This window comes from Trifolium pratense, linkage group LG3 (genome assembly GCF_020283565.1).
Source record: "Trifolium pratense cultivar HEN17-A07 linkage group LG3, ARS_RC_1.1, whole genome shotgun sequence".
Taxonomy (NCBI): Eukaryota; Viridiplantae; Streptophyta; class Magnoliopsida; order Fabales; family Fabaceae; genus Trifolium; species Trifolium pratense.
Window position 1 is genome coordinate 3,605,151 of NC_060061.1, and position 60,948 is coordinate 3,666,098.

The 60,948-nt window shown below is 33.0% G+C and overlaps 8 protein-coding genes across 11 annotated transcripts; 3 read left to right on the forward strand and 5 right to left on the reverse strand.

Moving 5' to 3' along the window:
• Positions 1–6,860: 6,860 nt before the first annotated feature.
• On the reverse strand, positions 6,861–8,542 carry LOC123915882 (protein PLANT CADMIUM RESISTANCE 2-like). 2 transcript variants are annotated; one of them, XM_045967156.1, is made up of 5 exons: positions 8,085–8,542; positions 7,738–7,809; positions 7,393–7,605; positions 7,066–7,164; positions 6,861–7,030 (listed from the first exon to the last, which is right to left on the reverse strand). In XM_045967156.1, the coding sequence occupies exons 1-4, from the start codon at positions 8,371–8,373 to the stop codon at positions 7,079–7,081; spliced, it is 660 nt and encodes a 219-aa protein (XP_045823112.1). In that variant the 5' UTR covers positions 8,374–8,542; the 3' UTR covers positions 6,861–7,030; positions 7,066–7,078. The 2 variants fall into 2 exon arrangements, with proteins under 2 accessions (XP_045823112.1, XP_045823111.1); XM_045967155.1 differs by having other exon boundaries at positions 6,861–7,164.
• A 1,387-nt stretch (positions 8,543–9,929) lies between these two features.
• On the reverse strand, positions 9,930–11,525 carry LOC123915883 (protein PLANT CADMIUM RESISTANCE 2-like). The gene is made up of 4 exons (XM_045967157.1): positions 11,130–11,525; positions 10,952–11,023; positions 10,381–10,593; positions 9,930–10,202 (listed from the first exon to the last, which is right to left on the reverse strand). Exons 1-4 carry the CDS (start codon positions 11,329–11,331, stop codon positions 10,117–10,119), a joined length of 573 nt encoding a protein of 190 aa, XP_045823113.1. The 5' UTR covers positions 11,332–11,525; the 3' UTR covers positions 9,930–10,116.
• A 2,293-nt stretch (positions 11,526–13,818) lies between these two features.
• LOC123915803 (exocyst complex component SEC8) lies at positions 13,819–34,466 on the reverse strand. 3 transcript variants are annotated; one of them, XM_045967046.1, is made up of 27 exons: positions 34,283–34,466; positions 33,785–33,907; positions 32,380–32,592; positions 31,579–31,752; positions 30,555–30,656; positions 29,608–29,717; positions 29,132–29,278; positions 28,198–28,333; positions 27,992–28,098; positions 26,449–26,756; positions 25,645–25,808; positions 24,408–24,523; positions 23,128–23,198; positions 22,117–22,247; positions 21,977–22,026; positions 21,671–21,771; positions 20,655–20,767; positions 20,329–20,436; positions 18,882–19,079; positions 18,599–18,684; positions 18,070–18,247; positions 17,891–17,968; positions 16,500–16,601; positions 16,312–16,386; positions 14,636–14,731; positions 14,503–14,552; positions 13,819–14,432 (listed from the first exon to the last, which is right to left on the reverse strand). In XM_045967046.1, exons 2-27 carry the CDS (start codon positions 33,824–33,826, stop codon positions 14,345–14,347), a joined length of 3,144 nt encoding a protein of 1,047 aa, XP_045823002.1. In that variant the 5' UTR covers positions 33,827–33,907; positions 34,283–34,466; the 3' UTR covers positions 13,819–14,344. The 3 variants fall into 3 exon arrangements, with proteins under 3 accessions (XP_045823002.1, XP_045823001.1, XP_045823000.1); XM_045967045.1 differs by having other exon boundaries at positions 34,211–34,454; XM_045967044.1 differs by having other exon boundaries at positions 33,785–34,124; positions 34,211–34,411.
• Positions 34,467–37,542: 3,076 nt separating this feature from the next.
• LOC123917367 (protein PLANT CADMIUM RESISTANCE 2-like) lies at positions 37,543–38,783 on the forward strand. Its single transcript, XM_045969067.1, has 4 exons — positions 37,543–37,717; positions 38,038–38,109; positions 38,239–38,451; positions 38,563–38,783. Exons 1-4 carry the CDS (start codon positions 37,657–37,659, stop codon positions 38,649–38,651), a joined length of 435 nt encoding a protein of 144 aa, XP_045825023.1. The 5' UTR covers positions 37,543–37,656; the 3' UTR covers positions 38,652–38,783.
• Positions 38,784–40,881: 2,098 nt separating this feature from the next.
• LOC123916876 (protein PLANT CADMIUM RESISTANCE 2-like) lies at positions 40,882–42,094 on the forward strand. The gene is made up of 4 exons (XM_045968450.1): positions 40,882–40,984; positions 41,335–41,406; positions 41,531–41,743; positions 41,942–42,094. The coding sequence occupies exons 1-4, from the start codon at positions 40,933–40,935 to the stop codon at positions 42,025–42,027; spliced, it is 423 nt and encodes a 140-aa protein (XP_045824406.1). The 5' UTR covers positions 40,882–40,932; the 3' UTR covers positions 42,028–42,094.
• Positions 42,095–42,941: 847 nt separating this feature from the next.
• Positions 42,942–46,503, reverse strand: LOC123916875 (O-fucosyltransferase 30). Its single transcript, XM_045968449.1, has 3 exons — positions 46,289–46,503; positions 45,285–45,961; positions 42,942–44,265 (listed from the first exon to the last, which is right to left on the reverse strand). The coding sequence occupies exons 2-3, from the start codon at positions 45,692–45,694 to the stop codon at positions 43,212–43,214; spliced, it is 1,464 nt and encodes a 487-aa protein (XP_045824405.1). The 5' UTR covers positions 45,695–45,961; positions 46,289–46,503; the 3' UTR covers positions 42,942–43,211.
• Positions 46,504–47,965: 1,462 nt separating this feature from the next.
• LOC123917352 (endoglucanase 8-like) lies at positions 47,966–52,700 on the reverse strand. Its single transcript, XM_045969043.1, has 7 exons — positions 52,439–52,700; positions 51,922–52,335; positions 51,447–51,539; positions 51,158–51,319; positions 49,170–49,281; positions 48,712–48,875; positions 47,966–48,545 (listed from the first exon to the last, which is right to left on the reverse strand). Exons 1-7 carry the CDS (start codon positions 52,649–52,651, stop codon positions 48,219–48,221), a joined length of 1,485 nt encoding a protein of 494 aa, XP_045824999.1. The 5' UTR covers positions 52,652–52,700; the 3' UTR covers positions 47,966–48,218.
• A 3,310-nt stretch (positions 52,701–56,010) lies between these two features.
• On the forward strand, positions 56,011–60,475 carry LOC123913658 (uncharacterized CRM domain-containing protein At3g25440, chloroplastic). Its single transcript, XM_045964465.1, has 5 exons — positions 56,011–56,397; positions 56,493–56,568; positions 57,600–58,056; positions 58,740–59,141; positions 59,870–60,475. Exons 2-5 carry the CDS (start codon positions 56,510–56,512, stop codon positions 59,999–60,001), a joined length of 1,050 nt encoding a protein of 349 aa, XP_045820421.1. The 5' UTR covers positions 56,011–56,397; positions 56,493–56,509; the 3' UTR covers positions 60,002–60,475.
• The last annotated feature ends 473 nt before the right edge of the window (positions 60,476–60,948 follow it).

Genomic DNA, 60,948 nt, shown 5'->3' on the forward strand with positions numbered 1-60,948 from the left:
CCCAAACATCTGTGTGTACTAATGAAAAAGGGAAAACAGATTTTTTATTGCTTAAGGGAAAAACAACACGATGGCTTTTTGCCATTACACAAGTTTCACAAAGAAAATCTGAAATATTGCATTTATGAAATAACGATGGAAATAATTTCTTTAGATAACTAAAAGAAGGATGTCCCAATCTTCTATGCCATAGCCAAATTTCTTTTTTATTTTTATCTTGTATGAGATCACTCGCAAGATGAGCCAATGCTCCTTTATGGGCTTGTTGTGAGACTTTTTCAAGATAATACAACCCTTCATTGTGTCTACCACTGCCAATCTTCTCCTTGGTATGCATATTCTGAAAAAAACAATGGGTTGGATAAAACATAGCAACACAAGAATGTGACTTGGTTAATTTACTAACAGAGATAAGATTACAATTTAGAGTAGGAACAAATAAGACATCTGGTATTGATAGGGAAGGTGAGAGGGATACAGTACCAACACCTTCAATAGGAGATTTGACTCCATTGGCATTAATAATGACAGTTTTGGAACAATAAGGAGAAAAATTAGTAAATATGTGAGGATCACAAGTCATATGATCAGAAGCACCTGTATCAATTATCCAATCACTACTCCTAGTAACAACAGAAAGATTAAGAGCAGAGTTAGATATACCTGACTTTGTTACAAATCCAGTAGCAGTAGAAACATGGCCTTTAATATTTTCTGCCTTGTTATTGGAAGTAGATTTGCCTTTTGGGTGCCAATCTGGATAGCCATGGAGCTTAAAACATCCCTCAATGAAATGATTATCCCCATTACAGTGGGTACACTTGCGAACTCCTTTCTTAGGATACTTCTTGACAGCAAGGGCAGACCCCTCAGAAGACTCACTACCAAGCATAGCTTCTTGGCGATTTGCCTCAGCACAAACAATTGCATAAACAGCTTGAACGCTTGGGAGTGGAGTTGTAGCAAGAACACGACCACGGACTCCATCCAAGTGTGAATCCAAACCAGCCAAAAAAATATAAACACGCTGAGAATTAACAGTGTTGTTATATTTCTCAACATCTTTAGTACACTCCATGGTACAATTTGCAATGGCATCATACTCTTGCCACAACCTTTTTAATTTTCCAAAATATATAATCACAGAGCCTCCATTTTGATGAGTAGAAATTACCTCACGGTATAATTGATATGCCCTAGACGCATCTTGATTGACTGAATACGTCTCTTTGACGGTGTCCCATATTTCCTTCGCCGTAGCCAAACGAAGGAAGAGTGATCTGATGTCTTTGGTCATAGAGTCAAGAAGCCATGACTTAACCAAACAGTTTTCATCCTCCCATGTTTCATACTCATCAGATTTCTCATCTTTTGGTGCAGCCTTTGTTCCAGAGACATAACCCCAACGTTTTCTGCCTCGGATCTTGTTTTGGGCGTTTAGTGACCACTCAGGGTAGTTGGTTCCGTCAAGTCGTTCAGGTGTAAGCGCGGAAGAATACTCCTGTAGATGGAGAGTAGTCGACCCAGCATCAGATTTATTTTTACTAGAAGACTCCATCAGAAATTACTCAAAGAAACCAAAGTAACCGATTCCAATATTAGGGATTTCGGTCAGGCTCGCGATACCATATAGAAAAGTTTCAAAGAGAAAATTCTGATATATCTTATTATTCACAGAGGGCATAATTATATATACAACTTCTCTTCCTAATGTCTCTCCATAATAATAGGAGGCTTTAAAACTGAAAATTAAATTACAGCTATACAAATCAATTGATATAAAAAATATCTAGAATGACACTAATTGACTTATTTCAACATAATATGATTTGAGAGTCGGTTCTGGCATTAATTTCAGCCTCCACAGATTGCATTTTTAACCTTTTAATACTTTTATTCATATAAAAACGGGTGACATTGACGCATTACAAACTAGAAGAGCAATGTTTGTGTTCTTACCGCAAAACAAAGATACAACTCGCAAGTCGACATACTTTATCTTCTTGAGAATACCATTATTAACATAAAATTGGATTCGAATGAGAAATAAAAAAGATGAATGACTTATGTTTGAGACGCTATAGTACATAAGATCAACACAAATATTAAGAATACATTTGTCTTAACTCAATCATACATGGATCTTCCCTCACTTCAACGGTTCAACCTGAAACAAATTAAAAATATATGTAAGATTCAATCGAGTGAAAAATGAAAATTAATATATATATAGCTATAGTTATATAAATAATATAATTAGGTCGTGCTCGTTGTTAAATGGCTTTGCATCCTCTGGTTGATACATTTTTGGAACTAAGTATATCAAAAATGAGTTAGAGCAAATTGTTTGGATAAGGTTTTTTTTTTTTTTTTACAAAAAAATATGGATTCATTCACTCAAATTAAAATTACATCGATCATTACAAATTCAAGATTGCTAAAAACTGAAAAAAGGTGAATTTACAAACAATCTTGCAGCACCTAGGTTAATAGCATACTACGGCATCATGAAAGTGCCTACAAATATGGCAACATAAAAGTAACCGGACTCTTTATACTCCCAGATCTGCAACGTTGACGTCCAAGTCTTCATCACATCTTAATGAGTTGAAGTAGATATGTCAATTTGAATCAACAAAATACCGTACTAAAATGAACCACCAACAAACGCCGCACAAGACAACGTCAAACACAATGCAGTACAAGACGACGCCAAACACAACACCGCACAAGACGACGACAAACTTAAAAAACAAAAACGAAAAAGCAAATATGTGTGGATAATCATTTATTTGAATGAAAAGGAAAGAAAAAACAATTCATAGGGGTGATTTTGGATCAAAAGGGTGTTGTTTGTTTTGGATTGCTGCTAATACTATATGGTTTTTTTTTTTGGAAAAGGCTGCAAACATGAATTTACTTGTCATATCGGCGGGTAGGAGTTTTAACTTTTGGCAAATGCTAACATGTGTTTTAAGGCATTTGCACGGGACACGGTTCTTTCAATAAATTGTGTTACATTTCAATCGAACAAAATGATACTTGTTGATCCTGTATTGTCCATGACGTGTACATCGCATAAAAAATAATACTATCAAGATGTCTTAACTTATAGTACACTTATAACAAACTTTAAAAATAATATGTTGGTTCAGTGATGATTGGCGCTGAACAAAATGGTAGGGATGACCGCGATTCGATCCCCCGCAACTGTAATTGAGAGGGGGCTGGAACCACTTGATGTCAGAACTGACCCCCGAACCAGATTCAACTGGTGGTGAAAAACCAAAAAAAAAAAAAAACTTTAAAAATAATAAGCATTTATTGATACATACCACTTAAAAATAGCAATTTTTCAATCTCAGAGAGAGAGATGTTGCCAAAACAAGTGTTTTACGCGTGCGCATGATAGCTTTAGTTTTTGGTTGGTAATAAATTGGGCTTGGAGCAATTGGGCCAGATCCGGGTTGGGGTTAGTGAATCCAATATTGTTATTCCAAGAACCAACTAAGGCAAATTCAAATGTTTGAATTTTTCTTCCATGTCAAGCAACCTAAGTTGGCACCAAAGGCAAAGAATTAATATTTTTAAACGATGGTTTGGCAACAATATGGTTACATTAAGTCTCGTGAGCTTAGCTCAGTTGACATAGACATTGCATTATATATGTAGGGGTCGGGGTTCGAACCCTGGTCATCCCACTTATCCACATTAAAAGTGGAATTTCTAGCCACTAGGCTACTTGACAACAAAAAATGGTTACATCAAGACACATAAGCAAACTTTTCCTAGAACTAATTTGGGTTTGTAGACTATTAAGATTAAGATAAGATTAAGACAATGTTCATTAGTAAATATAATTAATGTTGTATATGGAAAAATTGTAAAATAAAAAAATAGAAATTAGAAGTTACTGTAAAAAATAGAAATTATATAAATATAATTTATAAAACCGTTTTTGTTTGCTAATAGTTTTTTTAAAAAATAAATAAATAAAAGTCATTGTATTAAAGAATGATAGCAAAATTGGACATGGCGTACAACATAAGAGATAAAAGATTAACATATATAGGATATGATAAGAAATATGATAAGAAAACTAATTAATAGGCGTGTACATGTACATATATATATATATATATATAGGGTGTGGGGTTTTGTTGACTTTTGATTACTAATAGTTTAACTTTAACAAATGATGATAAGAAAATGAAGTTTAGTTTGTTCTCCCCCTTACTCTATAAATACATAAGATACATTACATTGTATATCATATATTCACTCCCTTTTTGTCTCATTTATGCATCATCAAACGTAAACTCTGTCAAAATGGGTCTGGTTTGAACGGATATCCGTAGGTATGAGTTTTATTACCATGCCTACTCAAAAATCTCTAAAAAAAAAAGTTGTGCATCAAAATGAAGCTAATCTTGAACCAAAATATTATTTTTCATCTAAGAGGTCAATTTGTTTGGTCACATAAGAAGCAGAGGATCTAAGGAAGTCCGTAACACGTTGAAGGAAAGAGGGTTTCCGCCAGAGTTGGGGTTTAGATCGCGGAAGTCTTCTTCAACTAGCAGAGCTCTCTTCCATTTACTGTGGCCGACGATGACTATGATCACAATATCGACATGGGGTTATTGCTCTAAGAAAGAAAAAGAATACCCATCTTGCTCATTTCCACTCTTTGAGGTAAAACTTTATGATTCATGAAATTTAGAGATGATATCTATCTTGGATGAGTAGTGGAACTAGTAAAATCTTAAGATTTTCATGAGTCCCTTTCAAACTCTAACTTTAACAAATTTGGGGTTTTGTCTAATTCTTTTATCTATTAGTAGTGTGATCTTAAATAAGTTTTCACAAAAGCCGGAAGACATTGCTAGGAACGAAATTGATTCGTCATAGTTGTGTGTTGATGACGATCATTATCATTATCACCTTTGGCCGAATTGCTGAGATTTTTGACTAGGGATCGACCTGTAAGATATACATTTTCTTTTTAATATATAGTATTAATTAATTAATAATGAGATATTAGTAAAATAAATAAATAATGAGATATATTACATATAGTAATTAATATTAATTATTGATATCTTCTTTTACACATGCACACACGTATGCATGCACGCAAGCGCGCACGCACATGTCATGTCGAATAAAATAAAAACTTAGATATAACATTATATATAAAAGAGTCTTTTCTGTATAACACAAATCTTCCTCAAACATTCTCTTCATTTTCTCATAACACAAATTCCCTCAAACATTTTCTTCAAGCAAAATCCTCCAAAGCAATTCTTTCCTCATTTTCTCAAGGTTCCTTCTATTACTCTTCTCTATTTTTTTTACGTACTGAATCATTACTTTTCGATTTTTTTTATCATTTATTGCATTTTTTTATCTCTGCAGATTTGTTCTTCGTTTTCTTCCTATTGTAAATGTAAATACACCAACCATTTTTTATCAACTAAATAATTTATTATTATACCTGAATCATATTTATTTAATTTATTGGGAAAATATTTGTTCATGGAAAAATATTTTGTTTGTTTTTATTTTTTAGTTTAAGGACTCATATTTCACTTGATGATGATAATGTGACGAGAGAAAAGCCTTCTAAACCACCAATTAGTCCTTTAAATATTTTTTTTTCCTTTAAACTTTATAACCTCTTAACTGTATTTTTTTTCCTAAATATTCGCTTTTTTTTATTATGTATATCCTATTTTCAACTGGATATGTATAAATTTCTATGTGTATGTAATTTTTTTTTATGATTTTTTTATTAATATTTGCATGTATGTTGAAGTATATCAAGAATTTTTTTTATATGTCTTTTCGAATAAAAACAACAAAAAAAATAAATTATTCTTTAACTTTCCATATATGTTTGCTTGGGGTCTCTTGAGTGGTGAGATAAGTCCTGACCCGGGCTTGGGAGAAACAATAAGATAGGATGGGGTATAATCAAAGTATTGGGCTAAGAATAGTCTTAGATCCCGATGCATGTGATATAATCCCGCTCAGTGGAGGCCTCATGATAGTAGTACTCTGTTGACATGAATAGTCATGTCGGCGTTATTACTTATCAATATGAGTGTCCCGAGAAGCTGAGAACCTTAGAAATCACATTAACCCATCTTGGCCTTTTTTAGGGCGTAGTGCGGTGGCTAACCAAGAATGGTCTTTGGAATTAGTCGATACGCGAGACTACACTCAAACGAGATTGTCTTAAGAATATTATTGGACTGGGAATTGGTTCTGTAAGCCGATGATATTCGAAAGACGATTGATGACTTTGGGAACTTGTTAGAACCCGTGATACATGTACAAGTGAACCATAGTCCTTACCATGTGGGAGGGTTTTACCTTTGACTCCAACAAATTTCCTATCAAATCCAGCGTCAATCATCATCGAACCAACTAACGATTGGCAGTCCAAGTCACATTTAATTATACCATTTTTTATTTAAAATTGCTCCTTGATGTTCCCATACTCCAGTCATTTCGATGATATTAATTAATATTAATTATTGATATCTTCTTTTACACATGCACACATGTATGCATGCACGCAAGCGCGCACGCACATGTCGAATAAAATAAGAACTTAGATATAACATTATATATAAAGAGAGTCTTTTTTGTATAAACATATCTCACAAAATTCTACGATACAAAAGATACAAATTAAAAACTATATCATATATATAACATTTGTTAGATATTCCATAACATCAAATCAAATTTTATCATAAGTGTTACGTAATAAACATTAGCAATATTTTTATTCTTGTCACTATAACAAAACAAATGTCTCTTGGGTGACATCCAATAAAATTATAGTAACGATATAGGGACATAACAAAACAAAGCTACGCCATACATCACATATCTTATATATCTACTTGAAAATACCACATTACATAATAACATATATATAAAATTGGATTCTAAACAGAAGAAAACACAGGAATCACTCATGTTTGAGACAATAATATTGTATTTGAGATGATATATGGATCTTATAACTCACTTCTCCCAATCAAACATGTGGATCTTATAACTCACTTCAACGGTACATGCCGGATACAACGGCCGGAGCAGTTGTAGACATAGCTATTCCTCGAGTTTGTTGCTCAACATTTCGATGCCACCCTAACCATTACAAAGTTCAATAAAAATAAACCAAACACATAAAAGAAATTTTACCAAAGAAAAAAAGGATCCTATGTAACCACAAAGATCCGTATTTCAAATGTTAAAACATTTTTTCAAAACAAAGGACAACAAATACTACTAAACTAAGTCTAATTAATGCATGGTTCATTGTCATATATTATATGGTTGATAAATAAGAGTACTATATAGTATATAAATACATACCAATGACCATGTTAAATCCACGATTGTGAAGCTCACGATATTCTTGACATAAAGCGCAAGTCTCACAGCAGCAATGAATCATACAATCTGTACAATCATTTCCTTTCAAACCGTATTGTTCTCTCATCTTTGACCGGTAGCAACATGAATACAAGCAACAACACCCTAACACAAGGGAAATCAACGTATACAAAGTCCCACTATAACCACATGCTGCAAAATTAATTACTATATATATTAAGTTCACTCACAACAATTAATTGTGTTATTGTCTCAACTTCTATATATTTTTTTTTTATAATAAAATTGAATTTGTTATAAGAAATGAATTAATGGGTATCTTACAAGTGGAACCCTTGTCAATGATTTCAGCAATTCGGCCAAAAGTAATACATGGACACCAGAAAGTTAAGCAACCTGAAACAAATTAAATTAGACATATATGTAAGATTCAATCAAGTGAAAATTGAAGATTAATATATAACTATGGATATAATTTTTTAAATGATCGGTGTTTTGTTATACAGAAAGGTTTAATGGTTCAATTTGTTGCTCGTCTACTTTTCTATATGTAATTATCTTAATATATAACTATAGCTAGCTACATACATAATATAATAATATAATTAGCTTCTTCAAAAAAAATAATATAATTAGTTGAGTTAATTAAAGAGAGGGGGGTACTCAATTACATATTTCAACATTAGAGCAACAATTACAAAGATTGGTGGACCATTCAACTAGAGGTTTAGACGGAGGAGGCGCGTAGTCCGTTGTTGTGGCACCGGAGTACGCGGTTGATGTACTGCTGTTGAAGTTCACCGGAAAACCTGTGATGGTGGCTGATGGTGGTGCATACATCGATGTTGTGGCACCGGAGTACGCTGCTGATGTATTGTTGTTGACGCTCACCGGAAAACCTGTGGTGGCGGCTGATGGTGGCTGATTGGATAATGGCTTTCCATCCTCTGGTTGATACATTTTGGAACTAAGTATCAAAAAATGAGTTGGAGGAAATTGTATGGATAAGAGTGTGTATAGTGTGAAGATGTGAATGATTTATAAAGAAATGTGGAACATTGTGAGTGTGGAATGGTTCAATGAAGATATTGAATGTTCAAAGTCATTTGTGAAACTTGTTCGTTACTTCCACAGTCAACTATTATTAAAGAAAACAAAATTTTCTTGACAAAAAAAAAATCATGTTATCTAGTGGCCCAAATTTTATTATCCTTTTTATGAGATCCTCTTCAAATTTTAAGAAGCGTTTATTAATATTTTTCAAAAACAAAAATTATTAGATGAAGAAAATTAAAATATCAATTATTTATTCTCTTTTTCTTTTGAGTACAAAAAGGGGGCAAAGTCCCAAAAAATTAGAAGATCCACAATTGACCTATAGAGACGGAGGTATATACTCACCGTAGTCTTAACTCTTTGATCAATATCAATTTTTATAGACTCTACTCTAACTTATAATTAGTTGAGAAAAGGATGAGGAACTTACATTATATTTTTCGGGATAAGCAACCGTCAAAAAGACCGATGAACCATTCAACTAGAGGTTTAGGAGGAGGAGGAGGAGGAGGAGGACGTGTCCGATTCCACCATGAGGGACCTTAGTGCCTTGATGTATCGCCGACAGCATCAACGAACTATATGATTATTGGACTAATGCTTTTGTACATCATTAAAATATATTTTTATATTGAGTCTAAATCATCCTTAAAAATTAAGGTAGTTTATAAAGTGAAAGATGTATCTTTTTATCAACTCCTATCGTGCCTTATAATTTTTTTTCTTAATACTAGTAATTATGTAGTAAAAATGAGTTAAAGCAAATTGTTTGGATAAGTGTGTTGTGTCTCCTTTTGTGCAACTTGTTCGTTACTTACTTCCACTACTATTATTGAAGAAAACAAAAATTGGAGTTTTTGTCAATGGACCGATCTGGATATCTATATTGCACAAGTAGTTTTTGTAGATTAGTACTGCAATATTATAGTAAAATGAGCCAATCAGAATCCAGAAGTAGTTTAAATTGAAATTTTTGTCAAAGGACCAATCTGCATATAAATTACTGGTTTGTTCATAGCTTCTTTAAAAAAAAATTAAAAATGTCAATATTTTTTGTAAAAAAGGATTGAAACATTATTTGAATATAAATTAAGAGAATCGCAAGAGCAATTTTGTTTAAATTGTGGTTGTCTCGGAGGAGGATGATGAGAATAAGGGAACACTAGTGTTGACTAGTTTGGAAACTGAGAAGAGTCGGGTCATGAGCTCAAAATGCTCTTATCACATGTGTTTATAGAATGTGAAGTTGTTCGCCTTGGTAACAACAAAGCTCGCAAGGTTCAATGTGTGAGTACGGTGTATGGTTCTCCTTAACATGTTTCACAACTATAAATTCCTTTTGTGAGATATGAGCTATGTTCCCAAATTTAAACCAAATTTGTTGGATTTGGCAGAATTTTGCACGGTGCATTGGTTACTAGAGAGTTATCAAAAGATCAAATCAAATGTTATCAAAAGTGTTACATAATAAACCTTGGCAATACTTTTATTCATGTTACCGATGACACTTACACATTGCAAACTAGAGCAATGTGTGTTTTCACCGCAAATAGAAGGTACAACTCGTATCACATATCTTATCTTCTTGAGAATACCGTAATTGTACAGAGTAACATATAAAATTACACATATAGATCTTCCCTCACTTCAACGGTTCATGCCCGATTCGACTGCTGGAGCTGTTGTAGCCATAGCTATTCCTCGAGTCCGTTGCTCAACATTTCCATGCCACCCTAACCATTTCAAAGTTCAATCAAAATAAATCAAACACATATATAAAAAGAAATTTAACAAAAATAAGTTCTATATGTAACCACAAAGATCCATATATCAAATGTTAAAAATAGATGTAAGATTGTGTGTTCAATAACACATGTGATCATATACTAGAGTGTGTTTATATATACATACCAATGACCATATTGAATCCACGGTTTTCAAGCTCACGATATTCTTGACACAAGGCACAAGCCTCACAGCAACAATGAATCATACAATCTGTACAATCATTTCCTTTCAAACCGTATTGTTGTCTCATCTTTGACCGGTAGAAGCAAGAATACAAGCAACCACACCCAATCACACAACAAATCAATGTATACAAAGCCCCACTAGCACCACATGCTGCAAAACCATACAAAACCAATTAATTATTATTAAGTTCACTCACAACAATTAATTTTTCCATTATTAACTACTGTATATATTTCCAATCTTGACTTTTAAAATGTATCCCTCACTTTAGAGTTTAAAAAAGTCAAATTAATCCTTACCATTAATTAGTATCATATGATTTTTTTTTTTACTAAATTAATTAGTATCATATGATGTGATGTCAAACTCATGAAATTTTCATTAATTAAATATTAATCCTAGAAAATTATATGTACTACTATAAAATTGTGTTACTGTTTCATCTAATTCTATATGTTATAATAAAATTGAATTTGTTATAAGAAATGAATATTAATGGGTGTCTTACAAGTAGATCCCTTGTCAATTATTTCAGCAACTTGGCCAAAAGTAATACATGGACACCAAAACGTTATGCAACCTGAAACAAATTAAATTAGACATATTTGTTAGAATCAAATCAATCAAGTGAAAATTGAAAATTACATAATATAATTAGTTGACTTAAGAGGGGGGTGCTTAATTACTTTTTCCAGGATTAGAGCAGCAATCACAAAGACCAGTGGACCAATCAACTAGAGGTTTCGGCGGAGGAGGCACGTATTCCGTCGTTGAAGCACCGGAGTACGTTGCTGATGTATTGCTATTGAAGCTCACCGGAAAACCAGTAGCGGCGGCTGATGGTGGCTGCTGATTGTTAAATGGCTTTCCATCCTCTTGTTGATACATTTTTGGAACTATGTATCAAAAAATGAGTTAGAGGAAATTGTATGGATAAGGGTGTTGTTGTTTTGTGTTTGGTATAGTGTGAAGATATGAATGATTTATAATGTGGAACATTCATTGTTTGTGAGTGTGGAATGGTTCAATGATGATGGTGTTGATTTTACAAAGTCAATGTTTGTATAAGCGCGTCTTGCTTGTGTGCAACTTGTTCGTTACTTCCAAACTATTATTAAAGATACTTTTTGTTCAATAAAAGATACTCCACTTCTTTTACAATGTTATCTACAACTTGTTACTTCTTCACTTAAAAATAAAGAAAACATAATTGACTTTACGGTCTTGTTAACGAGTGTTCCCGGGGCACTCTTTAAGCATTTCATTAAAGAAACTTTTTATTCAAAAAATTAAACACTTCAATTTCCAATGTGTTGACTTTACGCATTTTCCTAAAAATTCTATAAAAAAAACTTACTATTTAAGGACTTAAAGAGTGCCCCGAGGACACTATTTAGCATTTGCATTGACTTTACCAAGAAAAATAAAGCAAAAAATATTTCTTTCAGTAAGTTACTTGGGTAAGTTACATTGAACCACATGATGCCACTGTAAATTATAAAAGTCTTATGATTTGTATAAAGATTTTGTCTTAGTAAGTATTTTGATTTGTCTTAATAAGTATTTTGATTCTTTAAAAAAATATTAATTTCACATTGGTCCCTTAACAAATAAAAGTTCCATTTTGATCTCTTAAAACATTTTGGTTAGCCAACATTGTAAATAGTACATCATAGATCTCATTAATTTTTTTAATTATAATCATTTGATTATAGTGCGAGAGAATAGAGAAAAATGAATAAATAATGGAACCTGTAACCATACGGTGGTCCTACGACGAATTGAAGCGGTAGAGTCGTCAAGGCGGCGGCGATGCGACGGAGATGCAGCGGAGGATGGTGCTGCTGGGTTGAAACTTTCTTGGGGATGATGAAACTCAACAATGATTCTTATTCTTTCTTAGTTAAAAATATTTCTTTTGAAATTTTTAATTTTTTTTAAGAGGCAAAGAAATAATTATACCAATATAAATTGAGGCATAAGGAATGCCGCTAAAGTGCAAGAAACACTATATACAAGACAGTAAACAGGAACCATTGAAGTCTCAACCAATAATTACCACAAGGCCAAAACAAACACCTACAAATACAACACACATTTGAGAAAATTAAGCTGACAGAACACCAAAACAAACCACCCAAATCATTTAAACTACCCATACCCATCCACATTAAGTGTTGCAGAAGTGGATAATTCAAGTTTGAACCTCAAGGCACTGCATATTAATATCATTATAATTAAAGGAGAATGTTAACTTGTGCCCTTAAGGGCACATGTTAAGGAGATAAAATATGGAAAAAATTTATTGAACTTGTGGTGTATTCAATTCTCTAAACATTAAATGTTTTCTATCATTAAAAGCTATATTTCTATTTTTAGGTAGCTTAACATGTGCCCTTAGGACACAAGTTAACATAACCCTTAGTTAAACAAGGTTCTCACCTCAATATTAAAATTATAAATCACATTCAATAACTATTATATTAAGTTGTTGACTTATATGAATTAGCACTAAAGTTTTATTTATAAAAAATGCTAACAAGTATTTTTCGAGTATATTTTATTTTCCCGTGAGCTTAACTCGGTTGGTAGAGGCATTGCATAACATTACCCTTTATTTTATTTTTTTTTATTACGAGCATGACCCTTTATTTATATTAAAATACCTTAATTTATTAATATATATTAGTTTGGCAAACATTCAGTTTAATTTTATTAAATAATGCATTGACACAAGTTTTATATTATATCGACAAACGTTTAATTTAAATAGAAAAGTATATACAGACAGACTAGCAATCATTTTAATATAAGCATTGATGAGGATAGCTGTAATGAAACCGCATTGCTCTGGCGTAGGACTAACAATATTAATTAAAGGTTTTATTATTATTACTTCACTTGGTAGTTGGCAAATGCGGAAAGACAGCAAAGAAAAAAAATTGAGTACTATGTAATATCTTTCTTATACATTTGTAAGATTTCGGAGTTAGTAACCAAAGATGAAACATGTTATTGGTCGAGTACAGAGTCTCAGCCTATGGTATACTACAAAAAATGATTATTTTTAAGAGTGTGCTTGATGTGAGAAGAAACCAAGAGAGAAATAGATGAGAGAAAGAGAATTAAAATTCATTTAAATAAAATAAGAATAAACTAAATCATCAAACCATAGTTTTTTTTGGTACAATCAAACCTTACTTTTCTAATAATATATAAAACAAATGTGAATAAGTATACATATATATATAAAAAAAAAAAAACAATTAAATAAATAATAAATTATGTTTAGCAGAGTAAGTTCAAGAAGAGTGAGTATCAACATCTCCATATTCGCCAACAACTTTGAATAATGGAAACACTCTAGCTCATGTCTAAGCAGATTAACTAGCATAAACCTTTATTTATTATCATCACTAGTATTTTTTTCGATGCATAACACTATCCTCCAAAATATAATTCTGCATTCAAAATCATCTCATTTTTTGTAGAAAGGAAATTATATCTAGCATGCAAAACATACAGCTGATTTTCAGATCTTTAATGATATATACTTGAATAAACTTTTTCAACTCACAGGTGCTCAAAACCCCAGAGAGAGAGAGAGAGATAGAGGGGGAGGGAGAGCCCAAAAAGAGAGCAGCACCAACCAAAATTGTCATCACATTTTAATTACATTACAAACAAATGGAGGGATGGGGGTGAATGTTATTGCCATCATCAAGGGTAGTACTAAACCATCTTTTAACTAATAGTAGTATAATCAGTTGAAACTTGTGGCAAAACCGAACTCTGCATCGGCTTGTTGACTCATCATTTTTCAGAAACAAAAATCAGAAATCTAATTGACGCAAGACCCCAATTATCCAAAACGAACTCTGGCATAAAAACAATGAACACTCTAAGAGGATAATACTTCGGACACTCGTTTATGTGAATCAGGAGGAATCTCCCTCCCAGGGACGAGAACATTCAAAAGGTTGGCGTACCTGTGGGAATATAATGTCAATATCATTCCATGAAAGGGTATTAACAACTAAAATTTGTGTATTAACTCACTCTTTAGCAGTAAACAAGTGTACATGTTCTGTAATGAAGGCGAGCAAGGCCTGTGACAGGAAGAGGAATACCATGATAAGATGAGTTCAGAAAAATTACATTAAACACAAAGCAGTTAGGTCAGTTTACTTACCTCAAATGGCATGTTTAAGAGTTCATAGTAGGTGCGGACTCGATCCAATCTTTGCTGCACTACTTCACTGTTTATGGATGGAATAGCAGCCAATGCCTGTAACACCATCCAAAATTGATATAGCTCTTAAATTTCATCAAGCACTTTTTAATCTCCACTTTATTCATAATCTCTCTGAACAATTGAATATAGTAAAATTGTCTAATTATTTGAAAATGTAAGCAACAATAGGTAACATCCACACATACAGGGGATGCATCTAGTTAGATTAGCTTTTTCGTGAGATTAAGAAAAGCAAATACTAAACATACAGCCATGCCATATGGCCAAATTTAAAATTATTTGTCTTAACCATTTTTGGTTAGATCTAATGGTTGAAATTAAATCCTCTTAGGTTGTGTTTAGGGTTCGAAGAGGAAGGGAGGGCACCCCTAATGATACTTCTGGAAGTAGACACAATTATCACAATTGCATCTCTTAAATATTTTAGAAATCATAAATGGGTTGAGGCTCAACTCTGTAGAGAATTCGAGATGAAAGATGTGGTAGCGGAAAACGATTGTTGGAATGGAGATTCAGAGTTAGGAAGACAGGCAAATTGTATTCCAAAACACCTCCATTGGCAACTCCTTTCAAGGTTACATTCGCTTTATCTCCGCAATCAAATAAGAGCACTACTTATGTCTTGAGTTCCATACTCCAGTGTTGGGAGATCTCCCTGTATGCTATGATTAGTTCTGTCCTGATTTAGCATATGTTGTTAGTGATGTCAGTACATAAGTGACAAATCCTGGTAAAAAGCATTGGAAGCCAGTTCAGAGAATTTGTGCTCTTGTTGCTTTTTGAACTTCAGGAGAACTACAAATGGATTTATTAGCTATGAAGATTCTGTTTCTGCCGAAATTTGATAAAAGGAAGTCCTTGGTGGAGTTTTGGTAGGGAATGTTATTTTTGTTGGTGATTGGTTATTATGCTTTGTTCTTTGCGTTGAAATTTGTATCCAGGTGGAGATTGTTAGAGTTGATGATCCGGATTTTGAGTTTGGCCCAAAAAGCATTTGGTATGGCTCACTGATAGTTGGAGGTTTCGTCATTTATTTTCTGATAAAGCGTGCTCACGCCTATGAATAAGACCTCTTCTGATAGCACTCCAAGAATGCTTGTTATTAGGCATACCCACAACTAGTGGGAGGCAAGGGTGAACCCCTCCAATTTGGGGAACTAAAAAAAGTAATAGAGGAAGGATTTGGAGAGTTTTCACAAACCCTTTCTCCTTTCTAAAAGCTCGAACAAGGGGAGAGCTTATCATAAACCCTCCCTTCCTCTCCATTTCCAAACCCCCTTAAAAACAAAGTCTTACTACTCCCTCTTTCTCATAAAATGTCTTATTTGCACTTTTTCTATATCTCAAAATAATTGTTGCTTTATATATAATATCAATGCAACATTTATAAATAAAAAAAATTCTAATTCACACCACTTAATTAATCCACTAACTACAATTAATAAGAGTGCTTTAGTAAATGATATTAATTTTACCATTAAAATCAACAAAACAAATCATTTTCATAAGAACTGCACACAACCTAAATAGGACACTGTTTATGAAATGGAGCGAGTAACATAAAAATGGCCCTCTCACTTGATACATCTACGCACACACATAATAGTAGTTACCTGTTCCAATGCAATAGAGTTTCGACATATTTGCTGAACACCAAAAAGATTGATAGACTTCATATCCGCCAAAGCCTGTAAGTAAAATGGCCCCCTCTCATTAGCAGTGATGAAAAGGAAATTACACCTTCAAGCATAAACATTAATAGTCTTATATAAAAACAATTGTAAAGTGTATACATTCGCACCTTAATAGATGCATTTGCTGCAACCCCACAAATTCCACCAAATATGTAATTCCGCTTTGCATTTGAAATAAAAGGGGCCATTTCCTCATCTCTTCGAGTTATCTGGAGATTTCATCAAAATAGCTAACATAAATAGTTTGCCTTGCATAAGCATATCATACATCTTTGAGTCACTAAACATCGATTTTGACTATTGACTGTTTACTTTCAATATTGAGCTTGATAGAAACATGCCATTGTTTTTATCAAATCAGATAATTTATAATATTTTGACTGGTAGGTTTATTAAGATGCCATTACAAGTTAATTTAGTTTGACTTTTAACATTTATTTTAGTATTTGAGTTATTCCTGTAGATCCCTAGTGAAGGAATATACATTCCGGCTAGAGTTTATGTTCTCAAAGTTTATTTGGTCTTATCTAGATGAATGAATGTTACTTTTTGGTTTAGTATTAGAAGTCTAATCCTTTAGGATCTCGTGATGAAAACCTCACAGGACATTTTCGCAATGTCTGCATAGAGAAAAGTTTTTTCAATAATATTGATCACATTTATAACTTCATTCGCCAAGAAGCAAGAATACAATCTTCTTCATCATCACATATTCACATGTACAGTCACACCCTGAGCATGACTCCATGGCTAATTTTATCTCCATAATCCACAGTTTCAAAGGGAGCATTCAAATAAATATTATAACTAAACACTTGTCATATACATATCTATAAATAAGCTCTATCTAAGCTATTCTCGAGAAATTATGAAAATAAGATGAAAATAGCTTGTAAGCATATCATAAGCTCTTCTAAACACATACACAAATGCTTACATGATAAGGTAAGCTCAAATAAGATCTTATAAATGCCCCCTATAAACAGTAATGCCTTTTAATTAATAGCTTGGCCAGACCACAATCTAATTCCAAAGGTAGATCTTGAGATCACATCAATATCGATATCATATCATAGAAATAAATAAACTCCAAATAAATTTAGCTTCTCCTCAGTAAGAAAGTAATATAATCTGCCAATTCATGGTTTGAAAGAGGGGTTCAACAAGAGGGTCCCACATCAATTTTCAGACAAGCTGGTCAAGTAAAACTGCAAATTGTCAAACCTTAATATACGAATTGGACATGGATAGATGCGGAAACTGAAAGCACTGGTTTATGAACTAGGTTGGATTGTGGAAAGCGTCGCAGCTAAATTAGGTGATCTATGCCTCTAACCAAAGTTCATATTTTAAGCTTCCATCAATTATATAACTCGTCCTCACTTCTCTAATGTAGAAAGGGATGTCACAAGTTCTGAGTAAGTGCAGAGTATAATCTTTACAAAGGACCCAAGCAAGAATCTTTACGAAAACAACATACAAAGATAGAAAGACACACCTGTGCTGTGAGAGAAATGACGAAGTCATCTGGTTCTTCAGCATCTTGGTCATCCAAGTATTCTGTATTTGTCATTTCCTGCTCAAAATTGTGTTGCTAAGATAAGTTTGGCCACAATTAAATTATCAAATTCTTATTTCTTCAACAACCAGAGAAAAATAAAATAACATTTGACAAACCTGCATATGAAATATTGTCTCCAATTGCATTTCTATACGTAAAACTTTAAGGCAATCAATTGCTAATTTCCTATAATCTTGAGCAAAGGATGCTAGAGTCCTTGTAGGTGCACTGTCTGAATGACTGTTATACTTTCCTCCAATATGATTTGATGCACTTTGAGTAGTCTGTCCAAGCCTGCCAATTTCACAAGAATATTATGTTTGGAATTCTTTCATTATGAAACCAAGAAACAAACCAAACACCATACTTCTCACCAACATCATTGGGATATCAGTACCAGATGTTAGAATATATGAAAAATATATTATTAAATCTTAAAATAATTCACATAACTAAAATAATATTTAAAAAAATGTCATTACTAATTTATAAAAAATTTAGAACAAAATAAGAGCAATTTAGGGTAACTTAGATCATCTATTAGGGACGATTTCAATATTTCCTTATATATCTCACTTTTATGCTTGCTTTATATACATTATACAACGAAACATTGCTAGATTGCACAGCATATAGAAAACACACCTTTCAATAGAGTCCGCAACATACTCCAATGAGTCACTAAGGGATGCCAACAGAATAAGTTTATTGTCATCATGGATTAGGTTTTCCTGAGGGAAAAGAATACAATTAAGTCACATGAGAGAGCATAATAAATAGGGAAGAGAGACGGGATTTTTAGCAAGAATGCATAAAATTGAAAACTTAATTATTATACATCAGTAAAAGTAAACACTCAAATATAAAAAAAAAATTGTATCAATAATGAAGCATACTAACTCATAAACATAAACAAAGAAAAGAAAACCTGCTTGATAGGACGCAATTTTAGCAGTAATTCACTTAGTTCCAATTCAGCCTCAATTGTTTCAGCGTCATAAGAATTGCTTTCCAAATTATAAGGACCTTGCAGATTTGGTAAATATGCACTTGAGGGGTCAATTCTCATCAATTTCTCAATGTCATGCCTCCCAATAAGCATGTAACTCTGCTTTTCAAGAACAGCCTGAAATATAATTGACAAATGTTAGACAATGGTAACACTGCAAGGATACTATTCAAGGCAACTGCCAACTTGATTAAATTAACAAATAATAGGACTGAAGAAGCAGCAAGAATCCAATTCTTCTGTGTTATTTGCTTCTTTATGGTCTATGATGCACCGATTCACACAAATGGCCACCGATATGGCAGCAACATGGTTGTGATACTAGTAAGCTTCATAGTGAGTTTACATATTCCCCACTGAGATGCATATATGGCTCAGTCTTTTCTTCTAAATTATGAGTCTCGTTAATCACCACAACAGTTATTGCATAACCCATTCATCTCAAATACATGTATAATACTCACCTCTCATTAATTGAATCATTTACACTTACCAACTCGGCCACGCTTCTAATAATTTCTCGCCCACCCATTAAATTGAACCCTTCACATGTATAATATCCTTCACCCATTCACTTTTCTCTTTGCTTTTACCAATTTTTAGTTTGGATTTTTTGAATTAAAATAATATATTTGAGGGTTAAATAAGTTTTTGGTCCCTATAAATATCCCAAATTTTGATTTTAAGTCCCTATAAAAAAATTCAGTAAGTTTTGGTCTCCGAAATGTTTTCCGTCACAATTTTTAGTTCCTGCTTTTAAAGTCAGCTCATGTGTGCTCTTCAAATATTTTAATGAACTTTTGTATTCATGTTTATAATATTATATAAGAATCTCTCCCACCAAAGTTTGGAATTTTCTAACCAAAAATGAATTAAATATGAAGTTTTTAAGTGCCAAAAACTTAAAAATTCATATTTAATTCTTCCCTTCTTAAAAATAAGGAAACTTTTGCAAGAGATTTCTATAATGCACTAAACATGACTGCGACAAATAATTCAAATTTCGTATGATACACATGAATTAACTTCAAAGCAAGGATCAAAAGTCGTGACGGAAACCATTTGGGGGAGTTGAAATTTTTTTATAGGGACTAAAATGTAATTTTAGATATTTATAGGGACAAAAAAAATCATTTAACCCTATATTTATTACAGTTAGTAAAAAATATATTTTGTCAAATAAATTGCATCACCATATCAGATGCATATCGTACCCGATACTCGTAGTGAGTCCATTCATCAAAGTTTATGGTGATTAGCCAGGGGTTGTTTCAAATAGATGACTTTGTCAGGGACCTTGAGGATTTGCTAATCTATGTTCTCTTTTTTTATATTATTGATAGTCTTTTACCAATAAAAAATGTACCTCCATGTATGAAGTCCGGCATCTTTCATAAGTCCTCTCCAGAAAAGTTTGCACATACTTCACAAGATCATTAGCAAATTTGGGCATTGCTTGTGCCCAACCAAGCACCTGCAGTAAATTAGGTGCAAAAGTTTCAAATGGAAAACAATCATGATCTCTCTAACTAACAAATGAAACTAAATGTAAAGTATAGTCAATGGAATAATGTCCAAACTGCAAAACTTACAAGTCTGGGTATTATATCATCTTGCATTCAATATAGAAAAGTAAAAAATAAACAGAACCTGACGTAATGTGTTGAGATGATTATTGAAGCTAAAATTTACCTCCTTTGTCAAGTAATCAATAGCCAATAGTCCTTGTAATACAGGTCGACCCTTCTCAATTGACGGGGTATAAGTAGTGACCACATGTGCTCTTGGACGAAATGCAGCCGGACCTAAAAGTTTGTATAAGAGAACAAATCTTAAAACAAACTTATGATGAGTACAAATACTAATCTCTCAACAAATCATCAACATTCACTTCTATTTTTCAATAGAATAGGATAATTATTAACCAAAAATTATAATATTTTTTCAGTGCATTATATTCCCATAAGCCTAATAAGCTATGCTTTCACAGCATGTTACTGCTACTCCTTTGGCTTCTACTTTGCAGATTGAAAAGTGCTGTAAATGTTATGCAGAGTGATCTTACAAATTAGGATCAAACTATGTTTCACTTTACAAAAAGAAGGGACCTAAGAACACTTGATTACTTACAATATGACAGGTTTTATTCATTCTTATTTTGTTAAGAAATTTACAAATTGATCCTTTATTTAAAATCCCAACAAATTAACATGTATAAGAAAAAGCACCTTCAAGAATATGAACACTCTGAACGACTCCAACAATTAAAACACTCCAAAAACAATGCCTTGTAAAACCTAAAAATTTCTGTGACTTTTAAATTGAACTGTAAGGAAAGGATAATCTAGCAAGGAAATGAGACTTGGGTTACTAGTTCCCAGAACTATGCCTTGTAAAACCTAAAAATTTCTTAAGTCCCACAGTACTAACTACTTTAAACTAGGATACATAAATTTTCATGGAAAACAATTTGCTTCAGACAATTGTCTTTTGGGGTGGATAGTAATTATCACTCGTGTACTTTTCAATAAGACCTTCAATTAAGAATGGGTTTAAATCAAACATTTCAGACAAAGCTAACTTAAAAAATCTTTACGGCAGATGTTTCAAAAAAAATTAAGATTCACAAAAGATCACACCGAGTGTCAAGTAGGACTTCTAAAATAAGAGAAACAGAAAGAATAGTCAGAACAGTTTAGAAGACTTGCTTGATATGGCTTGCTGTACGCCTTTTCGGTAGTCCACAAACATAGTTGGTAAAAAATGATCCTTTACAAAGTTCTCCACAAAAGCTAGCAACCCGTCATTGCTGCAATTCACAAAGTTGAGAACACCGTGAACTAACACTAAAGTAGCATTTTAGTTTTGCATACAAGAAACCAAAGAACAGTTTTAAATATATATATATATATATATATATATATATATATATATATATATATATATATATATATATATATATATATATATATATATATTGAACAAAAGAGAAACTGCAATGTTTTTGAGCTAACCTAAGTTGAGAATACTTTGTCGGTAGCATTGAAGCAACTTTATCTGTGAACTGCACAAAGAATCAGGTCAGGAACAAAACATATTTATTGAACATGGTCAAAACTTTAGAGGAGGGATATAGCAATCCAAGAAGCAACACCTGAAGCACAGGTCGGTATACCGATGCTGCTAAATATATGCCCTCCTCAGGTAAAACCGCTGCAGAACCATAACCCTCCTGCAGCACATTGGGACCCTTCCTATTCCATCCTTGGCGAACAAGATCAACTCCTGAATAGTAATACAACCAGCAATAAAATTGGGAAAAGAAATCTGAAGCTTAATAAACAAAAAAATGATAAAGAAAAACTGCTATAAACTAAGATGTTCAGCAGTAAGGCAATGACCTGTCATCAAAGCATAAAACTACTATTAGAGAACAAATTGTCAAGAATTAAGTAAAAATGAAAAACTTCCATAACTAATTTAAAACTAATACAGACATGGTACTTTCAGCACAGCATGGTAAACAACCAAATGGAAAATGTTGCTAATAACACCACTTGCTTGTTTGTTTTTTATCCAAGATAACTGGCAGTTTTAAACATTAATAATTTGCTTGTCCGGATCATATATTCATAAGATTACTATTCTCATATGTCTATTGCACAGCAGCTTTAACATAAACAATTTAAAGCAAAGTGGGAGAAGGAAAATAAACATGCCAGAAACTCTGACAATGCAAATATGTGCACAAATACATATACATTTCATTTTTCTTCGACATTACCACTTTTTCTATCTATCAAGCACCAAATATAACATATAAAATGCCCAACTGGCTCTGTTTCTATGATAGGAATAAAATTTTATCAAAGGTAAAAGAAAAAGATGTACACACATTGCACGAAAGAGGAGTGCTAACTGCTAGCAACACACTCTTTCACATCACACGCTCTCCTATTGGTTGAATTCAAATGCATAAATTTTTAGCTTTACTCCTTTAATAGAAATTCTTATGTGTGCAGTTTTCGCAAATTATGCAAGCTTCATAAAAAATTCATAAGCATATCTTAACAGCATCCCGTGTATACCAACAGCAACATGATTATAAACTGTTTAAACAAAAAAGTTTAACTTTACTACTTCAATTTAATAGTATTTATCATACCCTGATTAGGAATGGATATTGTAGCATCAGTAAAGCGAAATGCAAAGGTAAGACCATTTTCTGATCCATCCCTGTAATCAATAAGAAACAGTGATCATTAACTAAACGATACACATTTAACATAAGAGATAAATATTGTATTATCATAGAAAATAAAATTTCTATCTTATTTTCTCCAGACAATTGTGAACCTGACTCAAACGACTTAACAAACGCATTAAGGCAAAAGACCTTGTGCCAGATACCGTACTCAGTTTGTCTCTTCAAAACATCTTCCTTGCAGCACCAAAGTTTCAATTTAGCTATTGACTCTGTCAAAGTTCCAAAATAGAACGGGTAGTAAAGCATGAAAACTAGGTTTAAGCCATGAATGAGGAGATGCGGGCACTAGAAAACAAATGGAACATGGGAAATCATTGAAAGACAACAGACCAGTAGGGTGTAGGTGGATTTATAGCATCAAGTATATATAACATGGTACTCTAGATTGATACAAAATGAGTTTAGTGGCAAACAAATACTCCCAGACAAATAGCATACGGGAAGAACTTAATAATAAAGACGGACATAGTGCTCATCCTATTGTTACTTCTACACTTTGGGTGGGTGGAAATTACATAAATGTGATTTCAAAAATGCATTTCTACATAGGAGGATCCCGTGTGAAGTTACCTCACAATTGGAAGAAGCAAAATATACATGTTAAGGAAGGCCTTCATTGGGTTAAAGAAATCACCCTGTGATTAGTTTGACAGGTGATCATACACTCTGAAACATTTGCAAGAAGGTAAACTAACCATTCAACTTGAATATGTTGAGGATGATATCATTACAACAAGAGATGATTCGGTTGAGAACAACTACCTAAGGATAAATTAGTGGCTGAATTTGAAAGGAATGGTCTGGAGAGACTAAGTGGTGTTATCAGTATCACAGGATCGTACAATTCATATATTGATCCAAAATGAAACTGAAGAAAAACAATACAGATAAGAGCGCAATCTCTTTTGGACTGAAGTGCAGCATGAATTGTGAATTTCAAAGCTGAATTGCACGAATCGTGATTACCAGTTGAAAAAAAGGCTGCAATAATTGTTTGATTAGAGTTCCATTCATTATCTATCAAAGTTCTTATGCCAGCTTCTTGATAGATTTTCTTAATTCTTAGGTGTCTAGAAAAAGGACTACTTCACAATATTTCAGAAAATTAAAACTTTGAATTGAGCAGAGGTTACTGTTAAATGTTATATTAAAGAGCATAAGAAATTCAACTCACTTGCCTTTTATCTTTTGAAGGGGCTTTGCTTGCAAGTCTAGCTGTTTGCACAGCAGCATCAGCAGATGCAGCTTCTGGAGTAGCCCGCAGAATTTCACATATAAGTTGTTGGCATTCACTCTATAAAAATAAAGGGTGAATAAATATAAGCTGAAAGAATAAAAGGTATTACAGCCAACATGCACATTCTGAGTACATATTTTAGGATATTCTACATTTGTTTTTTTTTGAACAAGGATATTCTACATTTGTAAAACAGGTTATTCATGTTTACGCAGATTACACAATATAAATCAGGTCCAGTCAGTTTCATATAAACCAGATTCATTTTCCATTAACTTAAATAAACTGTGTCACAAATGGTCAAGCAAAACATGACAATACAGGATGCTACAAAGCTTACATTGCGGTCAATAACAACAAAACCATCCTTGATATAACCAAATAAGACATTACCGTATAAGAAGACAAAGAAACTTGTGCAAGAAAAAAAATGTTTCTAAGGCAACAAGTGTGATATTTTCCAGTAGTTTCAGCCCTCACTAACATGCATGTCAAACTGCTTATTTAGTTTTCAGATATAAACTCTTCATGAGTTTTCACTTAGCAACTTAAGCTTTTTATTAAGTCGGTCATTGATGTAGTAGCAGGTGGAATAGTTCAATTCTTGTCATCCCCATTATTCTGCACATGGTAGGATATGCTTGTGCACTTCCGTGTTTCAAGCTCAAAGGATTGTTGTGCAAGTATATTTCAAATATAAAACCATTTGAGTCATCGGTCATCGCTTATTAGTTTAAACTTTGAGGAAAGTATGCAATTGACCTTATTTATTTGATTTAATTAAAATACAGACAAAAATATAAGTGTACTCTTCTATCTACTATCCAATAACCAAAAATTCATGCATATCAACATAAGGTGTGTATTCTAGACGAAGACACTAAACATGTCTAAGCATGTTAAATTAGTACAGGTATGTCTTATAATTCTTCTAACAAATTTCTGAGAAAAGTTGGTAATTGACAGTATTTGATTTATTTATAGAACAGAGAAAAATATAAGTCTACTACAATTTCTATTTACTATCCGATAACCAAAACTTCATGCATGTCAACATTAGGTTTGTATCCTAGACCAAGACACCAACCATGTCTAGCGATATTAAATTAGCAAAAGATATGTCCTCAAATTCTCTTATTAAATATCTTGCAGCTGAATGGCCCCCAGATATAGATTACCTGTAATACTGTCAAGGAGAATCCTATGCTATACCCTCCTGTGACTTGAGATGTTTCAGAATCAGGGTTCCAACTCACATCTACTGCCACTGACTTTGGTGTGTTCATGTCAACGTGCTGACCGACTTTTGCTTCCAACAACTCCCCAACAACAACATGGTTCTCTATAACACACGAGATGACAAATTTAATATGAAGAATAATGCTTAAAAATAGAAAGCAGACAACAGCAACAACAACCAAAACATTTTGTCACTAGGTGGGATTGGCTACATGGATCAAATGATGCAATATTGTCTTATATTAAACCATGTCTGATGATATACAATTTAAATCAAATCTTTTGTACGGTTTGGCCAACAATTTTCCTTGGTCTCCCTTTAGTTAAAAAAAGAGAGAAAAAATGAAAATAATTAGATTGATGCATGTCAACTGAATCGATTACAGTTTAGCAAACTATCTATATATAGTTAGCTGTAGCAATTCTGTTACAACAGAAACAAATGGGCTTGAAGCCCAAGTACAATAGGGGAAGCAGCCCACACTAAGGGTGGTGCAAATACTGAAGATATAATCCTATATCTCTCATACTATGGGTCTTCTTCACACACTCCCAAATATCTAGTACAAGACTCATCTGCCTTTACTACAATAGGTGTTACCCCAACTTTCTCCCGAGTGCTTTTATTCATAATCCAATATTATTGTGTGACCATTTATTTATCTTAACATTCTCCTCTTTGCAACTTTAAGTGTGCTATTGACCTAGAAAGAAGAATGCAAAACAAAATTATTGTGACTCACCAAATATTCGAACAACAGCGTCCAAAATGGAATCAAGAAGCTCCTTTGCAGCAACTTGTGCTTTCCCACCAGGAGCCATGAGAGGGGAAACAGGGCTTACAGCCAAAAGAGTCCCAGCAATAGATATTCCATTCTTACGTTTCTGTTTTGGCAACTGGTAGCTTTCCAGTTGACCTTTAATGAAGTGTAGATCACCTGTTCCAGTTCGGGAACCCTGACCAATACTAGACCTCGAGGAATTCAAAAGGTCTGCATGGGCTTTAATCTTGGATGTAATAATTTCATGAATTGTTGGCCGTAATCTTTGGCTGGTAAACAATAAAACCAGTACAACTTACTATCATCACAAGCAAATATATAACAAAACGATAATAATGAAATATGGTGAGACCTACACAGACAGCCTTGCCTAGAAAACACAAAAAAGATAATAATGGGAAACATAGAAAGAAAAAAAAATCAAATCTCAAGTATCAAAATAATATTTAGATCACCAATATTTAGTTCATGTTGTCATTAGAACATGCTTTTCTTGTTCAGGAGGATTCACTAGCTGTCGGGCATCCAGAGTTCACTACACTACTCTACAGAAAAATAACATTTGGACTCTTCCTCCTAACCATCCATTGAATGCATTTATATTAATTTATTTTGGAATAGTTTAGAATTTAACCATTAACAATCCTCGTGAGAGAGATCTCTACTTTCTCTTTAATACTTTTCATGATTGTGTATACTTGTCCGTTGCACAAATTATCACAACACACGGCAGAACCACTTTGGCTCCAAACTCTTCTCACTTAGCTCAAAATTTTAGCCACCAGCCCAGTTGTCTCACTTCCACATAATCTGGTTCTACATGCATGACATGAACATATGGATATTAATCTTTTCTTTGTGCGTGAGAAAGTCCGTGTTAAACAACTTACTTTTCTCCATGCACCAGAGGTGACAAGGTCCTTGTTACACAAGTTACTTTCTCGCAAGACTGGTGGTTTAACTTGCATACAAAGACTGTACCTTCAGCTGACTTCCTTCATCTTGAGCTTGTGGAGGGTGAGAGAATAATCTTCTTGGTCCTAGTATAACTGATGTTTTACTTTGTTAAGTTTACTTTTAGTATTCAATTAAGATACGAGTTTCAGCTGAATAACTAGCACTTACCTGTAACAGCAGTGAGTTCGACCTCGTAGCTTTTGTAAATTTTAGTTGACTTTTCAGAAATACATTTTCTCAGTTTCAGTAAAATATATATATATTCTCTCATTTAGGGTGGGGTAAAATATGATAAATGGAGAAGAAGAAAAAATGCAGAACTCAGAAGTATAATTGATGTTTGGACCAGGGGCGGTTCTACATAGAACCCAAGGGGTGCACATGCACACCCTCATTCTTAAAATTCCATATACTACCTTAGTGTTTTTTTATATTGCACCCCATGATAACTATTTGTTTGCACCTGTTGCACTCAAATCAAAAACCTTCAAAGAGATAAAGAAACAGATTTTATCGAAAAGAACAAAACATTTTTAAGATAACTCACCAAATAATAGCACCAGCAGCTGACACTTTTCCGAGCATACAAAGGCACTCAACCATGGTCTGAAGATACTTCACATAAAGTGGAGCATCACTCTTGCTAATTGTTTCCTGCACAAGAAACTCAGAACTTAAATTCAGAGAGCGAAAGTTGCCGAAAATGTAAGCATTATGAATTTAATACATATTATACAATTAAGTGGCTCGTACAAGAAATTCATCAGGTGTCGAATTCAAAAGCCATGTTGGCATTTGACGAAGAGCACCATTGGGATCCTTTGTGACATCTAAAGTAGCTTCTTCACTTGAATCCAGAGTGCCTTCCTCATCATGGCCATCAAAAGAACTGAAACACACATTTGATGGTATTTATTATACTATATTCCGCAAGTACAATCCAAACTACACGCTAATATGTTCAACAACAATCAAGCATTATCATGCTAGGTGGGATCGGCTACATGGACCAAACGACGACATAGTGCTCTATCAAACGTACACTAATATGATGCTGCAATTTAAATTTTTTTTTTTAAGATTGTCTCTTTAAATCTGTTGTATCCTTAGATTAATCAATATTAGTAAAGAGGGCACAACCCAAAGTACACATTAGGCAAATGGAAAGCTACATCACATCAACCTAAGAAAGCAACAATCCAGGATAAAAACACTACCAAAGCTAGCTTGGAGTAGTGTTGTAAATAAGTAGTAAATATTTTATTATTAGAAGCAATCTTTCATTATTAGGAGTAATCTTTTATTTTTAATATGTATTCGCCCATGAGCCCATTAGGTTAGAATAGCCTATATAAACACATTAGTGATTGTACATTATTCATAACTTGAAATATAGTAATATTCAGTTTTCACAAGTAGTATAACCAGTATTCCAAATAACATTTAATAAAATCACACTATCAACAATCTCGTCCATTCTTGACAAATAGGACAATATGAGAGGAATGTGCTAAATTAGAGTATCTACTATGAAAGCAATCTTTCTTCTGCCATCAATGAAGCAATGTGTAACAGTTTAAAAAAATGCACAAAGCTTCAATAGGAAATAAGAAATGATTAGGCAGTTTAGAACTAGGAGGAAAACAGCATAAATAGTCAGAAATTCAATTGACCGGTTTATTATTACCCTCCGTCAATCTGGAGGCTAGTCTGGTTGTCACCTTTGAGTGACCTTGTTCTTCGAGACAGAGTTTGTGAATTATGTGCAGTAAGTGCAGCAGAAATGATGGTGGGAACGTCATCATCATTCTCCAGCGTAGTTGAGCCTGCAGCACTGCTCACATAACAGTTAAAATACATATATCATCAGTTCAAAAAATAAATAAACTGCACAACTACATTAAACCGCAGTCAGATCAAAAGTTTGTTGTACATTTATGCACCATGATATTACAATTTTTCACATAGAAATAAATGCAAACAAAATAGAAGAGAAATTAACAAAAGAGCATAATAGAGCTTCAGAGTTTGCATGAGAATAGCATGTCAAGGGGAAAATACGAATCACAGAGGAGCCACAGCTGAAATAGCATTTCAGAAGTATATACTCCAATATCTCACCACATGATTTTTTAAGTAAGAGATAGGAATAAAAACAAATACCTATATTCACCTTTGTTGTATAAGTGTGCATGTAAATCCTCCAAAATCTTATAAAAGAGGACTCCACGCAATTTTGATAACTCAGAACGGACATCTTGGAGTGCTCCAACCTGGGCAACAGATCAAACATAATTATGACATACAAAAAGCACATAAAAATGTTCATAGAGATGATTAAATAAATGGAAAAAATATGAACAATGAGCGGGAGAGAGCGTTTTGAAGCAATTAAAACCTAGAGAAGGGATGTAGATTAGTCATATACTATACAAGTTCAATACTATTAGGATTGTGTAAAATGTTCATATTTCTCTATGAATTTCTAAGACTAAGAATTGAATCTAAACTGAATCTTGCATATTGATTTTCTTGCATGATTACAATAGATGAGTCGTATTTATAGACTTAATATTAGCCGGTGTACCTATCAGAGCTGACCTATACTATCCGGTCGGTCAGTTCTGACACCTATGCTGTCGGTTACAATAGTTATAGGGTTATACTATAGTAAGGAAGAGACTACATTAGCTTCTCATGACTGGAGTTTATTAATTATTACTACTTTAATAAATACAAGCTAAACATGTGGAAATTTTATAACTGTCTGTTTGCACTCCCATATGCTAGGGGATAGGTTTACTGACTCTCACTAGTTTGTGCTCTCAAACTTATGGTAATTTCAAGGGGAAATACATTTCTAATATGCAGAGAGACATAAAAGTTTTGTTATACACTTCCGTTTTTTAGCCTTTTTTACTCTTTTCTTCAGATTTGGGATACTGTATCCTTATCCTCCCCTTACATGCAAATTCTCATTTTCTTTGTACAAAAAACTGCTTCTACAGTTCTACCAAAGAACAAACACACAAATATAACAAGTAACAAAAAAGAAGCCCTCCACACAAAACACACTGAAAGGATAATGATATGTTAAGTTGATAACCTACAGTTTGGAGACCTCTCTCAAGCATCATCATGGATTGCACATGCAATTGAACTGCAGCATAATATTGCTTCTCTGCAATGAGTTTCTCAATACGAGCTGGAACCTGCAACTTAGATAATTAGAATCAAAACCCTCTATAAAATAGGAATAGTTTTAAACAGAGTAATTTAATAGAAAGCATATGCTAAATTGATCAATAAGAAAAAACTTTCAACATAAATATCATACACACAAATGTATGCATTTACGCAGATAATTTGTTCTCACGGTATTCTTTTACACATTGTAGGGTCTTATGTGCCTGGGTATTCAGGTCATGTAGTTCTTTGACACAGTAACCTGATGTCTATAGTCCTTAGTCATCATCGTTCACCAGTCTCTATCTTTTTAACGGCCAAAGTCGGTAATTGGTTGTTAATGTTTGTATTTTTATCCTTCACCAGGACTTGAACCTGGTCCTTTTACACCTTAACTCCTTTAACCCTTAGTTCAAACCAGTTGAGCTACCCAACCCCCCCCCCCCCCCCCCCCATCGTTCAACAGTCTTAAAATTAGAATTTCAATCCATAAAACTTAGTTTCAGAAGCAGATAATTATTGGCCACTGTTTTACCTCCACTCCGAGCCCAGTGTGCTGTTACACAAAGCTGCCATGTTTAAAGCCAACAATTCTTGTTCTTTGACAGAACAGATTAAGTTTCAAGATCAAGTGGTTCTTTGACAGTAGAAAACCACTAAGAAAATTCAAATAGATGGCAAAGTCCACATGACTACTTCTGCTTTTATAATTGAAGGAACATTCAGTATGATGAAACTGCAAATGCAGTCATGTAAATCCATATAACTGTTTAATCTAAAATACAAAATGCATAAGTAGTAGCCTAAAGAAAATCCAACTCACGGCATATAAAACTAGACAGACCAGCTAGCATAAGTTTAAATGCTGGTTGACAGACTTCTTTATTCCAATCAACTGATCGGAGTCACACAATTAGATCAAGCAATGTCCAAACTAAAACAACGAACCTTAGCAATGTCTTCGATTTGATCCAATAAGGAGATTATGTGTCGCAGTGTGACTGATCGATACCATAATTGATGCAATTGCTTATTGCGGGCACTAAGGTGTTTCTTGGCCTCTGCTAAATCTACCTTTAAGACGGATATACTTTCAGTGGATTCACTGAAAAGCCTCAAGATCTGGAGATAAACAAAATATTAGAAAACTATAATTGATAAAGAAGGGACGGTTCTAGTTCAGTTCAGCAACGTTCAAGATTTAAACAAGATGAAAGGGGGAAATGGCTACTGAAATCCAGTTATGTTTGGAATTTAAACCAATTGAAGTTCTAACAGATATTTGAGTAACCAAAATCAGTTGTTTTTTTTACCAAAAACAGTTTTGATTACAGTTAACTAGATTTTGTTCAATTAAATATCAACATAAAATATCCATCACAATTGTAATTATATAAAATGCAAGAACTCTCAATTGAGATTGTTTCAATGTTTCCTATATATCAGAGCCTTGTATTTCATCACATAAGACATCATAACAGAAAGCACCTTTATATTGTAATAAACTATTAATGAGGATTGTGATGAAAAATTGTGAAAGTATGGCACAGAGCAACAGCTGTTATGACAACGATCTAATGTTGACAGCAAAATAAATGGAAAGGAAAGAAAACAAAAATCTATAATGACAACGGATCTACACATGAATACACAATCAAAGACCCAGTGTTGCAATGGAAAATGACCCAACTACCCCTGTTCCCATGTATATTCATTCAATTAAACATAGAAAATGACAATTTAAGAAACCTGGGAATAGTTTTGGATAGCTCTGTTGAAACCACTATGATAACATTGTACAACTTCATCCACAACCTCCTCAACAACATCACTTTGCTCCTTCAAATATTGGGCAGCACCTTCACGGTCTTTTGATGTCAAAATATGAACAACATGAGGTAACGAATCAAAACGAGCAGCAGTCCAAGTCTCGTCTATCCTAGAGAGTTCTTCTCTCAGATACTGCATTCAAATGGAGTCCAAATACTCAAATTATGATGAATGAGTACTCAATGCAACACATGATAAGTGTAGTAGAAATGCAATTACAATGGAAGTTCCAGTGCAAAAAAAATTATTGTATAATCTATAAGTTTGCGGTTAAAACATCTTCAGTATGAAAAACAAAAAACTATCTATGCCTTATCAAAAAAATAAAAAAATTGCTCCTAGAATACTTAAAATAAGAAACACAATCTTGACCAAAAACAAAAAAAGAAACACAATTAACATATGCATAGATATATAATAAGACCACTTTCAACATAATGATTTCACTCCCAAATTGCAAGTGAAGTATCCTAATTAACCTTTTAAAACATGGGCCAAGCCTAACTCAGGCTCTTTGCAAAACAATTTGCTTCTAATCTATAAGTTTGTGGCAAAGACATCTTTAGAATAGCTAACACAGTAAACCATCCAAGCTTTACAAAAAAAAATCCGTGTGGAATGATTAAATAAGACACGACTAATATATGCACAAACACCTAATTAGACTACTTCCAATGTAATGATTCCACTTTCAGAATGTAAGTGATGTATCCAACTCTAACCGCTCAATATTTGGGCTAGTCTGACTCGACCCCAGAGCAAAGATACTGCTTTTGATCTATAAGTCTGTGGTAAAGATATTTTAGTCTAACAATTAATCATCCATACCTCATCCGGAAAAAAATGTATAGAATGCTCAAAATAAGACACAATAAACATAAGCTTATTATAATCATAATTAGGACTAGTCTCTCTTATTTTGACAGAAATTCTCTCTTTATGTAATGAAAATTATTCTTTCTAAAACATTCAACTTGATACCATAGCTCTCTGGTTCATTCCCCGTTTTCTTGTTTTGTTTCACTTGTTTGGTTATAGAGTTTCAGCTGCGTAACCGCTGACCCATTATTATCTACCCATGATAAAGTAATTAATTCTATTCAAGCTAGGTTACTTACTACCTAGAAGATCATGTCAAACTTTCCCACAAATTGTACACATATTCCAATCTTCTTTTATTACTACAACAACAGTAAAGCCAAAAAGACAATAAAATTGAAAGACATGAAATGAAACACTTATATAAGCTACCATAAAAAATACAATAATCTAATCATTCATGAATGAATGAATGAAAAACTCAAAAGTCGCAAATATAGCTTACAGCTTTTTCTGGAGGCAAAGGTAACTCGTCGAAAATTCCCATATTAGTCAGTTCACAATGTGTGACACAGCATGAAGATACAAACAAGATTAACTTGTGGTGGTAGCAAAACAACGACTATAACTGCAACGCATCAATAAATAATACAACCGAAATTAAAACTCAATTACATATAACCGGAAATTAAACATCAAAATTGTGAAAGCATCAATCAAATTAAAAATATGATGATAAGTAAAACAGCGAAAACACGATTCAAGTAGCACGAATGGAAGCAGATCCGTGATTTGTGTTGGCGTTGGCACTAAAATTGAGCTCTAGAATGAATGATACACCGATGCTGCGAAACAAAGTGTGCGGTGGAATAACAGAAAAGCATTTTCAATTGAAAATTGAAAGAAGTAATAGTGAAAATTAGAGATGTACGTTTTGGTATGAAGATCTTAAAAGTTGAGATTCGAAGATTCCAGCGGTGGTTTTGATGAGAATGGAACGAACCTGAAGATGAAGAAGAGAACGAAGATGCAACGCGTGAGGAAATGATTGACTATGTAGTACACATTAGAAGAATTCAGAAACAAGAGATCATTTTTTCTGTGTATTTTTCTCGTGGTATAAGATCCTATTTGTCAAACACAAAAATGATAAATCCAAAGAAAAATAAATGTGTACGGTCTATCCTAAAATAATTTTATACAGTAAATTATTAAAAACCTTTATTTTTTTTGCCGCATCATTCCATTTTACTGCACTTTTTTAATTTTTTTTGAAGGAACTGCACTTTTTTAATATAAGCTGAAAAATTAATAGTTTTTATTTACGATCAGTGTATTTTTTTTTTTTTGATAACACGATCAGTGTATTTTCATTAAACTCGAAATATTATGTACTTGTGTCTCATATTGATGTATTAATTGTTTGAGTTTTATGATTATCAAAACAAAACAAAAAAATATGTTTGAGTTTTATGCATTTATTTGATTATTTTTTTTGTAAAAAAAATGAGTTTTATTTACTTAAATACTTTTTTTTTTGGTACAACTTAAATACTTTTATTAAAAGTAGTTAAAAGTGAGAAATTTAGAGTTCAAATTTTGATTCATTTAATAATATTTTAGAGTTCAAATTAGGGTAAAAATATTAATGCTCAAGCCCTACATTTGTTCGGGTTTAACGGACCGGTTCATATGAGCTAGCCATTTTTCATAGCTCTAGCATCATCAATCATTAGTGAATAAGAGAAATGGTAGTAGCCATGTTTTTCGCTCGTTGACTTTGGTTTGAATTCGGGTGGGTCTATCAGGTTTGAATTTTCTTGTCTTCCTTATGTGGGCATATATATTGTAGTTTATATTTCTAATGTTAATAGGCTTCTGGTTTTTTTATAAACTTAGAACCTATATTTTTATGAGAAATAAGCGGCTGGTTTATATGAAATAGTTTATATTTCATATATATTACTAATGAAATATAAATTAATATAAACTAATTTTTATTTTTAAACGAGAACCTATATTTCTATGAGAAATAAGCTGCTGTTTTTTTTTATAAAAATTTTTGACCAATTTTCAAATGTTTAATTTTATTTATTTTGTAGACTTTCGTATTCATGAGTGTTGGTGAATACCAAAAATTCAGAATTGATTTTCATCCTATCCCACATACTTTTTATGATGGCTATGCACAATTCTTCCAATCCACTTGTTAACGTTAATAATTGTTCAGATTCGATTTTCAACTCTTAAAAGTTTTTTCTTTTTTAATGATTTATTGTTTTCTTGATTATTAATCATTAGTTTTTCTTGGATAGCATATTGAATTTTTGCACCGGCTTATCTTGTGTAGTTATTCATTTGCTGTATAGGTTTGGTATGTATGTGGTTTGGTAGAAGTGGGTTTTCTGGATTCATATTTTTTTTTTTTGGAGGTGCTAGTTCTTCTTTCTGGTTTGTTGCGTTTCTTTTCCTTTTTTCACAAAAAATTCAGAGTTTTTTCAAATTTTAAAAATTCACAAAATACATTAAAATCTTAAAAGTCTATATATAAATTTAATAAAATCTTATGTTAAAAGTCCTGATTGTCAAAAATTCTGATTGTAAAATACTTGGCTGTGAGTGAAATATCTTCTCAAGTTGAACCTCAACGGCGTGTGGTGTTTGTGAGTTGGAAACCACCACCAGTGGGGTGGGTGAGATTGAATACGGATGGATCTTGTAGAGACGGTGATCATATTGAGTGCGGTGGAATCATAATGGAAGTGATGGGAGAGTGGTTAGGAATCAAATAATCAGATTAATTTTCCTTTATATTAATTGATGATGATTATATTCATTGATTTATTGTCTTATACTCCGTATGTTCTCAAACAGTCGACTAACACAATCATTGTCAAGTAGGATGATTAAAACGCTGAAAGAAGAATATTTGCATTTATTAAAATTAAATTGAATTAATGAGTATTATTAAATAAAATTTGGTACGCGCCAGATAATAACATGACCAATTCATTTAACTCCTTTAATGCATACGCGCAGGTAATAATATACAGTTTTTTTTTGTTGAAGGAAAGTAATAACACCATAATGCAAATATACTGTAATTGTGAAGATAATGAGTTGGCCAACTTTTTTTTTCTGTTTTTTTCAAGTTTAAAAATTATTCAATGCTAAAATGATATTCAATGTCAAAACAATATTTGTATTCATTATGCCAAAAAAAAAATTGCATAAAAAAAAACTTCTAGTATTTAACAAAAAAAAAAGTATAGATAACTTCTTAGACGAGGGAAGATAAAATTTGCGATTAATTTTAAGGGTTTTAGGGCACATGTTAAGAATCTAAAAATAGAAACGTTTTCTTAAATTTTGTGTAATTAATTTGTAATCAAATTTTAAAAGTGAATTAGATACATCAATTATCATAAAATATTTCAATTTTTGAATCACTAACATGTACCCTCAGGGCACATTTTAGCTTCTCCCTAGCTAATTTCAAATCATGACAACTAACAATAAATTAATTTAAAATTTTAAATGGTAAGAGATTTTTTTATGATAAAAAATCTTGTGGTATTTAATAAGACAATTAAGATTTTTACAAAAGTTAACTAAATCACGTGATATTCAAATAAGACAATTAAGATTTTTTTTCTCAGGACAACAAAATCTGTTAGTATTATTAAAAAAAGTCTACAAATTTTGATGGATTCTTTTATGTGATGGATCTTAAAAGACTTTTTAGTTCTAAATACACATAAAAACACTCATCCAATAATTTCACCCAAAAACCCCCCCGAGACTTTTCATGACTTTCCAAGACTCTTCATGATTGCATCATTATTATTTTAGAAGAAATTGGTATCGAACTTATTGAGTCATTTAAATTTTAAAAATCTATAAAGTACTTTGAAATCTCAAAAGTCTGTATTATAAAATCTCACAAATTCTTGTGTTAAGAAACTTGATTGTAAAAAGTTTTTCAAAAAAATCTTCTAAAATCTCATAAAATCAATATAATCTCACAGAATCTTTTAAAATCTTCGAGATTTTCATTTTCTAAAATTGTCTCAATCTTAATCAATATTCACTCATTATTACATTGTCTAATATAATTTTTTTGAAGAAGACATTGTCACTAATGGGAAACTTTTTTTTTTACTAAATAGAAATTTTTTAATTTGAAACGCGTTACTTAATCAATGTGAACAAACTTTATTTTTTATTTTTTTATTTGGTGCCTTAAAATGGATTCATTTATTGTGAATGCATCTTCCCTTTCTCTTCAATATATAAAGGACTCATGGAGCTATAGGCCATATTCTCACACTACACATATTATTGATTATCTATTGAATATACTCTTAAACTCTCAGCATGGCTTCTGTTGGATCATGGTCCACTGGCTTATTTGACTGCTTCTCTGATACTAGCTCTTGTAACTCTCTCACCCTTCATACAATTTTTTACCTTTAATTTCTTCTGTTTAATTATTCTTATTTTCACTTCACCACACCCTCATACACATGTGTGTGGATTAGAATTCAAACGTTTTGATTGACACTGAATTTAATAGTACTAAAGTGCTCTGTAATTTATGCTTTAGAATTTTAACAAAATTACAGTGTCATTTCAAGTTAATTTCGTTAAACTTAACATCAATCCAAAAAAACACACTAGCTTAATTAATTCATGATTATTTATTTTTTTTTATTTTGTTGATAGAATCATGATTTTCATTTTTTTTATCATGTGTAGGTTGCCTCACTTTTTGGTGTCCTTGTGTTAGCTTTGGAAGGGTAGCTGAGATTGTGGACAGAGGAACAACTTGTAAGTGTGTGATTTGGTCTCAAATATTTGCCTTAATTTTATATTTTGGTGGAATTGAGGAACAAAGTTATTATTTATTTTGAATTAAATTCTGGTTTTTTTTTTCTTCTGCGTTGGTAAATATTGCAGCTTGTTGTATGCATGGAGTGCTTTATTGCGTACTTGGTGGTTTTAGTCATTTTGGGTCAATCTATGCATGCATTTATCGTACAAAATTAAGGAGAGTTTATGGGATTGAAGGAAACCAAACATGTGACTGTATTATTAGTTGTTGCTGTGGCCTAATATCCATTTGCCAAGAGCATCGAGAGCTAGAAGCTCGCGGCGTCAACGTGTCCGCAGGTAATTAGATAATTAACAACATTTACTTTAATGTTCTCTTTTATTAGGCGCGCGTGAATGAAATTCATGTAAATCGCACCAATTGATTGTTTGTTTGTGTGGTTTGATTAGGTTGGGATGGGAACATGCAAATGGGTACAGGAGGGGCAAGGCAGATGCAGGCTCCAGCAGTGGAAATTGGCATGGCTCGTAATCACTGATTCACATATCCATTTGTGTTGTCATGAATATTTACTTTTTATTTGTATTATGATTTTCATTTCAGTTGTGGTGTGATTTTTTTTTTTTTCTTTTGGGATTTGCTCGTGTTTTCTTTGATCTATATGAATATGTATGGATGTTGCTTATTATTTTTTCAGCACAATTATTATGCATCACATTTCATTGCATTTTTTTTTGGACTCACATAAGATTCTTTTGAAGATAAAATAGAAATAAGATTCATGAACGAATAATTTCAATGCATCTCTTAATTTTTTTTAAGGGGGTCATGCGAACGCAGGTCCCTTACAACAATAAATTATGATGTAGGCTCGACTATTTGGATAGAACTTAGAAAAACACCTTACACACTTTTTCTCGATAGAAATGACAAGTTATAATCATAGCGATATATTGCATTATTTTTGGTTTATTTGCTCCTTTACCTCGTCATGTTAATCAACTAATGACTTCTAAACATTGGAGTGGAAAGACAACTAACATGTAAAGGTCAAGTTTAAAAGGAAATGAATGCACAAAGTAAAAGTCCAGTTAAACCTACTGATATAAAAGGAAAAGAAATCAAGCTAAGAGAAAAGGGATGTATTAAACCAAAGATGAGAAATTATTTTAAAGTTATTTTTTATTAATTTAAAAGTTGTATTTTTTCCATAAAATTAATATTATTTATTAGTTAGAACACAATTTTGTTCTAAATAATAAATAAATTTTGGACTAAATAAAGACAAATTTTGTCAATATATACGGACTAAGGGTCCGTTTGGCCTAGCTTTTTTTGAGCTTATGCAAATAGCTTATGCAATATAAATTAAGTTTTATGTTATTTTATAAGTTCACACTAGTGAAAATTATAATTTTATAAGTTATTCTATCATAAACTACCCTGACAAACTTATAATAATATATAAAAATTGCATAAGTTATTTGCATAAGCTCTAAATAAAAGGAAAAAAAATCAGGCCAAATGATACCTAAAACTGAAAAATTTTAAGTACAATAATAACCCTAATTATTTTAGATGTCTAATAGTTTATTTCTTAGTTGATTTTTTTTTTTCTACAAATTTAATCTGTACTCACTAATAACAATGTTAAAAGTTTTACGCGTGTATCTATTAAATCACACATCACACAATATAAATAATTGTGGATATGTTATGAACTAATCTAAGGAAAAAATGTTTTTATGAGGTTAGCTTAATTAGTAAGAACATCGTATTTTATATACAAGGATTGAAGTTTGAATCTCGGACACCACATTATAGTGAAATTTTTAGTCATTAGACTACCTAAAAAAACATGTATTTCATTTTATTTTGGTATTTAATCTATCTAGGAAACCAAGACAAATAAATAAGATTGGATGCGCATCTGCAAAATGGAAAATGTTTAAAATATTTTTTATAAAACATTTATTGCATTTTCTTTTGGTATTTACTCTTTTTAGGAAACTAAGACAATTTAGAATACTTCTTTTTTTTTTAAAAAAAAAATACAATTTAGAATGCTTTTCTTTTTTTACTAATACAATTAGAATACTTATTCAAGAAGAAATCCCATATGATGAAAAATGAATAATTTTTTTTGCCAAAAAAAAATGAATAACTTCTTAGACGAGGCAAGATAAAATTTGCAATTAATTTTAAATTTCAAATTATGACAACTAACAATAAATTAATTTAAAAGTTTAAATGGCAAGAGATTCGAATGTGTTGCACATGAAGAAAATTTGGCCGCTAAATGGTGGTGATAAATATAAACTTCACTGATGCATAATTATTAAGTTTATATCTCTTAATCTCTATAATTTGAAGGCTAAAATTGCACAATTAAAATTTTTTGGGATCAAAATTGTACAATTATAAAATTCGATTGGTCAAAGTTACATTTAAGCCAATAAATAAATAAATTTTTGTTTAGTTTTTCGAATTACCAAAAATATTCATTAGTACATACATTGTCTATATACATTTTTTTGAAGAAGACTTTGTCACTAATGGGAAATATAGATTTTTTTTTACTAATAGAAAATTTTAGTTTGAAAGGCGTTATATATTATATATTAGTCAATGTGAACAAACTTTTAATTTTTTTTTTTATTTGGTGCCTTATTAAAATGGATTCCTTTATCGTGAATGCAAAGTCCCTTTCTCTTCAATATATAAAGGACTCATGGAAGCCATATGATATCTTCACTACACATATTATTGATTATTTTAGTGAATACTAATCAGTAATTAAATCCTCTTAAACTGTCAGCATGGCTTCATGGTCCACTGGCTTCTGTGACTGCTTCTCTGATTGTAGCTCTTGTAACTCTCTCACCCTTCATGCAATTTTTTACCTATGATTTGTTTTATTTAATTATTATTCTTATTTTCACTCCACCACATCCTCATACACATATGTATGTATGTATTAAAATTTGAAAAGTTTGAATGTATGTTTGGATTGACACTAAATTTAATAGTACTAAAGTGCATTAGTACTATGATTTATGTTAAAGTTATGCTTTAGAATTTTAACAAAATTACAGTGTCACTTCAAGTTAATTTCGTCAAACTTAATATCAATCCAAAAACACACTAGCTTAATTAATTCATGATCTTCATTTTATTTTTTTTTGGATGGAATCGTGATTTTCATTTTTGATCATGTGTAGGTTGCCTCACTTTTTGGTGTCCTTGTGTTAGCTTTGGAAGGGTAGCTGAGATTGTGGACAGAGGAACAACTTGTAAGTGTGTGATTTGGTCTCAAATATTTGCCTTAATTTTATATTTTGGTGGAATTGAGGAACAAAGTTATTATTTATTCTGAATTAAATTCTGTTGTTTTTTTTTTTTTGGTAAATATTGCAGCTTGTTGTGTGCATGGACTGCTTTATTGCCTACTTGGTGGTTTTAGTCATTTAGGGTCACTGTATGCATGCATTTATCGTACAAAATTAAGAAGAGTTTTTGGGATCGAAGGGAGCAAAACATGTGATTGCATTGCTAGTTGTTGCTGTGTCCAAATATCCATTTGCCAAGAGCATCGTGAGCTAGAAGCCCGTGGTTTCGACGTGTCCGCAGGTAATTAGATAAAAACATTCACTTTAATACTCTCTTTTATTAAGCGTGTCCGCAAAATTAGTGAGATCTACATGAATTTTATGGAAAAAAATGAAATTGTTGAAAAGAAAAAGTTAGAATAAGCATTGCTATAACTTTTTTTAATAATTTGTTGAATTTAGATTAGTATTGAATTGATTGTTTGTGTGGTTTGATTAGGTTGGGATAGGAACGTGCAAATGTGTACCAGAGGTGCCATGCAGATGCAGGCTCCAACAGTGGAAATTGGCATGACCCGTTATTAGTGTGCTAGCTTCGTGATGATCACTCTTAAGCCATTTTGATGAATAATTACTTTTTATTTATATTTTGAAAAAGGTTCACATTTCAGTTGTTGTCAATTATCAAATATTTAAATAAATAAAAAGTCAGCTGCTCGTGTTTGCTTTGATTTATATATATCTATGTGACTATGTATGGATGTTGCTTATTACTTTTCCCCCCTCATATTTCAGCAGAATTATTATGCACGTGTTAAGTGTTATGAATTAGATTTTCACATTTCATTACATTTTTTTTGTGGACTCACATTTCATTACAATATTATACTAATATGAGAGGACTTGTACTCTAATAATGAGAACATGAAAAAGATTATCTTGAAGATAAAATAAAAATAAGATTCACGAAAGAATGAAGATGTATTTTTGCCAAACAGAGCCTAAGAGAATTCGCATTGCGAAAACTGGTGACAGCATCAAGGTCATTGGATGATTAAAAAAAAAAAAAGGACTCAACAACACTTGGTCACTCATGAATATCAATTACTAATTGAAAGGCTCCATATGGTCACTCATGATGGAGAAGATACCTGAAATTTGATGGAACAAATTTAATGATCAAATGCTGTGAAAACCTTGATACTGATAGTGATAGTGATATAGTAGCAGTTTATACCTGTGACATCATTTAGTGATTCTACACTACTCCTGCCAAAGGTAGCAAGTAGCAAAGCAACTATTCTAAAGCACCACATATATAAATCTCCTCCTGCTAATAAACAAGCAATGGACTAACAAACTAGTTGTAGTTTGGTAGCATTTGGTCAAATATTGTGCAGAACCAATGACATTAACACACAAAACTCATCGAGAGGGATGTACTAAACCCGAATAAAGGAAAAAAAGAAAAAAAAAGAAAAGGAGAGGATAAGGGAGAATTGCAGACACAAAAGAAGATAACTTTCAATCATTTGATAAGAACACATTTTTCTGGAATCAAACAGCCATAGCAGCTACTGTATAGTGTCTTCTCCTAACAAATGATTATGGCTTGGCATGGCCAACTAATCATCAAAACTTGGAAGATGAATAGATAATTCAAAACATGGCCTGTGCAATAATTTATGGTCTGATTGAACTACCTTTCCATCACTCCAATAAGATTTAGTGCCATACGATAAAAATGATTTTCCACAAAGTTGTCAACTTCACCTAGAACAAGAATCAAATTTTCTCATTAGTTCTATATTTTCAGCAATGGTTGATCCAGGAGTTCCAATAAAACCAAGAGATGCGCAACTGCACACAGCCTGCTCAACATACAGAAGTACATCAGGTAATCTCTGATTGGAACAATATTTTTTACCAATTCTAGAAACTGAATTTGGAATAAACCTCTGTCCATAACCAGCTGTGGTTAGTTTTTTGGCTGCTTGCATAACTAGCTGATCATCCTCTCTTAAGAAATGCACCTCATAGTTATGTGCATCACTAGTTAAATCACCTAAATAAGTATCAGTCCAATTATTTCTAGGAAGATCAGTCATTACAAAAATATGTATGGGTAGAGGACCTTTCTGCACCAAAGATTCTAATTTTTGCCTTAACCCATCAAATGTAGCCTTATGATGATTCTTAAACTGCCCATCCAGCAATCTAAGCTGTGCACAGAGAAATGGAGCGTTTATGGTTGCTTTAGCAAACTCCTTTCCGGCATTCATAACTTCTGGGACATATGGAAGAAACTTAATCTTCTCCATCAAAGATAAAAACCTCTGGTCCTGATGAGATTCATGAATATCAACATATGACTCAGAACCTTTGTATGGAGCAGAGAAGAGGCTTCCAAATGCCAGCATTGAAGCTGATTCAACTTCAGAACCAGGTCCAAGCGCCCTAAATACATCCCTCCGTCTCCTAACATAAGATATTTTCTTTTTCTGCTTCAGCTGATCATTGGGTTGGAATGAATCCAAAATGCCATCTTCATGACCATCTACATGGTAAGTCCACACTGTAGTTCTGCAATCTTCATTGATAGCATATATACATTTTTCAATATTCCCACGAAACCCTGCTAGCAGGGATCCACATTGCTTTAGGCTTTTAGAAACAGACGACTGTAACTTCGAATCATTAAAACAAGCCAAATCTAAGCTGATGCCACACCATATCGACACAAAATCCCTAAGATCAATGACTCGAACAAGACCAGAAGAAACTAAAGATGTGATATCTATAACTTCAGCAATGGAGATATACCTGGAAGAAAAGAATGGATGAAAACTTACAATTCATACAGATGACCAGGTGTAATGTAGTTTCAAATATAAATGTTTCATGACACAAAAACCACGGAAGAAAGATGTTACTCATTATTCCCTTAGAACATAGTTTATATGTTACATACATTGCTTTTATTATGACATAAAAGAAAACTAAATCAATTACATATAAAAGGAAAAAGTACTATTTGAATAAATTTATGCATCAAAGGAATTATGCTGTGAAGGTCATGGAATAGAAAGAGCACTGTTGTTAGTATCTAGGGTATATTTGTATTGATTTATTTGAGTTTCTCTAATATAAATAAGCACTCATGAGACTGCTTAGGAGATGTTACGGAAACAACGTCCATTAGCTATTTTCAGGTTATTTCCATAAGCTCTTCTGGATAGTTTATGAACAATGATTATAGCTTGTATGAAAATAGTTTATCCAAATAGAACTCTAACGTCAAGTTGAAAATAGCATACTTTCAACTTTACTTTCAACTTTGCTCCATTTTGTACTTAATGAGTCATGGGTTAAACAACAACAACCAAACCTTATCTCACTAAGTAGGGTCGGCTAAATGTTTCAAACGCTGCCATAATGTTCTATGATATACCATATTTCTATCCAACTCGTTAATCTCTAGATCTTTCTTGATAGTTTTTCTAGGTTTTTCTCTGCCTCTAGTGATTTGACTACCCTCCTTACTACAGAATCTACAAGTCTTCTTTGTACATGCCCAAACCACCTAAGTCTAGTTTTCACCATCTTTTCTTTTCTACTACAAAGTGCTAGCCCAAGTCTCTCTCTAATGCTGTCATTTCTAATTCTATCTCTTATAGTCATGGGTTATAACAAATCATTTATAAAGACACAAGATAACACAACAAATTTATTATCATTATAGAAAAATAAAACCTTAATAACAAGATGATTGACACACATGTGAAACATTTCTTACAGCTCACTTTACAAGAATTCAACAACAAGCAACAAAACAAACTAACCTTCCACCCTGAAGTAGCTCAATGACATGATCCCAAACAGAAATCCGAATATCATTGGGTTCCACAACCCGAAACTTAGGACAGCTACCTAAAGCAACAGCATGATGATCCAAAACAGGAGGAACAACCAAAGTTCGATTAAGTATCCCAGCAATCAAAACAGCGTGTTTAAACTCCAAAAGCTGGTTGTTGAATCCACTGTGAGGCGCATACCACATGAATTTCTCGCTTAATGCAAGAGCTTGGGAAGAGCATTTTAGTGTATCTGATATTTTTGTTACAGTTTGGGGTAATTGAGTGGAATGAGAGTAATAATAATAGTAATAAAGAAAAAGAAAGGAGAAGAAAGACACAAAAAGGGATACCGGAATGAGTGGGAATCTGTAATGTGGTTTTCTTTTAGGTAACATTTTGTTAGGGTTTGATGCTATTCAAATTATTCAAGGGTTTGTAGTTGTTAATTCGGTCCGAAAAAATATCGATCCACAGAAAGCCATGAATTTTACAGATCCGAATCACCTAACGTTACCGACGTTAGCAACCTCAGTGGATTTTCTTGCATGGAAATCAGATAACAAATTTAAAAAATAAAAAATAAAAAATCTATGGTTTATACAAATGAGGCAAATCGATACTAATCCTCGTTACAGTAAGATTTTAGTTGTTTTTACCATACCCTGCATATCACAAAGATAATAAAATTGATATCAATCAAGTTATCAAACAAATTTTTTGAGCATTGCATCAAAATACAAACATGTGCATTGACAAGGGTAGTTTGCAAATCAATTTAAAATTAGAACATTTTGCATTGATAATTAGAAATGAATGAGTTGATTTTTTACATTAAAATTTAGCAAGAGTAGAAGCATAGAGAAACAATATGCAGAAAAATCTTCCAAACCCTTGAAATTGTGAAGAAAGTGTATGTGAGACTTGATCATGAATAAAATAAAGAATAGTAACAGTACAATTAAAGAAAAGAATGAATAGAAGATTGGAACCTGTTGTGAGATAGGGTGCAAGGTTGAAGAGAAGAGGAGTACTGGAAGTGCAATCTGTGAGTAATAGAAACCACTGCCGGAAGAGATAGTGTCGCCGGCGGAAGAGAAAGCACCGGTGTTAGAGAGAAAGCGAGTGCCGCTGGGGAGAATTGTTTCAGATCGCAAGTAGCATCTCGTGATATTATTTCTATTACCATATTTTACTTTTGGAAAATGCTAATTAGTGGGCACTAATTAAGCATTTAAATAGACCGACCGCGTAAAATAATTTTACACCGTCAATCAATACCAACATGTTTTTCGCCACATCACTCCACTTCACCCCACTTTTTTGATATGACATGGTAAAATGGTGGTTGTTTATTAGACGATCGTGTAAAACTATTTTACACCGTCGGTGCATATCAATTAAACTTATTAAGCATATAAACAAGTAAATTCTATCTTAAAAATTGGTGCATTCAATATTTTTTTTTTAGGATGTTTAATAAATTTTTCGGACACCGTTTAATATGATCCTTTCTTTTTTTTGTTTTTTTAGTGAAAGACTTTTTTTAATCTTAATTTTTTATTATGGATTTAGTTCCTAATAAAAATATAATTTAAATTGTTTTTGAATAAAATTAAAATTAGTACTCACATTTACAAACTAGTCTTTCGTGGAACTAATTTATCTCCTCTATAAAAATATTATCAACTAATTTGAGTTTTATATTTAGTTCTTACCAAAAATAAAATCAAAATAAAATAAAATGCGATGTTTCTTACCAATTAAGTTAAGCTCATGGAAACAACAAAAATAAGTATTTATATTATTATGAATTTTGAACTAATTTAGGTTTTATTTACATTTTGACCATATTGAATCACCAAAAAATTGTAAGTAACCAAATTGAATCTCTTTTTTTTCTTTCTTTTCAATAAACTTGATTTTACGTTCATTATCTTAATTAAAATACAAATAATGATATTCTAATAATTAGTTGAGAAGTAGGAAGACAAGAGAAGTGAGCAGGAGTGTAAGTTGTTCGGACAACGGGTGAAATCGAAAAATCAAATAGAAACTTAACCTATCTTGTTTGGTTTTGATTAAAAATTAAATTGAATTGAAAAAATCAAAATGATTTGGTTCGATTTTCAATTTTAAATTTTAATGAACAAATCAGCCAAACTAACCGATATGCTTACTAATACTAAATTAGTCGGTGGTCACGCGACCTTAGAGGCTCAATGGCAAAAATGATTTCAATAGGGTGCATTTTAAGTGAATTCATATTCTCCTTTATCAAGTTGTTACTTCTGAAACTTCATTGATAAAAAAAATACTAACTTTTTACTTCATAAGCAAATTTACCTATATGACTTTTTCCATTGGTTGTTAGTAAATACTCTAAACAAAACAAATTAAAATTAAATACATGACATGCATGACGCAGTTCCAACTATGAGCCGTCCGATCTGAATCAACGAAAAAAAATCATTTAACTAAATATTTAACCTGGCTTTATTTGAACTGAGTGGGATTGTAATGGGGAGTTTTGTAATTGTAGGTGAGCTTACTTACTTGGCATATCCCCATATCATAGGTAATGGTCATTTTTTATTGATGATTTATTAGAATATTAGATCATGAAATCTGGTATGCATTAGAGCATTGTAAAAAACATTGAACCTTAGTAGATCATAAACTTTCTTATAGACTTGCCCCATAACATAAAACCATTTAAGTATACAACTTGCAATTTTTGCTTCACTTAATTGAAAGAAGTTACGAAACAACCTCAAATCATGATACTAATACAGACATTCTTCCCCTTTTTCATTTTTCTTTCAAAGAACAATACAGGGTGACCATTTTGCCCACCACATAGATATAAAATATAGATATAAATACTACTAGTACTAGATAATTATACATTTGCAAACATCATCAAGGATGAGAAGAAAAGAAAGCGAGCAGACCCACAAGTGGTGCATTGATATATGTAGTGGGCTCAGATTGCTGATAGAAAGGCCTTGAATCTGGAAACGAATCTGTAGTGTTAGTAGGCCCACCAACCACAGCTCCAACCAAGACATTCGGGTTTGGGTTTGGGCTGAAAAAATATTGAGATCCAGCTTTGCATCCAATATGGGCTGGATGGGCCGCAACTGAGGGAAGTGAGCTTCCTCTATGGTGTATCCTCTGTGGGTAGCGTGCACCATATCCAACCATGTAGGACATTCCCAAAGGGTTATCCCCAAGAATGTAGTCCACCTAAATGAAAGCAACGTTAGCATTCACATTCACATGTATGTATGAATTAATTTATTAACGTTACCAACTTATATATCCGTTAGTTTTTTTTTGTCTTATGTTGTAAAGTAGAAGAAATTGGTACAATGGTCCAACCCAACCAAATCAATTGATGAATGAAGCTGACCTGGCGTTTGGCAAGGTGTTTGAGTAAAGCAGGAGTGGCATTGGTGTCACCACATGGCACGACCTTATTGGCATGGCTTAGGTAATTGGAATAAGCTAGCAATAGGAAGGACAAGGACGTTACATGTTGCATGTTACTTCCACCAGCCTTGAAGATAAGTCCACCTTTTTTCCATTAACCAACAAAACAAAGGAATAGCTCAGTTATTAATATTGTTACCGTTTTTGGATCAACACCAATACAATACTATTACTAGTACTACTAAATTGCATGGATTGTGGTTGTACACGCAAATACTCTCAATCTAAGGCTTTTTCTTGCAAAAGAAAAACATAATTGATGGCTTTGGTCATGGACACATGGGTCTCATAAATCATACTATAGTAATCATGATCATTATTTAAATGCTCTAATCACGCAAATAATCACTTTTCTCAAAATTAATTAAAGGTACGTACCTGGGGAATATTGTACTTGTGCGTGAGAAAATCCAGGCAATGTAGAACAAATAAATTCATCGGCGTTATGTTTGAACGACGAGAAATAGTCGGCTCTTCCCATTAACACCTCCTGCAGATGATGATAATATAATGTTAATTACTGCATTGTTCCCATTTCCAATTAGTGCTAATATATTTTATTGATGGTTTTTTAAGTTTTTATATTGTAGATTAATAGTATAATGTTATATGAGGTGAACCCGTGTCTCTGACCAACTTGTGAGAAGATTCACATATAGATAACATTTTTTAAGCGTTTGCTTTTCTTAGGGAGGAGTGTATTATGTATTGTATATACTATAGTACAATGTACATGTACAAGTACAATGTATAAATTTGACGGTAACAGAACAGTGACAGCAAGGGATAGGTTACCAGAATGGTGAGTTACAAGAAAAGAATTGCAAGAAATATGATATTGATGGGGGCTTAAACAAGAAGTCACAGACTCTACCCTTATGAAAATAGTGAAGCAATTCCGCAGAAAATCATGTATGGCGCACATGCATGGTGCAGTACTGAGTGGGACCCATCCATTTGCTAGATCTAAAAGGATTAAAATTAATTGAAGCTTGAGACTTTTTGTTCTAAATGTTTACCATACGAAGGGCAAAGAGTTTGTCTACACAATTTGGTTCAGATTAAAGCGACAATACATTCCATCCTAATTCTAGTCCTACAAGTTTTAAAGACAAAATTGCCCCTCAATATCATCAATGACATACACATTTTAGATCTAAGTTCCAATTATCACGGAATGTCCCGTTTATAATAGTTGGTGCCCACATGAAACCTAAAAATGAAATTCACATCATGTGCAAATGCAATCATAAGCATTTCACACACCACCTTTTCTCATTGCTATCTTGACTTTCATTACCAATGAATAAACGGATAAAGATCCAATAATAATCCAAGAAACAAAATAAAATCCAATCTGTACTCACATTCCCTATATCAACCTTGTTCAATTCATTATGTCAATAGATTCCTTATATGACCCACCAAATACATAAAGTCAAATTTAAAACACTTTATTCCCTTGAGTACATTATTGGACATGATTTACTTGATATAACCAGTTTACAACAACTACATATACATTACATTTTTTTTTATCAAATCAAGAGTAAGATAAGGATTCACATTCTTCATACTTCTGACAATAAAAAAAATATAATAAAATTTAGGTTAAAAAATAGTATTCAACATTTTTAAAGTATAAAGATTGCATTTCAAAACTTCTATTTACTTACTTTAGGACACTTGTTAGAATCCAATAATTAAATCCTTGTAAATAACTAGTATACTAAACAATTTATCAAAGAAACAAAAATATGGAGTAAATAGTACTACTAGTACTCCATATTTCTTAATAAAAAACTACTAGTACTCCATAAGAACTAAATGTAAGTCATAGTACAATACACAATGCATATCTATTGGCGTGACTAATTTCAAAGTTAGTGGTGTGAAAATAATTAATGGTATCATGTGAAATTCTCTGTTTTGGTGCTTTGCTTGTGTTGATGAATGAATGATTAATGTACAGAATGGGAATAAATAATAGAGTCCTATTACTACTACTACTAATTCCTAAATAGACAAAAGTGCATCACATTGCACACCACGTGATGGGGGAAACTTTATCACTATATTTTGCAACTAGATTGAATAGATAAGCAAGTACTATATCACACTGCGCTCCCACATGCCCAACGGGGGAAGCAAGACAATAGGAACAAAAACAACACATAAAATGACAAATACACTTGGATAACCACCCACAAACATATCAATATCAAATGATAATCATAATATAATCAAATATAGCAAGCACAATTCAGTTTAATACTAATAAATAAATAAATAAATAAATAAATAAAAAGCTTAGTAGTATAGGTTCAATGAAAATAAATTAACAGGACCCATATGAAAGTTATTACCTTAGAAATGAGGACATTAATCCCAGCATGTTTGTTATCCCAACCAAATTCATTAATGGTGTCACCAGCTCTCAAAACAACCTCGTTACGAATAATATATTCTCTGTAAAGACGTCTACGGGAAGCCTTGTGCAACCACGCTGCTGCCCACAGTAACTCATCCTAAACACCAAAAACTCATTCCAACTAGTTAAAAAAAGTAATCTAATCTAACGGTGAGTATTGAATAGAGTACAGTACGACAAAGAAGCTCTGTTCTGTTGTGTAATGTTACTTTCACAAACTGTACCTGATAACCGTTTACGTCGCAGTAGAATGGGCACACTGCACGGCGTAGGCTATTACTGTATGCACCACGATGTCTGTCAGCAAAATCGAACACCTGCAACATCACCACTACCAACGGTCATTTTCTCGCGATATTTTAACGGAAAATTTTACTATTCAGTAACTGTAGTACCAACTAACTCCGTGAACTAAACCGTAACGGAAAACAAAATCACACAAACAAAAAAAAAGTAGTAGTAAAAGTAAAAAGTAAAATTAAATTAAAGTGTTGGTTGGGTGGAATGGGCACAAAAAAAAGTGATTTTCATCTTATGAAAGCACTTTTTTCACAAATCACTTTTCACATTAACCACCGTTCCTTTTTTTAATTACTTTTCAACTAAAGGCCAAACAAAATTACTTTTTCATTTTCTATTCGTAAAGAGAATTGAAAGAAAGAATGAAAGAGAAAGTAACATGAGACAAGAGTGACTTACCGTAACGGCACGATTGAGAAGCAATTTAGAGTAAGCAGGATCACGTGATCTGAAGACGATGGAAGCAGCGGCAAGTGCAGCGGCGGTTTCACCTGCCACGTCAGATCCTGGATGTGACCCATCAATCTTGAAAACTGTGCGTAACGTATCCATATCTTCCGGTCTCTCCCAACAGTTATGATCCGATAAAGGATCGCCTACTTGTACAAACACCACGCCGGAACCTATCTTCGACGTCGCCTTCAGAAGATAATCCGTCCCCCATCTCACTGACTTCAACGCATTCCCAAGTTCAGGTCCCATTACTCTCCCAAAATCGATTACACTCCAAGCCAGCATCGTTGTCGTAAACGCCATCGGAAACCCGAACTTAATGTTATCTCCGGCATCGTAGTATCCTCCGGTCAAATCCACCTGTAACAACAACAAAAAAACGCAATGCAAGTTAGAAGTTAGATAAGTCGTCCTACATTACAAATTTAAGTAAAAACAGAGCAATATGTGTAATGCTGCTTACTCCGGCGGTGTTTCCGTCGTGCATGCCGGAGTCACGGCGCCATCTGAGACGCTGATCAGAAGGTAGTTTTCCAGAGCGTTGTCCTTCGAAGAAGAGAATGCTCTTACGAAGTGCGTCGTGATAGTCGTGACCGGCGGAGATAGGTCGGAGCAAGAGGAGGAGTAAGGCGAGGAAGCGAAATGTAGTAACAGAAGAAAGTGCAGTTGGCGCCATTTTTGTGGTAATTTTTCTTTTTCCAACTATGCCCCTGTGGGAGAGTGAGAGTAATGAAGAAGAAGAAGAAAACCGTCGAGGTAGTTATATAAACGAGAAAGAGTCCTTGGATTCCAGTGAGTTCACCAATAAGTGAAAGCCACGTGGAGTAGTTTATTTTCGGAGTCCAATGCGGAGCTAGCTTGACCGGGCATTGACCGGGTCGGGCCTAACTTTATAATAATGAGGATATGTGTTTAGTACCGCCAATTAGTGGGGAACACGTGGAATAGGTAAGGGGTATGGGACCCAGAAAGGTTACTTTTTGGTGGGAATGGGGGAATGATTGTGAAGCGTCAGATTAGTTTTGACTGTTTGTTTGTTTGTGTGTTGTATGGGGAAAAGGAAAGCATGTGACTTCATTCATCTTCAGTGGTTGGATTTTGGATTTCAAGTAACTAGTTAGTTACTGCTACTGTTCCTATTCCCGTGGTTTTTTTCTTAATCCCGTGAGTCATTTTAGTAAAAATAATTAAAAATTTGGTTTCATTACCTTTTTTGTAGTTGGAATTAAATAAAGGAAGAATAGAGATTGCAACTTGCTGATATCTAGCTCAAGCTGGTGGAAATGGGATATGTAAAATCCTCATATGATCATATTTTTTTGACTAAATCCTCATATGATCATTATTAGTAGCATAAAAGTTATTAATATAGTATGAAGCATTATATGCAATACAGTATGTTACATTTATCATCCACTACATCCAAGCTTAAGTGGAATGCTTCGTAGTTTGTGGTCTTAATGGATTAATATATGAACAAAAATAATCAAATGCATGTACTACATATTTATTGATGATGTTAGTTAAACTCGGTTAGTTCTGATTTGCACTTGGTTTGGCTTTGGCATGTAGGAGCAAAAGAAATGGAAGTTGGAACTAAAATTATGTGCTTGGTTCTCATTATTACACTGCCAACAATTGGTGGGAGAAATTGAGAAACACACATGTTTTCACATAATAAACGATCTCGATCATTAATTTGAAATCAAGCGGTTGAAAATAAAAAGCACCGGTTAAGGGATTCTCAGGTTTCGCATCACAAGGCAGATTTTAATGTATTCATCTTTGCAACATTCTAATCCATTGTCCTGATAGTTTGAATTGTTTTAAGGTACTATATCATCTATGGTACTTTCTTCTTTTTGTTCAAGCATGAAGCACTACATTACATTGTTAGGCTGTCAATTTTTTCGCCAATAGTAGTTAGATGTAAAATTTGAGTTATATTGGAAAATAAAGACAAACTCCGAATAATATTTGAAATTACACTACTAAACTCTACGACACCTACAATACGGGAATGGATTGCCTCAACCACCATTAGAATCTCTCTCAAAGATTGCATGCTCGTAATCTCGATTTCTCGCCATTGCAGCCTCTCCGTCTTTTGTCATCAACCTTGCGTGCCTCCAGCTTGTTTGAGCAAGCAAGAAATTGCCATTACTATCTCTTACTCAATAGCTCGTACTTGTATCTCCTTCCATCACGTGAAATCCAGCATCCACATTACATTTAAGCAAACCTTGGCCAAGCTTCTCCCATCTCAAATTATGTTCGGTTCTTCTGGTACTGTGGCTGCTTTTTTTCTGTAGCAAATTTACAGCCTGCCTGCCACTCATGACACATTAGTACCAATTTGATAAGCAGACTACGATCCTCATTTTCAATATTCGTTCTGTTTTCAAATTTAATTGTATTGTTTTAATTAGGTGCTTATAATCTATATGGTAATTTCTTCCTTGTTCAAGCATGAAGCACTACATTGTTAGGTTGTTAAATTTTTTGCCAATGATAGTTAGATGTAAAATTTGAGTTATATTAAGAAGCCAATTGATGCTTAGCTATTAGTACTTAACTACTTATGCAAAAAGTTAGTCCTTTTAACATATTTCTTTTAATAGGATTCAGTTGCCACATTATTCTTATCACATGATTCAGTTCATCTGTTCTTTTTATTCCTAGAGTAACTCTGTGATTTAGGCCATCATCAATTCCTTTGTTTTTAGCTTAATGCTTTGAAAACCAATTAAATGATTACGCTGAAGCTGGAATATTATTTTAATTCATAGCCGTTTAAATCAACACAATTCCTTTATTAAGAAAAATAACAAAAAAGAACAATACATGTCCAAAGTGTTACAATTTCGTTATGTTATGTTTGTGGTGTATGTAAGTGGTGACTCTAAATTAGATGGAGTGTTGCAGATTTTTGGCCTCACTGGGGTGTGACTAGTCTGTTATATAGTAGCAAAATTGGTTTCTGGTCTATTTTCCATTTAAAAGTTGAGCATATTGTAGCCGATGGAAATTGGATTGTTCCAAGGACGTTTATTCACTGTCAAACTGAGCAAATGTTGCACCACTTCATAATGGATTTTTTGGTTTCCAAATGCCAAAATTGATTTTTAAAATTGGTTTAAGTTTAACCTTCCAACAATAACATTAACAATGTTAAAGGTATTGGAATGTGCGTGCGAGATGATCATGGCTCCTTTGTCATGGCTAAAACGGAATGCGGTCGTACGAATCTTTAAGCAATTGAATGTGAAACTTGAAATTTACTTAATTATCTCAATTGGATAATCGCTTTTGGTGTTCGAATGTTTTGTTGTACTCTGAACTCTATTAATAATGAAATGCGTGAAATTGGTTTGAGTTGAAATCTAAAGTTACTCACTCTATCTCATAATATAAATAAGCAAAAAAAAATATTTTCACACTTATTAAGAAAAACAAAATATGATAATTTTAAGATAACTTTTTGTTGAAATAAGTTTCATGGGAAGATGTAAAAAGAGTTTTTAATGGTTATTGATTATGGGGAAAAGAAAAGAGAGTAAATTAAGTAAAAGTCTATCTCAAAAATGATAAAAGTTAATTTTTTTTACTTATAATTTAGGACAAAACTTACATGCATTTCCATACATGCATTTCTTACTTTTTCACTCACAAAGAGGTGGTTATTTGTGTTTTTTCATTTTGAAAAAATAAAAGAAAATTATTTTTAATAAAAAAAACCATCTCTTTGTGAGAGGAAAAGTAAGAAATGCATGTAAGTTTTGTCCTATAATTTAAGACATGAAAAAGTGTTTTTTTTTTTTTTTTGTTTATAACACGATTTTCTCGAGTGTCAATCTCTACCCTTCAATTTGTAGAAAAAAACAGTGAATGGTTAGGATTTCATGGGAGAGAAAATTAATGGAGAGATCCTTCCCCACGTATGAAATCTGGGTTTAAAAAACACTATCAAAACGAAACTGGATGCTAAAACCGGTTTAAAATTAAATCTAAAAACATGTATAAAACGAAAAGGCAATTATAAAATCTGACTAGTCATAATACTGTGGAATCAAAAGGCTCGGGCTGAGAGAGTCTATCATATGCTATATGAACAGCTTGCTCACAGTAGAAGGCGCCATCAATATGTTTAGGCACTGCTAAATCATCCGAAACAAAACCCTTTCCCCATTCTTCCTTCAAAAACCTTCGCACACAAAAAAAGGAACAAATTGAACCTTGCAGCAGCACCCACAACAATTGAACCTAATCAATCATTTCCAGAAGCTAAAAGGAACGAATTTTACGACAAGAACCCATTCTCAAAGTTTCTATGGAATAATAATTCGTATCCAGTTTCGTTAATCAAATATCCGAACCCTCTCTCTATTTCCACATCGTTGGGAGTGATACCGTGCTCTCGTGGTATGCTAATTATAATTTTCAATTTAGTTGTCTTGCAGATTACCCCATTTCCTATCCTTTTTCCCCTTACCCTTTTCTTTGTATGATTTTTACAGCTGGATTCTGGACTTTTATGTTTTCTGCAGCTTCAATCAGAGGAGCAAGACACGGGTTTTCCTGCACATTCAATAGGTATACACTTTTCTCACTACACTAGTATCGGATTCATATTTATTCATTCTCTGTTGGAAATTTGTTCTTTTGTTCAGTGACGATTGCCATATTAGATTTATCTTTATATTGTCTAGTTCCCTATTGAGTGGAAAGTTGGGAAACATGTTAGTTATGTTTTCCTGAATTTATTTATTTATTTATTTATTTGGACTCTATATGTTTAGGATACTACTTAAAGGTTTTAAATTGCACCTGATGTGGCTGCAATATTGCGGATGCGGACGGCAGCACAACCGCATCAGACCGCAATTGCGGTGTGAACTTAAATCATACGCGAATGCCGCAACGAAACCGCAACAGAGCAGCGTTTTTCCGCAACGCAGCCGCATCGGACCGCAACAGGGAAAAAATAGATTCTAGGGATGAACCGATAGAATCAAATCTCAAAGTAGAAATTCTAATGAATTGAATAGAGAATTTGGTACAAATGAGAAACTATGTGAGAATAGAATAAGAGTTTTTTGAGAGAAGAGATATTTGTTCATTCATTGATTGTCTTTCAAATGAGGCTCATTGCCTTTAAATACAACCCTCAAGGCTAAAAGAGTAAATGACATAAAGTAAACTAAATTTTCACTCATGTTGTTCTGGCCTAGGTTTCTGGGTTGTGTTGCGCTGGGTGCGGTTAATTTGCCACTGTGTTAGAGAGAACTATAAATAAAAGTTATATAAGAAATTACAATAATTATAGTTTTTATTCTGTGTTTGTGCTGGTAGAATAGTATTTCACCCTGCAACGGCCGCAATCTACGTCGCAGCGACCGCAATGGCCGCAACCGCAACACCTGCAATTGCAACCGCATCTGCGACCGCAATTCAAAACCTTACTGAACTTACTTATGCAAAACGTAATCCAAAAGTTAAAGGTGGTTATATAATTTAGATCACATATTCTCACAAATTAAAAATAATGATTGTATAAGATATAACCTCAGGCTCCTTTTATGTGTTCCTGACTCCTGAATACAATTTCTATTCTGGCAATGCAGACATAGCTTATTCTGGCTATGCTTAGTTGAAGATGTTCCAACTGTTGCATCATCCCCTACCACATGTTTTCAATCTTTTACTCCTTATGAGTCCATACATCCAAGAACTTACAGGACACAGAGACATATTTCAAGAGTTCCCCCTGTATATTCTCCGTCATCTTTTCTTTTACAGCAGAGATCAGATATCATTGGAAGCCATGGTAATCAGGGAAATAAGCTACCTTCTAGATACACAAGTAATGAAGCAGTTGAACTGAAGACCCAAAATGATGTTGTACGGTTCTCTCTCTATAAGCCTGGTGATATTGGTTCTATAAAGAACAGCCAAAATAAAAAAACAGTGAAGAAATCAAGAAAGGCCAAAGTGAATGAGCTCAGATTCTATCGTTTGAAGGCAAAGCAAAAAATGTATTCTCCTAATCCAGAAGTTAGAATTCTCTATAAGCTTGGAAAGGTTAGATTTCATTGTAATTTTTAAGTTTAAGGCTTTATTTCCTGTCGATGCTGCTTGATCATTATTGTTACTGATGATTTACTTTTATGATATTTTTACCCCTTTTGGCTGCATACCTTTACGATTTTATCATCATGTAATTGTATATTTCTACCTATACGGATTGTTATAGCGTAAAAATGTTAGTATAATTAGTACTGTGTTGGCCTGTTGGGGGTGAGGATCGACCTCTCTCCCACTCCTTATCATACCACTTCTTAACTCCCCCACCCCAACATTACATTTTCTAGTTCTCTAATAATTGTAAGGGTATTGTTTTGATAAACTTTACATAAAGTGCTGTCTCTTTTTTGTCTTGACATTGAAATAACCAGAATGCTGCTACACGTGAATTTGTATTTGAAACACCTCCATGAAGTCTCATTTCATTTGGGAAATTTTCTGTGATGTTATACTTATCATCAAAACTTTAATACTTTGAAGTTTGTATGTAAGTTCCATCTGTTAACCTTGCTTAGAAATATATATATAGATACCCGTATATTTAATTGGATATTAGATACATTTCTGTTTTAACTTAGTTATGGTATATTCACATGCAGACATTATTTAGGCATTATGTCTTTCATCCTTGAATTTTCCTTTCAAAGTTGGTGTTTTAATTTGAACTCATAAATCTACAGGCCAAGCGAAAGGAAACATGGTTGATTGAAAAGCTTAGGAAATTTGATGTGCCGAAGCTTCCACCAGAGACATTTGATCCCGAAATTTTAACTGAGGAGGAGAGGCATTACCTGAAGCGCACTGGAGAGAAAAAGAAACACTATGTTCCAGTTGGGAGACGTGGAGTGTTTGGTGGGGTAGTTCTAAACATGCATCTTCACTGGAAGAATCATGAGACGGTAAAGGTTATATGCAAGCCTTGCAAACCGGGTCAAGCTCAACAATATGCTGAAGAGCTTGCTCGACTGAGCAAAGGCATTGTGATTGACATCAAACCCAATAACATTATCATTTTTTACCGTGGAAAGAATTATGTACAGCCAAAAGTAATGTCACCTCCAGATACATTATCAAAAGTGAAGGTAATTTTGATTTTGCATTAGCTATTCATTGGCAAAATGTATTTGATGACAATAGATATAATACCCTACTTTTTCAGAAATTATATGGTTTAGGTAAGAAAGGAGAAAAGCAACAAATAGAGATAATGATTATCATACTGTAGTAAATGAGAGATAATGATCAAACAGTGGTTTTTTAATCAGTCAAATGTGTCCTAAAAGTGTAGAAATAATCTGATCAAGGTTGACAGTTGTCAAGCATGAGTGCCTGCCTGCCAGTATCATATATATTATTGTAAGATCAGAAGGTTGATAGTATTATAGAAGGATTTAACCCATTCAGTTAAAAAAATTGAAGTTACTACAGTGTGATCATTCATAGTTTCTTGTTGAGCTTAAAACAAGAGAATGATTTGTATCATTTATTGTATTCTAATATTAATTATCAGATTTCATAACATTCATAAAAGAAGCATTTCATGATTATTATTTTCTCTAAATATGCTGTGCTTGATGAATGTGGTTAAATACAAAAGATGAAATACTGCTATAAAGTTATGTCTCTGCATATTGCAACTGATCACTGTGTCGGGGGGGTGCTATCTGCGCCACACACACACACACACACAGAGTATGTTGAGAAAGCTGATTATGCATATAAATTTAGCTGGAATATGTTATGTTGAAAAAGCATTTTAATCTCTGCTTTTATTACAGAGCTTATGTTTTCTAACTTGTTAAATCTTTAGGCCTTGGAGAAATATCGGTATGAGCAGTCCCTTGAGCATACTAGCCAGTTCATTGAGAAGTTGGAGAAAGAGCTTGAAGAGTATCACGAGCACGTTGCGAGGTTTAAAAAAGGGAAAGAGGGCGCAACTTAAGATGTTAGGGTGTACATTAGTATGTTGTTCCCAGTTGATATAAATCATGCTTGGTCTAGTAATAAAAATGTTGCAAAAAATTTCTTTTATTTTGTTTTGTAGAAGAAAAATACTAACATACTTTTTAACATATTCTTTCCAACACAATCTATTATTTGATTGAATCTCATGTGATTCTCGCTAAAAAACATGGTCTCTCTCTTTCAGTTGTAGTTATTTTAGTCATGGATTGAGGAAGCTTGACCTTTTTTTTGACGGCAATGTCACACATGAGACTTGGACAAGTGATCTTTGTAACTTGTTTGCTCTCGAGGAAATGTAAAATCCTGCATGAGATGTCAAGTTGACAGCTTCTAATGTTACAAAGAAATAGGTTTCACATTCATTATTTACAATCTATAGGTATTGTGAAGACAATTTACATGCTGATATATGGTGTATCGTTTTAAGTTAATGATGGTGTTATTTAGCTTATGATTTTATTAGGCAAATTTTCTCTAATATGTTTCTGCATAGATCCCACCACTGAGTCACATTTTCTCATTCTCCTTAAATATACCAGTTACATAATCTGGTTGAATGTCATGCATCATACAAATTCTATCCCAAAGTCACATCCATTACTTTCGGATGCCAATCATTGACGAAGGATTGCTCAAACCCGTTCCCTGGTTGTGCAAAAACAAATTCCGGTATGACTTTGTAACAGATTTCGTTTGTCCTTAGCATGTAGCATTTAGGATGTATGAACACGATGCTGTTGCTATCAGTATTATTACTACTCGTATGTCCAATTTTCCATTCACTCTCATGATAAGGCTTATCCAATGCATATGGTTATGGCAAGCTGTTTGTCTTCATGCAAGTACATAAAGGAATGGGATCACATAACATGTTCTCAATTCACATCAGTAGTGACTTATCATAACACTCATAAATGGTCTTCC

What these genes read in the sequence shown, in the direction of transcription:
- LOC123917367 (XM_045969067.1), top strand. Translation starts at nt 37,657, where the DNA reads ATGGCTTCTGTTGGATCATGGTCCACTGGCTTATTTGACTGCTTCTCT. An exon ending in CTTCTCTGATACTAGCTCTT is followed by an intron (nt 37,718 to 38,037) that starts GTAACTCTCTCA and finishes TATCATGTGTAG; the next exon opens with GTTGCCTCACTTTTTGGTGT. An exon ending in TGTGGACAGAGGAACAACTT is followed by an intron (nt 38,110 to 38,238) that starts GTAAGTGTGTGA and finishes TAAATATTGCAG; the next exon opens with CTTGTTGTATGCATGGAGTG.
- LOC123917352 (XM_045969043.1), bottom strand. Translation starts at nt 52,651, where the DNA reads ATGGCGCCAACTGCACTTTCTTCTGTTACTACATTTCGCTTCCTCGCC. An exon ending in TTCTCAATCGTGCCGTTACG is followed by an intron (nt 51,540 to 51,921) that starts GTAAGTCACTCT and finishes GTGATGTTGCAG; the next exon opens with GTGTTCGATTTTGCTGACAG. An exon ending in TTAATGTCCTCATTTCTAAG is followed by an intron (nt 49,282 to 51,157) that starts GTAATAACTTTC and finishes CATCATCTGCAG; the next exon opens with GAGGTGTTAATGGGAAGAGC.
- LOC123915883 (XM_045967157.1), bottom strand. Translation starts at nt 11,331, where the DNA reads ATGTATCAACAAGAGGATGGAAAGCCATTTAACAATCAGCAGCCACCA. An exon ending in CTGCTCTAATCCTGGAAAAA is followed by an intron (nt 11,024 to 11,129) that starts GTAATTAAGCAC and finishes AATTTGTTTCAG; the next exon opens with GTTGCATAACGTTTTGGTGT. An exon ending in AATTGACAAGGGATCTACTT is followed by an intron (nt 10,594 to 10,951) that starts GTAAGACACCCA and finishes ATGGTTTTGCAG; the next exon opens with CATGTGGTGCTAGTGGGGCT.
- LOC123916876 (XM_045968450.1), top strand. Translation starts at nt 40,933, where the DNA reads ATGGCTTCATGGTCCACTGGCTTCTGTGACTGCTTCTCTGATTGTAGC. An exon ending in CTTCTCTGATTGTAGCTCTT is followed by an intron (nt 40,985 to 41,334) that starts GTAACTCTCTCA and finishes GATCATGTGTAG; the next exon opens with GTTGCCTCACTTTTTGGTGT. An exon ending in TGGTTTCGACGTGTCCGCAG is followed by an intron (nt 41,744 to 41,941) that starts GTAATTAGATAA and finishes TGGTTTGATTAG; the next exon opens with GTTGGGATAGGAACGTGCAA.
- LOC123915882 (XM_045967156.1), bottom strand. Translation starts at nt 8,373, where the DNA reads ATGTATCAACCAGAGGATGGAAAGCCATTATCCAATCAGCCACCATCA. An exon ending in TTGCTCTAATGTTGAAATAT is followed by an intron (nt 7,810 to 8,084) that starts GTAATTGAGTAC and finishes AATTTGTTTCAG; the next exon opens with GTTGCTTAACTTTCTGGTGT. An exon ending in TGGATTTAACATGGTCATTG is followed by an intron (nt 7,165 to 7,392) that starts GTATGTATTTAT and finishes TGTAATGGTTAG; the next exon opens with GGTGGCATCGAAATGTTGAG.
- LOC123916875 (XM_045968449.1), bottom strand. Translation starts at nt 45,694, where the DNA reads ATGTTACCTAAAAGAAAACCACATTACAGATTCCCACTCATTCCGGTA. An exon ending in GAGCTACTTCAGGGTGGAAG is followed by an intron (nt 44,266 to 45,284) that starts GTTAGTTTGTTT and finishes CTTTTCTTCCAG; the next exon opens with GTATATCTCCATTGCTGAAG.
- LOC123915803 (XM_045967046.1), bottom strand. Translation starts at nt 33,826, where the DNA reads ATGGGAATTTTCGACGAGTTACCTTTGCCTCCAGAAAAAGCT. An exon ending in GCTGCTGGTGCTATTATTTG is followed by an intron (nt 26,757 to 27,991) that starts GTGAGTTATCTT and finishes ATTGTTTACCAG; the next exon opens with CCAAAGATTACGGCCAACAA. An exon ending in AATATCCATTCCTAATCAGG is followed by an intron (nt 22,248 to 23,127) that starts GTATGATAAATA and finishes ATTACTATTCAG; the next exon opens with GAGTTGATCTTGTTCGCCAA.
- LOC123913658 (XM_045964465.1), top strand. Translation starts at nt 56,510, where the DNA reads ATGTTTTCTGCAGCTTCAATCAGAGGAGCAAGACACGGGTTTTCCTGC. An exon ending in TTTTCCTGCACATTCAATAG is followed by an intron (nt 56,569 to 57,599) that starts GTATACACTTTT and finishes CTGGCAATGCAG; the next exon opens with ACATAGCTTATTCTGGCTAT. An exon ending in TTCTCTATAAGCTTGGAAAG is followed by an intron (nt 58,057 to 58,739) that starts GTTAGATTTCAT and finishes ATAAATCTACAG; the next exon opens with GCCAAGCGAAAGGAAACATG.